Below are 65,940 nucleotides of genomic sequence, written 5' to 3' on the forward strand. Positions count from 1 at the left end.
ATAAACGAAGGCAAAACACAATAGCGATACAATATAAACGAAGGCAAAACCCAATAGCGATACAGTATAAACGAAGGCAAAACCCAATAGCGATACAGTATAAACGAAGGCAAAACCCAATAGCCATACAGTATAAATGAAGGCAAAACACAATAGCGATACAGTATAAATGAAGGCAAAACCCAATAGCGATACAGTATAAACGAAGGCAAAACACAATAGCGATACAGTATAAACGAAGGCAAAACACAATAGCGATACAGTATAAACGAAGGCAAAACCCAATAGCCATACAGTATAAAGGAAGGCAAAACACAATAGCGATACAGTATAAATGAAGGCAAAACCCAATAGCGATACAGTATAAACGAAGGCAAAACACAATAGCGATACAGTATAAACGAAGGCAAAACCCAATAGCGATACAGTATAAACGAAGGCAAAACCCAATAGCGATACAGTATAAACGAAGGCAAAACCCAATAGCCATACAGTATAAATGAAGGCAAAACCCAATAGCGATACAGTATAAACGAAGGCAAAACCCAATAGCCATACAGTATAAACGAAGGCAAAACCCAATAGCCATACAGTATAAATGAAGGCAAAACCCAATAGCGATACAGTATAAACGAAGGCAAAACCCAATAGCCATACAGTATAAATGAAGGCAAAACCCAATAGCCATACAGTATAAATGAAGGCAAAACACAATAGCGATACAGTATAAACGAAGGCAAAACCCAATAGCGATACAGTATAAACGAAGGCAAAACCCAATAGCCATACAGTATAAATGAAGGCAAAACCCAATAGCGATACAGTATAAACGAAGGCAAAACCCAATAGCCATACAGTATAAATGAAGGCAAAACCCAATAGCCATACAGTATAAATGAAGGCAAAACCCAATAGCGATACAGTATAAACGAAGGCAAAACCCAATAGCCATACAGTATAAATGAAGGCAAAACCCAATAGCCATACAGTATAAATGAAGGCAAAACACAATAGCGATACAGTATAAACGAAGGCAAAACACAATAGCGATACAGTATAAACGAAGGCAAAACCCAATAGCCATACAGTATAAATGAAGGCAAAACCCAATAGCCATACAGTATAAATGAAGGCAAAACACAATAGCGATACAGTATAAACGAAGGCAAAACCCAATAGCCATACAGTATAAACGAAGGCAAAACCCAATAGCCATACAGTATAAACGAAGGCAAAACACAATAGCGATACAGTATAAACGAAGGCAAAACCCAATAGCCATACAGTATAAATGAAGGCAAAACCCAATAGCCATACAGTATAAATGAAGGCAAAACCCAATAGCGATACAGTATAAACGAAGGCAAAACCCAATAGCCATACAGTATAAATGAAGGCAAAACCCAATAGCGATACAGTATAAACGAAGGCAAAACCCAATAGCCATACAGTATAAATGAAGGCAAAACCCAATAGCCATACAGTATAAATGAAGGCAAAACACAATAGCGATACAGTATAAACGAAGGCAAAACACAATAGCGATGCAGTATAAACGAAGGCAAAACCCAATAGCCATACAGTATAAATGAAGGCAAAACACAATAGCGATACAGTATAAACGAAGGCAAAACCCAATAGCCATACAGTATAAACGAAGGCAAAACCCAATAGCCATACAGTATAAACGAAGGCAAAACACAATAGCGATACAGTATAAACGAAGGCAAAACCCAATAGCCATACAGTATAAATGAAGGCAAAACCCAATAGCCATACAGTATAAATGAAGGCAAAACCCAATAGCGATACAGTATAAACGAAAGCAAAACCCAATAGCCATACAGTATAAATGAAGGCAAAACCCAATAGCGATACAGTATAAACGAAGGCAAAACACAATAGCCATACAGTATAAATGAAGGCAAAACCCAATAGCCATACAGTATAAATGAAGGCAAAACCCAATAGCGATACAGTATAAACGAAGGCAAAACCCAATAGCCATTCAGTATAAATGAAGGCAAAACCCAATAGCCATACAGTATAAATGAAGGCAAAACCCAATAGCGATACAGTATAAACGAAGGCAAAACCCAATAGCCATACAGTATAAATGAAGGCAAAACCCAATAGCGATACAGTATTAACGAAGGCAAAACCCAATAGCGATACAGTATAAACGAAGGCAAAACCCAATAGCGATACAATATAAACGAAGGCAAAACACAATAGCCATACAGTATAAATGAAGGCAAAACACAATAGCGATACAGTATAAACGAAGGCAAAACCCAATAGCGATACAATATAAACGAAGGCAAAACACAATAGCCATACAGTATAAATGAAGGCAAAACACAATAGCGATACAGTATAAACGAAGGCAAAACCCAATAGCGATACAATATAAACGAAGGCAAAACACAATAGCCATACAGTATAAACGAAGGCAAAACACAATAGCGATACAGTATAAACGAAGGCAAAACCCAATAGCGATACAGTATAAATGAAGGCAAAACCCAATAGCGATACAGTATAAATGAAGGTAAAACACAATAGCGATACAGTATAAATGAAGGCAAAACCCAATAGCGATACAATATAAACGAAGGCAAAACACAATAGCGATACAGTATAAACGAAGGCAAAACACAATAGCGATACAGTATAAACGAAGGCAAAACCCAATAGCGATACAATATAAACGAAGGCAAAACCCAATAGCGATACAGTATAAATGAAGGTAAAACCCAATAGCGATACAATATAAACGAAGGCAAAACACAATAGCCATACAGTATAAACGAAGGCAAAACACAATAGCGATACAGTATAAACGAAGGCAAAACCCAATAGCCATACAGTATAAATGAAGGCAAAACCCAATAGCCGTACAGTATAAATGAAGGCAAAACCCAATAGCGATACAATATAAACGAAGGCAAAACACAATAGCCATACAGTATAAACGAAGGCAAAACACAATAACGATACAGTATAAACGAAGGCAAAACCCAATAGCGATACAGTATAAATGAAGGCAAAACCCAATAGCGATACAGTATAAATGAAGGTAAAACACAATAGCGATACAGTATAAATGAAGGCAAAACCCAATAGCGATACAATATAAACGAAGGCAAAACACAATAGCGATACAGTATAAACGAAGGCAAAACACAATAGCGATACAGTATAAACGAAGGCAAAACCCAATAGCGATACAATATAAACGAAGGCAAAACCCAATAGCGATACAGTATAAATGAAGGTAAAACCCAATAGCGATACAATATAAACGAAGGCAAAACACAATAGCCATACAGTATAAACGAAGGCAAAACACAATAGCGATACAGTATAAACGAAGGCAAAACCCAATAGCCATACAGTATAAATGAAGGCAAAACCCAATAGCCGTACAGTATAAATGAAGGCAAAACCCAATAGCGATACAGTATAAACGAAGGCAAAACCCAATAGCCATACAGTATAAACGAAGGCAAAACACAATAGCGATACAGTATAAACGAAGGCAAAACCCAATAGCCATACAGTATAAATGAAGGCAAAACCCAATAGCCATACAGTATAAATGAAGGCAAAACCCAATAGCGATACAGTATAAACGAAGGCAAAACCCAATAGCCATACAGTATAAATGAAGGTAAAACACAATAGCGATACAGTATAAATGAAGGCAAAACCCAATAGCGATACAATATAAACGAAGGCAAAACACAATAGCGATACAGTATAAACGAAGGCAAAACACAATAGCGATACAGTATAAACGAAGGCAAAACCCAATAGCGATACAATATAAACGAAGGCAAAACCCAATAGCGATACAGTATAAATGAAGGTAAAACCCAATAGCGATACAATATAAACGAAGGCAAAACACAATAGCGATACAGTATAAATGAAGGTAAAACACAATAGCGATACAGTATAAATGAAGGCAAAACCCAATAGCGATACAATATAAACGAAGGCAAAACACAATAGCGATACAGTATAAACGAAGGCAAAACACAATAGCGATACAGTATAAACGAAGGCAAAACCCAATAGCCATACAGTATAAATGAAGGCAAAACCCAATAGCCATACAGTATAAATGAAGGCAAAACCCAATAGCGATACAGTATAAACGAAGGCAAAACCCAATAGCCATACAGTATAAATGAAGGCAAAACCCAATAGCGATACAGTATAAACGAAGGCAAAACCCAATAGCCATACAGTATAAATGAAGGCAAAACCCAATAGCCATACAGTATAAATGAAGGCAAAACACAATAGCGATACAGTATAAACGAAGGCAAAACACAATAGCGATACAGTATAAACGAAGGCAAAACCCAATAGCCATACAGTATAAATGAAGGCAAAACACAATAGCGATACAGTATAAACGAAGGCAAAACCCAATAGCCATACAGTATAAACGAAGGCAAAACCCAATAGCCATACAGTATAAACGAAGGCAAAACACAATAGCGATACAGTATAAACGAAGGCAAAACCCAATAGCCATACAGTATAAATGAAGGCAAAACCCAATAGCCATACAGTATAAATGAAGGCAAAACCCAATAGCGATACAGTATAAACGAAGGCAAAACCCAATAGCCATACAGTATAAATGAAGGCAAAACCCAATAGCGATACAGTATAAACGAAGGCAAAACACAATAGCCATACAGTATAAATGAAGGCAAAACCCAATAGCCATACAGTATAAATGAAGGCAAAACCCAATAGCGATACAGTATAAACGAAGGCAAAACCCAATAGCCATTCAGTATAAATGAAGGCAAAACCCAATAGCCATACAGTATAAATGAAGGCAAAACCCAATAGCGATACAGTATAAACGAAGGCAAAACCCAATAGCCATACAGTATAAATGAAGGCAAAACCCAATAGCGATACAGTATAAACGAAGGCAAACCCCAATAGCGATACAATATAAACGAAGGCAAAACACAATAGCCATACAGTATAAATGAAGGCAAAACACAATAGCGATACAGTATAAACGAAGGCAAAACCCAATAGCGATACAATATAAACGAAGGCAAAACACAATAGCCATACAGTATAAATGAAGGCAAAACACAATAGCGATACAGTATAAACGAAGGCAAAACCCAATAGCGATACAATATAAACGAAGGCAAAACACAATAGCCATACAGTATAAACGAAGGCAAAACACAATAGCGATACAGTATAAACGAAGGCAAAACCCAATAGCGATACAGTATAAATGAAGGCAAAACCCAATAGCGATACAGTATAAATGAAGGTAAAACACAATAGCGATACAGTATAAATGAAGGTAAAACACAATAGCGATACAGTATAAATGAAGGCAAAACCCAATAGCCATACAATATAAACGAAGGCAAAACACAATAGCGATACAGTATAAACGAAGGCAAAACACAATAGCGATACAGTATTAACGAAGGCAAAACCCAATAGCGATACAATATAAACGAAGGCAAAACCCAATAGCCATACAGTATAAATGAAGGTAAAACCCAATAGCGATACAATATAAACGAAGGCAAAACCCAATAGCGATACAGTATAAATGAAGGTAAAACCCAATAGCGATACAATATAAACGAAGGCAAAACCCAATAGCGATACAATATAAACGAAGGCAAAACCCAATAGCTATACAGTATAAACGCAGGCAAAACCCAATAGCGATACAGTATAAACGCAGGCAAAACCCAATAGCGGTACAGTATAAATGAAGGCAAAACCCAATAGCGATACAGTATAAACGAAGGCAAAACCCAATAGCGATACAGTATAAACGAAGGCAAAACCCAATAGCGATACAGTATAAATGAAGGCAAAACACAATAGCGATACAGTATAAATGAAGGCAAAACCCAATAGCGATACAGTATAAACGAAGGCAAAACCCAATAGCGATACAGTATAAATGAAGGCAAAACACAATAGCGATACAGTATAAATGAAGGCAAAACCCAATAGCGATACAGTATAAACGAAGGCAAAACCCAATAGCGATACAGTATTAACGAAGGCAAAACCCAATAGCCATACAGTATAAATGAAGGCAAAACCCAATAGCGATACAGTATAAACGAAGGCAAAACACAATAGCGATACAGTATAAACGAAGGCAAAACCCAATAGCCATACAGTATAAACGAAGGCAAAACACAATAGCGATACAGTATAAACGCAGGCAAAACCCAATAGCCATACAGTATAAATGAAGGCAAAACCCAATAGCGATACAATATAAACGAAGGCAAAACACAATAGCCATACAGTATAAACGCAGGTAAAACCCAATAGCCATACAGTATAAACGCAGGTAAAACCCAATAGCCATACAGTATAAACGCAGGTAAAACCCAATAGCCATACAGTATAAACGCAGGTAAAACCCAATAGCGATACAGTATAAATAAACAAATTATTAACAATATGATATACAATAAAAAGACAAAACACAACATGCAAAATATAGGAGTATTTATAAAAATAGTGCGTTAGCAGAAAGTCATGGCTCGGCGTCCACCACAGACTGTCTAAATGAATTTTTAAGAATTTGATCAAAGATGTCTTCTTCAAATCTGAATTAAATAATTTTACCGATTTTTCTAATTTAATTTTCTTTTGATGATTTCTCATTACAATTTACATGTACATTGTTTTGTCTAGCAGTTGTAGCCTAGTAGTCCAGAATGCCTGACCTGCAAACTAGAGGTTGGAGTTCAAGGTTGGTGTTATAAAAATTACATCAGCCTTAAATTGCTCTTTGCAACTGGGCATACCTCTAGTCACCAAGGTTCCCTTGCCATTCGACTCAGACATGTTCAGCCAAGTTGACAGAGCCATTACTTGTGCAACGACGCTCTTTAAAACATGCACAACCTCTGCTAGCATAGTCAGACATCACACTCAATCTGCGAGAGATTACTTACATACTCTATGGTGATACAAAGACAATACAAGAGTCGTACAAGCAACAAATACAAAAGTTCCTTTTTCAAGAAATTTGCACACAATATAAAAGAGCAGTGTTTATGAAATGTTACCAATTAGTAATTAACTGCAATACATACTTTAAATAGTCTGGCATGCTCTCATGAGTTCTAATAAACTTTACCTACACTAAAAAAACAAAAAAAGTAATTAAAGGATTATACATTACAGATGCCCGCTTTTAAATTTATGAGCCGATTCAGATACCGATCCGATATACCCATTCTGATCGGATAATAATAGTAATTACTGCTAGTGGTACAGCTCTCTCTCCCTCTCCCTTTCCCCCTCTCCCTTTCCCCCTCTCCCTTTCCCCTTCTCCCTCTCATCCTCTCTCTCTCCCCCTCTCTCCCTCCCTCTCTCCCTCTCTCTCTCCCTCTCTCCTTCCCTCTCCGTCTCTCCCTCTATCTCTCTTTCTCTATCTCTCTCCCTCCCTCTCTTTCCCTCTATCTCTCTCAATCTCTCCCTATCTCTCTCACTCTCTCTATCTCTCTGCAGCACCTGTGAAAGAACAGCGTTTCTTCAATTAACAGTAAGATCTGCCCTCAAGTTTATTCACAAGAACTAGCTAATCAAAAGTGGCACCTTGTGGAAAACATGTAAAATATGACTATTGATTACCACGATAAAGATTGCTCATATATATAAATGGTATTTAGAACCATAACTATTTAGACAGACGTCAAAAGTTAATGTGTGACTGAATATAATAAAAGAGAGAAGCAAATTACATTCCCAACACAACCAAACGAGAACAACCCAAGAAAAAGCTATGTATCGTCAGGATCCAGAGAGATAGATAACTTTATGCATCGCCTGCTTAAATTACTTTCGTAATGCTAGTTAACAGAAATATTACACTGCATTCTGGTGCTCTGTCGTTGCTATTTTGTTCGTGATTGGCTGCAATACATCCCATCGCTGTAATTGGGAAATACCACACTTTGTGATCACGTTTTGACTTAAGCAAATAGGTTCCTCAGCTGTGTTGATGTTGTTCAGGCTATTATAGACATGAAATGAATTGTGTGGCAGGCTCGGAATTCATTAGGTAAGAGTAAGGAATTTGCAGCTGATGTTCTTCATTGGTTTAGTAGGCTAAAATGCTGTTTTCTGTTGAATAGTTGATCTGTAAAAAGTATCTGAAGTTTCAGGTTTTTTAAGGAAAGATTGGCCTAATACCGGTTCAGATACTTGACACCCATATCGGCACCGATACCAAGATCGGGGAAACTATATTTTTATACCTTCCAGTCCCGTTACGAATGGTTGATGTCATGATGGTCCCAAAGCTACTTGCTTACGCAGCCTCTTCTAGAAGTTTCCCCACAGCCTTCCCAAGAGTTAGTGGTTTCAATTATTAGTTGGCCAGTTTTATTACTTGCTTATGGTAACTTTTATGTATCTCATTTACGAAAAACAGTCTCAAATGCACCATATACAGCTATTCGAGTTACCTACCCTCGGTTGTTTTCTCACTCTAACCATCCAAATAGTAACCATGAATGCATCTTCTTTTTACTACCTAACCGAATAGAGGTTAACTACAATGAAATGTTACAGTTGCTTATTTTGCAATCTTGTAGTACTGTAATACTTTTTGTAGGCTACACTACCAAAATAGCCCCTTTTTTGCAAGTAGCTTGGGAATAGAACAAAACAAAATTTGTACATTAGACCATTTGTGTTCGAGCTAATCACCTAATTATTGATAATAATTGAATATTTCAATTCATCATGGGAAGGTATAAAATAGAGTTAACCTCTTTGTGACACCAACATCAGCAAAATCTTTTGTATGTGGCAATCAACGAAACAACGCCATAATTTGAAGCACAGACTATTGCAATATATCAAAATACAAATCTTTCGTGTCAGCTGTTAATAAGGATGCACTTTCAAAAAATTACCTGCTCACCCCAACTACTGAGGATTATATAGATTTACAGTGAGAATGTGCAGCAGAGTTAAGTATATCAATAATTGGACGGTGAATTAAAACATTAGATTTTAAATGATGCAGGGAGCTTGAAGTGCCTTCGCAGTCTTTATACAGTTGGACACCTTTCAAAATGCATGAATTATTACCTTTAAATATATTGGTTATACATAACAAAGTAATGATGTGGTACTACAATATCACACCTATGAGACTGTTGATATTCCACGCTTCAACTAACATAAAACATACCTAAAAACGTTAACAGTTCGAATAACAGTGTTAACAATGTTAACAGTCTTGTGACAGGGTATGCTTGTCGAATCTTAGAATGAATTACGACAGTTGGCCATATAGATATGGTACAAAGTGATATATTGCAACAATTGATACTTACTAAAGTTTTATATAACATGAAACTCTAAAAATCAGCAGCCAGCATCCCTTCATAGAAATAATAACAAAGCCATCACTAAAAGAAAACTGGTATAAAACTATGAAAGATGAAAATTGACACAATTACTATAAATTTGTGTCGGAGAGCAGGTAACACACTAAACGATAGCAGATAATAAGTACCTCTCAAAGCCATGATTATGTACTGCAAAATGCAGTCCTATGAAGAAATAGCGACATGATTAAAATCGACGCGTGTAAATTTTGATGAAATAAAAAAGTGAATATAATTGCTGGCTGGCATGACCCTACACGCAACTCGTGAAACTGAACTATGGAATGGTGCGGCAGAAAGAAATATGATGGTCATGAGTTCACACAGAAAGAACGGATGAGCTTTGTACCATAGAAACAGTCTGGAGCTAAAGCGAAATATGATGTTACTCTATGAAACACCCGCAACCAATAGGTCAATAGGTCAGGGCGGCAATAAAACTTTTTTGCTCCTTTCAAAGATATCTAGACTAGTAGGAGAATGACTCGTAGGGGAAGGTGAGACATCTTAAAACTTGCTTGCACAGCTAAAGCTAAATGTTAAACGATGAAGTGATTTTAAGGAGGAGGGCCAAGAACTTATGGCCCATAAAACTATAGCGATGACCACGGTAAAAGATTGACAGATTAAAAAACGATTTGAACTTGAGAGCGATCCTACTATATACAGATAGAACAAAGTCAGTCAGGTGGAGAATACTAGTCAGTCGGCGCCAAGGAAGTAAAGTTTTGTGCCAAATTAATGGATATGAACAGCTTCGAGGTGGAAGAAGATATGCTGGTTTTGATTACACATCAGCACCGTTTCGATAGGGTTGACCAGTTTGTCCGTATTGACCGATGAAGGAGCCGTCCTCATTATAGCGGCTAGCATCCATGTCACCCCCATAATCGTCAAGGCTGCCTGTGTCAGATTCCATGGGTTTGCCATCGCTCATGTTGTTCATGGACGCTCTGCTGCCTTTAATGGGATTCTGGTCACTGCAAAATGAAAGAAGCCATTCGAAAACGCTGAGGAGATTAGCCACTGAATGATTTAGTTAAATCTGTTAAATTTCCATTCTCGTAACATTCATACAAATCTTGGTAACACCTCAGTAAAGAGACACATTGTATGTCATGTCAATTTTAATCCATGTTTCAAGCCTTATCTCATTTAATTTCAATATTTGTTTCGCATGTTAAAAGTTTCATATAATGAAGCAAATATTCTTACTAAAATATATTGGATTTTGTTTGATTCGTTCTAGAGCCCAATGAAAATGATGAATACTCAAAGCAGTTACATATAACATTAAAAGCAATACAAAATATATGATGTTACATAAAAGCCTGAATTACAAGTAAAAGACTAAATAAATACAGCAATGGTAAGTAAAATTATGTTATGTTACTGCACCTTAAAACATGCGTACAGTGCGCCCTCGGGTTACAATGACCCCGTTTGGATTTATTTTTCACCCTGCGATGTAAAACACGCTGATTTTTCACCCTCCTCATACGATACATTTTTCACAATACAAAATCAACAAAACTTCTCTCGAAATTCAAATTTGGTAGTCGGTGTGCTGATTACGCCGGAAAAACAAATATTCTGATATGCTACTCGACGAAATCCCTCTAACAATGAACGAAAGAGATAGGATGCTCCCTCTCACTCAGTATGGCCTCATTCAGTATTAATTACGAAATCGGAAACAAATAAGTGATAAAATTTTAGCGATGAATAAGTTGAAGTCCAGTAGCAATGTATGTATTTAGTAAGCTATATTCATTCCAGTTTAAATTCAACGTTGAAGTTATGCATCTGTCTCAAAAGTAATAACTCCCTATGATACGTACTGCACATATTAGATTGTAACGTTACATTTTATTGCAGATTATAACCACTGAATACACTAAAGTTACTGTAGGTAGCTATAGTTACTAAAGTTAACATATTAGTTTGTTGCTAATTTTTAAAATGTAGCCTACAGTAGGCCTACGTATATAAAATTTGGATGATTTTTCTCAGCGATTATTTGCATTAGATATTTATCATGGGTTTCTATACCTCTCTATATGAAATGTTCGCCTTATGATGCCAGCACTGAACAAATTAAAATAGTATGGCGAGGGTCCACAATACGGAAATTTTTTAGGTTCAGTGGTCAAGCGAGTGAGAAATATAAAAAGCAACTACATATAGTTTAAATTAATCTATTTATATTATGCATTTTTATTAATTTTAAATATTAATTTTAATTATCACCGCCTTTGCAATTCCACCAACAAATCTGTAATGTTTTGAGCACATTTGGACACGCTTGTTGGAAATTAACGCTTATGTGGAGACAAATCTTTCACAAAACCAATTTTGTAGAGCGACCTCTATTGATTGTGATGTTGGAAACTAGCCAGAGCAAGTGAGCAGCAATGCTGGCATTTATTTCGCTAATTAAGTAAAAAAAAACCTAATTTCAGATGCATTATTGTGTAAACCAATGGCAACACAAAAAGAGGCCAACGTGAGGAGACAGATAAACATATTAAAAAAGCATATAAATAGGGCACTTGCTAAATAAAATATAGAACTTTATTCTATGTCGCCAGCCAGGTGTGAGGTGAAATTAGAGCTTTGATCAGCCAGAAAACAGCATCAGTGAAGAACTGCCACATATATACCGCAAGGCACACCAAAAGACAACTATGGAAATACCCTCTTCAATAACCAATAATACATCACCACCACACTGATGAGAAACCTCTAATCCTGACAGACAACTGCTTCTAGCATGACAAAGTTGTGTGAACTATGAAAACATGCTTCTGAATATTTTGCCTTCCCTAAGTACTGACAACTCCAAAATCTTATGACTGTCCAGGTAGTAACCGGCGATAAAGCCTTGGTCGTAAAGTGACCTGTGTTAAGGCTGTTACGACAAGTTCTTATACGACATAAATACTATGTGTATCCTAATTGACATCAAAAAGAACATTTTCACAACTGTTTAGAATGGGATGACTGAGCTACATGGCTTTACCTGCTAAACATGTTGCCATACAACATGCTATAAACGGGTATAACGAAACAAAACCATTCTAGATTTGTTCCCACAAAAGCTAAAAAATAGCCATTAATGAATTAGCCAAGAGCGTAACAATAGAAATGTTTTATGCAAGTTAACTCTAAAATTATGTCTAAGGCCAGAAAAGATAACGACCGACGCTTGACCTGTGAAGGTCATCTAAGACTTGAAGGAAATCATCTATTGGATTAGTTTGATCTACGAACATGAGCGCAACTAGCTACTCGTCTATGACAGAGTTAGTCTGAATCAATGCAGCAAATGACGCTTGGCCCTGAGAAAACCTGTATGAGAGATCTGACAACTATATACCAAATTCTATACTAAAATTACTCTTCCATTATAATCGATCTCTTTCAATTCATGTGAAAGTACATTTTTTTGCTTCAAGCACATAAAATAAAAAACTGCACATGTTGCTATAGCCAACATGAACTGTTATAGATTGATTTGGAGGTGAAAAAGAAACCTTGAGTTCAGACCCACAAATAAACTTACTACCGCAAGAGCAACTTTCTCACCACCGCAACGATTAACTATGACACCAATGTCACGCTCACTGCTTTCTTTCTCTCAGGGCTAGCTTGTTATCTCTACACATAGATTACGGCTGCCCGTAATCCAACACTGGCTATCGAACATAAAGGTGAATGACATCTGGAGTAACAGTTCAACAGCCAAGAAAGCCGTAGTGCTGAATAGACCAAATGTGTAGCGATGCAATAAGAGATGAAAAAGAGAAATCAGAGCGGAATTGTGTCAAAGATTAAACGCTGCGAACAAATGCATAAAGAAGAGCGGAGAAAACAAAGAGGTGAGAGGAAGGGGAAGGGTGCTGGGGCAAGCGATACATGTACGCATGCACCCCGCCACCCCCACTATTATTTCTTAGTATACTTACATAGATATGGATTTCGTTGGCGTTACATGTAACCAATATGTGTTTGAGGCGGCGCGGTTGGATAGTCAGGAGATCTATGGCAAAACCATATAGTCTTTAAGTAAACGTTTACAAATGGGTTCTATCAATGATCAATATAATTGTTTAAGTAAATCTGATAGCCACAAGATTGAAGCTACTTTGACGAATAATGTGGAGTTATTCTCTCCTACTAATCATACTGACAATGTAATTTTTGTTCTATTATTATAATTACGATTATGATTGTAAAAGATTTAAATGAAGTATTAAAACGTTTCATAAAATTCCGACAACGAGCAAATTTTCTTGAAAAACACTAATAATTGCAGCAAATAAAAATTTTAATTGCTTCAATATGTAAGCAACCATCATTCACTTGAAATATTTCACAAATTTCACAGATGATCGATTTTTAATTGCAGGTTGCTTTACAATAGCCTTCAAGGCAACTAGTACGAGTGAGAATACTACTTTCTAAATCAATAAAGGTAGTTTGAGCCAAAATTAAAGTACATAAAATAGCCAAATTATAAACAATTTACAAACTAAACCAAACATAATTTTTGAATGATTTTACTAAATTCCTAATCCTAACAATGTCAACAAATATCTTTGGCGTGTTTCGATGCTTCAAAAATTGCATTTTCGTGGCATATAAATGGACCAACAGAATACAAGGATTTTAAATATCAGGCAAGCTTATCACACATTTATTCTTCGACAGTGAGTCCTACGATGAACGAAAACAGTTACATACCCGAAGCTTGCAACCGATGCTGCGCTTTGTCAGTAACAGTTGGTTTGTGGTCAAGGTTATATGTTAAAATTATACAAACAGCAATTATTTTTAATTCATTATTTAAATATAATTCAATTTGAATATAATACTGCTAACTAAATCGGTTGACCCAATAGTGAATTGTGAATACTAAAAGAATGAATCCGTAATAAATTCGTAGTAACACAACAACAAATTCCGTAACCTTAATCCAGGATTCAAATGTTTCTTCGGAGTCACGATAATCTTAAAAAAAAAAGTTTGTATACAGACTTCTGACTGCAGGTGCTTGCCAGCAGCTCCTCGAGGAATCACACTTGCGAAGGATGTCTTTGATGCAATAGAACTGAGCACATCGTTACCACTATCCATACACACCTTATTATACCTTCTTTATTGCCAACAGGAAGTAGCACTAAATGTGTTTACTTGAGTCAGATCTACACTGCCAGTGTTTCCGATACACCCAATTCGTACAACGACAAATATTCAAAGCAATTTAAACTTTGCTCTGAACAATCTCATACAATGGGCAACAACTTCAGTAATTTCCAATACGAATCACAAACCTTTTAAAATGTAACGCCAGAGGAAACACTTTCAAACACGGCAGCGCAGGTAGAATTGTGAGTTTCACAGAAATTTTATGAATTTTTCCTACCGTATAACAGACTTTCAAATCACAACATATTTCTATTAGACTTGATCAGCTCTCACAGTGTTTTCTTTATAGCAAACATTGCCACACTCCTAATGCCCAAATGTGAATATCAACAGTTGCAAAACGGACATGCAATGAAAGCAATGAGATTCCCAAACGGCTTTATAAATAATTGACTAACTACACGTGTGCAGTTGGTGATAAGTGAACTTGATGAAAAAGAAACAAATCAATTTTTGGAGGGTGCGGGACTAGCTAAAACCACAAAATTGCACAAAATTGTTTTATATTGTTTCGTTTCTTCTTACAACGGAGATCACGGAACACAAAACTTTGGAATTGTCATCTCTACAAATTAGCGCTTCCATGAAAAAGATTAGCGCAGACTATTTATCTCTAAGCAACACCCAAACTATTTTCTTAGGTAGACATGATGACCTACAAACCTGCGTAACGAAAAAAAATCTTGAAAGGAACACCAAAATCAAATTTTTCTTAAATAATATGCCAAACTGAACATCTTGTATTCTCTGTTTTCCAAACAAACTATTTTGTTTATAAACATGTTAAATAAATGTTATATAAACAAAGCAGACCGCGATCTGCTATTTGTGAACGACCTTCAAACCATTGACGAGCTGGATTTACCAAACGGAAAAGAGAAATATTAAGAGCCAAGGAATAATCGACTTTGTAATGGGTGACCTTAGAAAGATGGTTTTGCAAAGCTCAGAGACTCGCGAGGCACTAGCACTCTTCTCACAAGGCTGCTAACTGGTCCATACCAGCTCGCTGCCTATTTTGGTAACAAAAATCATTTTTTCCAACATACCAAGTAATTTTCAAGTGAACAGCTGTTTCCGTTCTTGGTGAAATTAGTTATGAGGCAAGCAATAGATTAATTTTTTGATTTCTAAGCGATTTCGATCTAAGTTTTTTGATTTCTGACAACACTCAGTGGTAGTGCGGATCAATGACACACATGTACAATAAGTATTGTGATTGTAGCTATCGGTTAAGTAAAATTCCTCAAATTATCACCATGCAGTTCTTTTTATAGCTTTTATATTTCCTAGAGCCTTGTTCAAGTTCCTCCAACATTATTATATTATGATTGCTAAAAATTACAACAAACAAACTTGTTGGTATGATTTACAGAAATAATTAGATGCAGACAACTCTGTAATATATTACATAATTTAGAATGACCGGCATACCCACATTTAGTCAAAAAATTGTTTCATGCCTGACATCTTTATAGACCTTTATGGTGTATATATATATATATGATATATATATATAATATATAAATGATATATATATATTTATATATATATCCATAAGTAAAAGCGTAAGATTCGAGCAGAGTGCTCAATGACTATAATTTTAAATAAAACACTTTATTACTATTAGCTTCAAGCTTGGTGAAAAGATTGCTGAAGAATGCTCTTACCAAGCATGAAACTAATAGTAATAGTGTTTTATCTCAAGTTATAGTCTGTTTTATTGATTATATATATAATCTCTATGTGTTAGCTAGCTAACATATATAGATATGATATCTATATGTTAGCTAGCTTACAAATTCTGATTACAGAAATGAGACTTGCTTGTATTTAGCAAATAAACGCGATGCATTGAAAAATATGTAAATGGACTTTATGGGCGACATTAAACTATCTTATGCGTACAGGAATCAAATCGCATGGCTTTCAACCCTAGAGTTAGGTTCAAAGTTCAATGATAGGTTCAAAATGCTCAAATCACATTCAAGTTTAACGCGAAAAAATAGCCAATCAGCAGTTTTGTGGATAATTGTAAAGCATGGTATGATAACTCTTAGAAACGGCTTGACAGTGATTTAACCCTTTCACTGCCGTAGATGCATAAATGCGTTTTCGTGGGACGACTGCCGTAGACGCATTATTGCGACTTTCCCTGCAATTGCGTAGTTACCTCATTTTATTATTTGTTGACATCATAACCCACGGTCTTTAGGATTTTTATGAAATTGACAGTGTTGTCCGAATGTTTGTCTATAAAATTAGCTTAAAGTAACGAAGCAATTTTAAACTTTTGTTAGAGAATTTCTAATTTAATAACGAACATTTTTTTGTGTAGTTCATTAATTACCGTGCGCGAGTCAGAAAACAGGTAATTAGTAATGTTGATGACATTATAGCCATTTCAGATTCAGATTTTCGTGATTATACAGATAATTAAAGCAGCAGCACTGTCTCTGAGAATGGTAAAAGTAATAATTTTGTAAGTCAGAAACATGGAAGATCGTTTTAGCTTCGCATCGATCATAGTATCACACAGCTTTATTATCACACAAAGTATAGATTCATTGAATTTTTGCATAGCAATGATGGCTAAAATGTTAGCAAATTAAAATATGCAACAAAATTGTTCTAAATAGAGGTTGAAATTGGAAAAAATACTGTTTGTATATCATGAAGCTATATCGGCAATTTTCGGTAAAATGGCTGGCACTTAACAGATACCCAAATTTGTACATGCTCGGCAGTGAAAGAGTTAATGAAAAAGTCGGCATAATACATCTGCATAAATCGCATGTGTGTTGTAGCTAAATGGCCAAGTACAGATCACTGCAATGAAGCTAGCCTGCTTTGGTTTCTTATGTCTTTTAGCCAATAGGAAGTATAAATATATAAATAAATAAAAGAACATTTTAGACCCAATTAAAATATTTATGTTATAGAGTATTTACACCTATAGAATAATATAGCATATAATAATTAGGCTCGTCCACATTGAGCATAGAGGGTAATACACCGTTAGACTACATCCCAATATCTGTGCTAAACTTAACAAGATAACATTCCTACCAAAACTGTCCGATGGAGACAATCACCAAATGGGAGGATAATCATCAAATTGGAGGAAAATAATCAAATGAGAAGACAATTATCGAATGGAAAACAATTGTAACATGAAAATGAAATTGCTATCCTTACTAAGGGTGTCTGCAAAAGCATGATGTCATCCGCACCTGCAGAAGTTAACAAGACAAGTTGACAGCAAGAGACAAGTTGCAACAAGAGTATCGATTGATCTCACAGAATAAATCACAAAAGCCCTCCGTCCAGCTGGAACATCATGAATAGAAACAAGATCGGCAATGTGTCTAGACAGCCCAAAACATATCCAAACCTTGCTGGACAACACCTAATGTGGTGCAACTCAATGTAACAGACAAGCAATAATCAGTGAACATTTGTTTCACGCAAAGACAGCAATAAACGATGACTTTGAAACCTTTTTTGGTAGCTGAAACAAAACCACTCACATCACATGTTCATATACAAACATAGTATGCAAAAGACCTCGATAAGCACGCGTTGACACAATGCGTATTTTCGTGCGGATACACGCTAAAGAGATTCACGCTGTTAGTCACATAAGAAGGCCTGTCACTTAATATCTTGTTGTTACTATTTTTGGGTTGCACCTCTCACAGCTTACTCAGCCTCCTAGTGTTTTGAAAAGCTGTCAGAAAAGCTGCACATTATCTGAATATAAATACTAACTCACAAAAAATTTGTAACACATGCTAAAAACTATATGAGTGTAATTATTGACAACAGTCCCACAATGCATTATTAATGCCAATTGCCTACCTAAGCTTTATGCGGACAAGCTGATGATCTCTTAATAGCTTTTGACCAACTTTACTGATAGAGAATTTGCTTCGCAAACCAGTACTTTTATCGATTTTTGCTGTCAATTTATATTTTTCTTGCAAAACGCTCGCCATTCTAGTTAATTACTAGAACTATAGTGATATGAAGAGAGAATAAGAAGGTCTAACCCGAGGGTCAGGGTTTAGGCTACCAGTGATTCGTTTATCTGCTGTGAACTTGAAAGAGTGTTGCGGGCATGAGAATGGAATTGCGGGCATGAGAATGGAATTGCGGGCATAAGAATGGAATTGCGGGCATGAGAATGGAATTGCGGGCATGAGAATGGAATTGCGAGCATGAGAATGGAATTGCGGGCATGAGAATGGAATTGAGGGCATGATAATGGAATTGAGGGCATGATAATGGAATTGCGGGCATGAGAATGGAATTGCGGGCATAAGAATGGAATTGCTGGCATGAGAATAGAATTGAGGGCATGAGAATGGAATTGAGGGCATGAGAATGGAATTGAGGGCATGAGAATGGAATTGAGGGCATGAGAATGGAATTGAGGGCATGAGAATGGAATTGCTGGCATGAGAATGGAATTGAGGGCATGAGAATGGAATTGAGGGCATGAGAATGGAATTGAGGGCATGAGAATGGAATTGCGGGCATGAGAATGGAATTGCTGGCATGAGAATAGAATTGAGGGCATGAGAATGGAATTGAGGGCATGAGAATGGAATTGAGGGCATGAGAATGGAATTGAGGGCATGAGAATGGAATTGAGGGCATGAGAATGGAATTGCTGGCATGAGAATGGAATTGAGGGCATGAGAATGGAATTGAGGGCATGAGAATGAATTGAGGGCATAAGAATGGAATTGAGGGCATGAGAATGGAATTGCGGGCATGAGAATGGAATTGAGGGCATGAGAATGGAATTGAGGGCATGAGAATGGAATTGCGGGCATGAGAATGGAATTGAGGGCATGAGAATGGAATTGCGGGCATGAGAATGGAATTGCGGACATGAGGATGGAATTGAGGGCGTGAGAATGGAATTGCGGGCATGAGAATGGAATTGCGTTCAATCTGTCGATTGGTTGATTCGACCAAATTATTATCTGCAAACCGGAGAAGTTTAAACCAGCCCTTATTGAAATTTATTGGCCATTGGAAACTTTTGGAAAACCTGTCTGACTTCGGCAAGTGCACACACAGCTTTAAAGATGTTATCACTAAACAAGCCCTACAATTTATTCAAGGTTTTAACAGAAAAGTGCGAAAATTGGACTACTTCTGTCAGAGTTGCAGGCCACACATCTCCAAAAGTCTAATAACTCTTCCAAACATGTGTGAATACAACTCCATTTAGAAAGGAAACACGCTACCCGCCCCAGCAGCTGCTTTTAATGTGTGAATCACAATCGTAATGTTTGATGCAAACACTGTGGCCTTCGACAAGTACAACAAATACTCACGGTCTGGTATAGTCTGAGAATGCGTAAGCTTCCATTTCCTCCTTAGGGTTATGGCCAGCGTGTTTTTCTTGCTCTTCGACTGTAAAAGTAGGTAGATTCTACATGACCATAAATAAGCCAATCAAAGTCAGCATACATCATTCTTTTTTCAGAAGCTCTACTTGAGATAATTTCTGCATACAAAATATTGAACAAACAATGTCAAATTAGAGCTAGTTTTTTATAAACTCTAACTACTCTGTTCCAAGTTGTTGAAACATTGATTGCAGTTTCACATACAAGCTCAGGCAGCTTCAACTTCAACTGGTCTAAATTAGAGTAAGCCAAAACATATATATCGACCGCCACCTCTACCTCCTGTGTACATGTGTATGACTTTAAATGATCAAATAAAACTGTACATGATGTGATAATATCGGTACAGAATGTTGTCTTCAACTATTAGAAAATGAAATATTTCAGAATTTAGACAACATGACCATTCAAAAATATACGTTACAGATGTTTGGTTTATATAGTTGAAATCAGGACAAGGTGAGGATTAAAAATTTAATATTTCCATTATTCTACATTGTCAAGTACAGACAAATCACAAAAAGTGATATTTCATTTAAACATGAATCAACCAGTCTCACGCATTTGCGCAAATGTAGCGAGATAGTCTCGCTAACAAACCTGTAAGTATTCCCATCTGTAGCAACTCAAAATAAGTTGAAATTATAAATTCGCTGACAATCTTTGCAAACCAATCAAAACCCAAGCTCAAGAGACCGCGGAGAATGTAAGGGCGAGTCAAATAACACTGCAAGACACAAACAACATACCGTAATACTGCTCCCCTGTGTTCTTCTTTACGTAACAACGTATCATTATAATGAGCAGGATGAGAAAGATCAAGCCAGCGACGGCACCCACAATTACTGGTGTGTAGGCAAATGGTGGCACTATAGGAGCAGAAGTCGGTTCTGCAAGGAAAACATCAGATTTGTTAACGACCGAGCAGCAAACAAGCACCTTCTCAAACCTATTCATTGGGGGGATATAATGCTAAGAGAAGTCATTAGGGTCTGAGCGGTTAAGCCTAGGCTCATCGTAATACCAGGACGATTGGTAGGAGTTGTAGTTGTGATTCCCTCAAGAGAGTCGGAAAGGTGTCTAGTCTTTTTACGATTTAAAATACATTTTTGTAAAGACTGCATCAAAACAACTCAAACTCCTATTATACAAAATGGGTCACCTTTTTAACCAATGAAATACAACATCAATATTCACTCCATTTACTTGTATTTCCGACGATATTAACATTGCGAGATATGGTAAGTCAATTCCATGTCGCACTGCATCAAAGACGGCCCTCAAAGCAAGACAAACATGGTATGAAACATTTCACTGATTTTGTGTTGATGACTGAGACAAAAGCCGTTTTTTACAAGATTTTTTGCTTTATCCCAAACAGATGTTGTTGGTATGTAAGTTGGTAAATAAGTTGGTATGTAAGTCGGTATGGAGCAACTGTGATGAAGCCTCACTGTACAAACGTGCGGTGAACTTTAGTACAACTTGAAGGGTGAACTTTAGTGGTAGATTTTATCAAAAAGTATCGGTATATTTCTATCATTTGTTTTTGATGTTTGAAGTTATTTGACTGCCAGGATGTTTCAAGATTAAAATCAAGAAAACTTGATAGCGGTTAAAGTGCCCAGAAGAAAAATACAACTGTTACTGTTACGCCACTAACTGTTTTTATTGTGATAGTTGATATCAGCTATTGTGGTCAAGTTTCAGAGTTATGCAATGTAGTGTATTTGCGATAATACATGTCATCATTGTACTTTCGCTTGATCTGAGCTTTTTTAACCGCGATCAAGTTTTCTCGATTTTAATCTTCAAACTTCCTGGCAGTCGGATCGACTCAAACATCAAGAACAATCGCAAATGATATAAAAATACTGATAATCTCCAAAATCGGGCAAGGGCCCTAGCGAAGATGCTCGAAAGTGATTACACGGAATGAGTTATGTAGATGTTTTTTTGCAACGCTTTATACACCATAGTTATGTCTATTCATTCGAACTTGAGTAAAATGTTTTCTAATTAAGGCAGACATTCAATGCAAATTTCAACGACAGTTTCAAGTTAGTCACAAAATAAATTACAGTATAGTGCTGAACCAATCACAAAATTAGTCATGGAGACACATTTGAAAGAGTTAATAATAACCAAAGCACTCATGTCACCATGAGCATATACCAAACAGCAGTCGGTGCGCATTTTACAACATAGCATTAACAGAAAACCAACAAAAAGATAAAATGAGAAAAACCCACTAACAATCACTTCATATGAATGGGCACTATCCTGCCAGAACTAAAGGCGAGGTGAGAGACTTACCTGTGTAAACTTCAAACTTAACTGGCTCGCTTTTTATCGTCATTAATTCATCACTGTCAAGCAAGTAGTACTCTACGACGGCGTGCCATTCAGTTCCAGCGAGGATACGCTGAGTATCTCGATCTATCTCTAGATATAGTTGCGAGTAGATCAAACCATCTCCAGCGGGATCATATTCTCTAATGGTGACGCCCTGCAGTATATGAAAAACTGAATTAAATTTAGAACACGTATGGCACAGGCCTCCCTCTTTCGATATCGTACAATGGACCCCGGGTTACAGCGTCCCTGTCTTACAGTTTTTTGCCTTACAGCGTAGAACAACAAGTTTTTCTGGCCCCTCGTTAAGGCCTTTTTCTCGCCATTCGAACTCAACAAAAATGTTTCTCAAATTTGGCTGGGGATGTGCTGCATACATTGGAGTCATGAAGATGCCAGATGCCGATGCTGTTCACCTAAATCTCACCCAACACACCTGAGAGAGAGAGATGATGCTCTTTTTCTCTCAGCACTCAACATCCTTGGTGTTTTGTAAAGGCTTTATCTTGCATGAATGAAACAATAGTAAAATAATAATCAAATAGTAAAATACATACTAGAACTTAGCTTTAACCCTTTTGCGAGCACAGAGACATTTTTGTCGTTTTGCGATACTGACACTAGAGGGCAGAGTGACTATTATATCACCACACGAATGTTTTTTATAAATTGATTTCTGGTTAGCTAACTATCTAATAATAATAGATAACTACAATATATTTGTCTCTGTTAGCAACAAAAACTAAGCCATTTTGAGAAGAAAAAGACGATCGTTTTTGGAATACTAAACGAACGAAAAATCCGAAATAAAAACGTATTCAAATAAAATTGAAAACGTTGTTTGTAGCTTGTTTCTGCTTTTGTTTCTGCTTTCTGAACATTTTCCCAGAGTGCAAAAAACTTTCTTTTACTGTCATGGTGTCCTCCATAAGCTATAGGCAAAGGGAAGGCCTATCAATGATTTTTTTAAATCGACTTGTAAAAATTTTATTTGTCCATGGGGTCTCAAATAGCCCAAAAAACTCGCCTGCGAAAGGATTAAGTGTGTGTTTAGTAACCTGAATTAATTTAAGTCAAATTCAAAGCTCATGTTATATGTCTGTCTTGAAGGTAAAAACTCCATACAGTACGTATTATACATAGCAATGTTACATTTTGTTGCAGACTGTAACAAGTAAATATGTAAATTTAGTTACCAAAGTTAATATACTCTTTCATTACTAATTATTAATATATACAGTGCATGTATGAAATTTTGATGTTCTTTTACATCAAAATACACATTTTTTGCATTAAATAATTAATATGGATTCCTATACCCCTTCGATACGACGCTTTCGTCTTACAATCCTAACACCAGAACGAATTGATATCGTATAGCGAGGGTACACTGTACAGCCATCTACTTCAAAACCACAACATTGAACTGCATGTTGCGCAAATGTCGCTGCTTGGAATTTTCAGTGCATATAAGAACCTATCTTAAAACATGAAAAATGTGTTATACTTTTTCAAGGACTGCAATGTTTAAAATTCCCACATCTCTGTGGACTGTACTCATCAGAAGGAAATACAATAAATTTGAGATTTCTGAATGCAGAAAGTCAAAAAACTGTCATGTTTATTTGTGTTTAATCGGTCCAGTACAAATGTTTTTCTTCCTCAGAATAAGAACCCTCGCTTGAAGGAAACAATTTCAACCAAGCTGAAGGCGTTAATATCGATTCAACAGTATACAAACAAAGAAGAAGCGACCGCTGTCATTCCAGAAACCCTACACAAGATGGCATCCGAACGAATCCCGGCAACAACAGCAAAACCCGCCAATTCAAAACCGAGTTCTAAACAAAAACTTTTTGAAAGACTGTTTGACTATACATACGCACCTTTAAAAGGACTATACATACGCACCTTTAAAAGGACTATACATACGCACTTTCAAAAGGACTATACATCCACACATTTAAAAGGACTATACATACGCACCTTTAAAAGGACTATACATACGCACCTTTAAAAGGACTATACATACGCACCTTTAGAAGGACTATACATACACACCTTTAAGGTACGTATGTACAGTCCTTTTAAAGGTGCGTATGTATAGTCATTAAGGTGTGTATGTACAGTCCTTTTAAAAAGGTGCGTATGTATAGTCCTTTTAAATTAATTTAAAAGGACTGTACATACGCACCTTTAAAAGGACTATACATACGCACCTTTAAAAGGACTATACATACGCACCTTTAAAAGACTGTTTGACTATACATACGCACCTTTAAAAGGACTATACATACGCACCTTTAAAAGACTGTTTGACTATACATACGCACCTTTAAAGACTGTTTGACTATACATACGCACCTTTAAAAGACTGTTTGACTATACATACGCACCTTTAAAAGGACTATACATACGCACCTTTAAAGACTGTTTGACTATACATACGCACCTTTAAAAGACTGTTTGACTATACATACGCACCTTTAAAAGACTGTTTGACTATACATACGCACCTTTAAAAGGACTATACATACGCACCTTTAAAGACTGTTTGACTATACATACGCACCTTTAAAAGACTGTTTGACTATACATACGCACCTTTTAAAGACTGTTTGACTATACATACACACCTTTAAAAGGACTATACATACGCACCTTTAAAAGACTGTTTGACTATACATACGCACCTTTTAAAGACTGTTTGACTATACATACGCACCTTTAAAGACTGTTTGACTATACATACGCACCTTTAAAAGACTGTTTGACTATACATACGCACCTTTAAAAGACTGTTTGACTATACATACGCACCTTTAAAAGACTGTTTGACTATACATACGCACCTTTAAAGACTGTTTGACTATACATACGCACCTTTAAAGACTGTTTGACTATACATACGCACCTTTAAAGACTGTTTGACTATACATACGCACCTTTAAAGACTGTTTGACTATACATACGCACCTTTAAAGACTGTTTGACTATACATACGCACCTTTAAAAGACTGTTTGACTATACATACGCACCTTTAAAAGACTGTTTGACTATACATACGCACCTTTAAAGACTGTTTGACTATACATACGCACCTTTAAATATAAACTTACAAATATTTAGCAGATTTTATCAGAAAGCATGAGAATTTTTCTCTCATTTGCGATTACTTTTGATGTTTGAAGTGATACGACTGCCAAAATGTTCCAAGATTTAAATCGACAAAACTTGACCGCGGCTAAAATGATTAGATTCAAGCGAAATTGCGAGTACGACATCTATAGTTGCGCTTCGGCAAAGAGACCAACAAAATAGAGACGCGAAATTCTGCAACTTGAACGCAAGAGCTGATATTAATAACGAGAGAGATAGGCAGCCGCACGACTAATGAGGTCATATTTGTATGCATTTCTCTTCTGAGCACTTAACTGCGATCAGGTGTTGTCTATTTTTTAAACTTGAAACATGCTGGCAGTCAGATTACTTCAAACATAGAAAAATCGCAAATGATGGATAAAATATCTAATAAAATCTACTACAGTTTGGCTTAGGCTCCTTTTTAACTGCTTTACCAACTGCATACGGTAGCAAGGAGAGAATACACTTCATAGATATATTTGAACATTTTGAAAATCTCCTCATCCTAGTAACCGCCTTATATTACTGGAGAATATTGTGTCAACGAATATTGTATTGTGTCTATTATTAACTGTTGTTCTTCTATTCTATTGATGAGAGAACTACTGTAACACAAAGCTAATGTAACCTGCTTAGCAAGTATTCCACTTCTAAAACGATAGTACAGATGCGACTTTAATAATATAGTTGGTCATATTTATTCCAATGTTTGTCGACATTCGTTTAAGCCAGACAACATAGATTAAACCCATGCATAAATAGTGGAGATGCAGGTAATAAAATACAGACATCACCAATAGCTCATTTTTAGTAAAGTTTTATAACTACCATACTTTTCGGACTATAAATCGCACCCCTATATAAGCCGCATCTGCTTTATTTTCCAAAAAATGATAATAAAACAATACATAGGCCGCACCTTTGTATAGGCCACAGAACTCAGAACGGTGCTTTGTAACGCGGCAGCAACTTTGCTGTTTAAAACGGAACAGTGCCTAATGGCACTGTTTCGTATTAACCGACGCTTTTTAACCTAGTGCCTAACGGAACAGTACCGTTAGGCATTGTTTCGTATTTCCTTTCACCGCTAGAGACGCACTAACTGGAGCAAAAAGTACGGTAATTAAAAACCTCAACTTACATCCGAACTTTCTGACATAAAACTTTACCCAGTAATCATCATGACATGTAAAGTAATTTTCTAGATTTGCGTTTTAAATTACTGAAAATCTCTCAGCACGGGCTCTTCCCAGAGGAGGTGGAGAGGTAAACCTACCTATCTAACTAACCCTTTCAAGGCTGAGAGCCCATAGCTTAGGAAGCGCTGCAAAAGCACCGTTATACAACAGCATAACTTTTATCTTATACAAGACTGCAAAAATGCTGCTATATCTTTCCTCCGATTTGTAGTAGATCACTAACTACATGTGCATTGAAAAGCTAAAAAATTCCATTAAAGCCGATATACTTTGTTTGCAGTTATCTTTTTAAAATCTCATTTATCAATATATGAGGACCATTAAATAAACACTTCCGTCTACGTGTCTTTCAGCAATACAGTAACAATAAAACCTCTTTCTATTGATCATGGGTATGATCAATAAAAAGGTATGATCGTCACATTATATATTTCTTACATATAAATTAATTTATACATAGTTTAACGTAAAGTAAAGTTATCTGAACATCCTAAGCATTTATAATTGTTTTTAGAGAGTGGAACAAATAAATTTTATGCGATTTATTATTTTAACTCTTTTGCTACCGTGAGCCGATGAATCGGCTTATCAATAGGGTTTCACATTTCTTTTCATTACAAAGCCTACAATTTAGCTAGACCAATCAAATTTTGTGTGTAAGAAAACAACCTTGTTGTAATCGCATGCAACCAATTGAAAATCTTTTGGTTCAGCAATTCCAATTATTTTTCAAAATGGAAAAACCAGATCATTGTCATCGTGGTAACAAGAAATTCAGAGCGTTAGTTCAATGCAATTAAAGTGTCATAGATGTTGCGAGAGTGGGATTCACTAAACAATTTTTACTTATCACATAGAGAAATTTGTTCTGAATAGGATGCATTTACAGTAAATTAATATCTGCATTGATTCTCGAAATATTGCTCAAATACTAGAGGCATATCGATTCTTCGAAAATCCGTTTAAATTAATTTGGTCAGTTTAACGAATTTAGTGCAATAATGAACGAGTTGGAGGTATTTGCTACAATCTACAATGTACAGTTTCAATACCCAAAGCAAGTATTGGAACAGAGTAATTTTGTCTAGAGGTTTGACTGGTATCGCCGTGTATTGGAACAAAGTAATTTTGTCTAGAGGTTTGACTGGTATCGCCGTGTATTGGAACAAAGTAATTTTGTCTAGAGGTTTGACTGGTATCGCCGTGTATTGGAACAAAGTAATTTTGTCTAGAGGTTTGACTGGTATCGCCGTGATGTTTCAAGAAATTACCACACAACAATGAGCAAAATAAAAGTATACCGAAAGATTTATTTTGAGCTAAAACCTTGGCAAAGCTGGGCATGGTTACCATAATTTTTGCTTTGTTGTCCATCAAGGCATGGAGCGAGATAACTTTAGATTGGTCAAACCGATCCAAATAAACTAACAACCAAACATTTTGTGCAAACTTGGTAAGTTTAAAGCGAGCCACTATCCAACAATCACTCCATAAATAGTAAAAGACAACAACACGATTACCACCAACCCTCGTCACAGTTATGACATACGGGGCAAGCGAAAACCTGCAAATGCGCAAAAATTGAATCGATTGAATGCACGACCAAACCTACTATCAAAACCAACAATACAGGTACAAATTACACCTAGCATCTTGCAGAAAACCTACGGCACACTTAAGTTGTTATAAGTAAACGAGACGCAACTCCATACCCAGATGCCGTATTTATCTTTAGAAGTGATGCGACTATTCTCTAGATCAACACCTTCCACTTTCCTTGTCGTCTTCCAGTATATGCTCGCTTCTCTCGTTTTTTTGTCTAGAGTCACGGAGTAATTAAATTGAAATGGAGCGGAGATGTTGGCACCTTCCTGTATCCTATATGGATCGCTGGCCAATGGATACTGGGTGACATTACTGGGAGGGTCTGCAATTAAGATAAATACTTATTTTACCTTTTAATAAAAGGCAAAGTAACTACAGTGAAACACGGATAACTCAAACTTCAAGGGACCGAGCAAAAGTGTTCGAGTTATTAGAGTGTTCAAGTTACCAGGACAGTCATAAGTGCACGTATTTATCAGTAGATACATGTACATATACAAACTATATATAAATCAAAAGCATAGATTGCTTGTTGCAAGTTAAAGGGTCTCTCGTGTGAAGTTTTAAATATTTTTAATCAGAAAGTATAGATATTTTTCTATCACTTGAGATTTGTTTATTGCTTTAGGTGATGTGACTGTCAGGACGTTTTCAGATTAAAATTGGCAAAACTTGATCGCGGTTAAAACGCTCAGAAAAAATACATACGTATTTTTCTACCGAGCGTTTTAACCAAGATCAATTTTGCAGTAAGTCAGTTATTACAAAACTGCTTTACTATTAAAAACCCATTATCAATTTTGCCGATTATACTTTAAAGTTATCCAAATTTTACCTCGCTTTTCTTGCTTTCGGAGTGCTTATCGCTAAGCGGATGTTGGTAAAATTTGATTTTTGCAAACCTTTAGAAAAGTCGTTAATGAAAATAATTGCCGATGTGGGTAATAACGAGGCCTAAGAACTACTAAAAGTCGATGTTTATCTCTATGGCTTGGAATAAAGTGATATTCTAAAGCGATAGTAACAACCGTCTCGGTAGCCGTATGGCAAAAAACTGTTCGAGTTAACGGAGTTTCGGTCGAGTTATCTAAAGCCATTTATCATTGTGTGGAAACGGACTAAGCAAATCCATTCGAGTTAACCATGTGTTCGATATATCCGAGGGCGATTTATCCGAGTTTCACTGTATATAACTATATGCTAACTAGATAAGTAACTAGCTTTCTAAGAGGAAAGCTAGTCCTATACGCATATATATGTGTGTGTATATATATATTTCTAATAGGATGTGATTACCGTACTTTTCGGACTACAAACCGCATCCCTATATAAGCCGCATCCGCTTCATTTTCCAAAAGATGATAATAAAACAATACATAGGCTGCACATTTGTATAGGCCGCAGAACTCAGGACGGTGCTTTTTAACGCGGCAGCAACTTTGCTGTTTAAAACGGAACAGTGCCTAACGACATTGTTTCGTATTAACCGACGCTTTTTAACCTAGTGTCTAACGGAACAGTACCGCTAGGCATTGTTTAGTATTTTCTTTCACCGCTAGAGGCGCACTAACCAGAGATTCTGGTTAATGCGCCCTAGCGGTGAAAGAAAAAGCCAAAGAATAGCCGCACCCTTATATAAGCCGCATGGCTCAAGTCGTCAGAAAAAAGTAGCGGCTAATAGTCCGAAAAGTATGGTAAGTAAAAAATATATGCTTATAGCCCCACATGGGAATATCATTATATTTATTGATTTACTTATCGTTCTTTGGTGGCACCATAAGTTAAACCTTTTTTTATAAAAATGATTTTGGACTGCCCAAAAAAGTATACATATACTACAAATATATATATATATATAATGTATTGCATAATATAATACAAAATATTAAACATTTTACATGTTATATGCATATATATATATATATATATATATATATATATATACAGAGTCACAGAAGAGCAATATGCACTGACAGGGTTCAAAACGTCATGGCAGCATAGCATTACGCCACGTTGCAGGGGCTTCCTGCTGCAAGCTGAATATTAATATAGCATGACAATGTATATAAAGGGTAAAAAGCCATCAAGACATTTGCTGTTATGACCCACTGACTGCAGTCTCTCCATGAGATTCGACCAGCTAAAAACTTACCATACACATTGATTATGCTGTTTACATAAAGTGATCCAGCCTCATTTTCAGCTACACACTGTACGCTGAACGAATCCGATCGCTGTATGTTACCTACTACCAACTTGTCTTGTCCAACACTCAACACAAAGGAAGGCGTGCCTAAAATGTAAATAAGTCCAGCTGAAAAGCATTGGAGATTATGTGGGCATCGATACTGCGGATGACACAGTACTGAATGACCGCAAACTTGTCAACGAGTTGCATTGAGACATTGTTTTGACACGCTTCTATCTAGTTCAGTTATGGCCAAATGGCGGATCTACTGTAGATCCGAATTCGAATCTATGTAGTTTTTTTGTGGATCTTTCAAGTTAGTTATCGGAAATTTTTATGAAGTATTTTTCTTTATTTTGTTTTAAAAAAGATTCTTGTAAACTTATCTCAAAATATTTTGTAAATTCAATGTTTTCAGCACTGAATTTTGTAAACGGTTATCATAGAACACGACTCACAAATACTCATCTTCGTAAACTGTAAGAGTTGCTGTAAATAGCAGGAAACTGCGTTTTGATAGTATTGTGAAGTCAAAGCCCACTCCTCGTTTTTCTCACTGATACCGGAGGTATTCACTGCAGCCCATACATTCACTGATTTTTAGTCCAATTATGTATACAACCAAAATTTTGTAAAATTGTATTTGACACCTTGTTTAAGATGTACATGATAAATGTTTGTGTATGATAAAAAAGAAAAATACACATCTTCAGCTTGCTGTGGATCTTTCATTTATCAGATTTGTCTGTAATGGATCAAGGTCAATATCATTTGGCCATCCTTGATTTAGTTGAAAATCAATAGAAGCGTGTCAAAACATAACTTTATGTGAAACTATTAAAGCAAATAGCAAACATTTGATTTTGCACAAAATACGATAAAAATGTAGCATGCGCAAATGTCAATGAAAAAAATATTTAGTTCGCACTTTTTGTATCCATTGCTCTATCATTTTCATTTCCTCTTAGCAATAGTTTTGCCCCCTAGAAGTTAACCAGAAGTGCTCTGTTCGGCTCCCTATGAGGTACGGGGCACCCATAAATAACCATTTATTGAACGAGGATATGCGATAAACAATTAAATTGTTGAGTCTGATGCATATTCCAAACCTTTCAACTACACTTTGCATGCCGTGTGTTTCATCAGTCAGTGAATGACCTGTTCAGGATGAACGTAAGCAAAAGATTTAGTAGATTTTTTTCAGAAAATATCGATCATTTGTAATCATTTTTCCTGTTTGAGGTGATCTGATTGTCAGGATGTTTCAAGATTAAAATTGATAAAACTTGATGGCGGATTAAAACGCTCAGTCTAATCCAAAGTGTGATTATTATTATAAGTCATGTATTTTTCGTCAGGTCGTTTTAATCACAATCAGGTTTTAGCGATTTCAAATTGGAAACATACTAGCTGTCTGATGATAGGAAAATACTTATAAATACTTTCCGATCAAATCTACAAAAGATTTATGTAAGTCTATCTATAAGGAATTCAAATATTAGATTTGTAACATTCATGGAAAATATCAGTTGCATAATCAGCAGTCATCTGTTCCATCTTCCCAACGCCAACTATTTATATAAAGATCTTTAGCTACACATTTGAAAGGATGCGTTTTGGAGGCATGCATAGGTTTACTCAAAGCCAATGAAGCTTTCAATGTTTAATTATGTGCTATGTGCAAAATTCTAGCTACCTCCTAAAGGTACGGCCGCGCGTAACGATTTTTCGTCGATTCTGACTGAAATCACAAAATGAACGAAAAACACAGAATTATTTGGTGGGAATTCACAGAATTGTCTGAGCTGCGCATGCACACTAAAATCGACAATGAAACACTTTCAATTGGCTAAGCGAGTTATTAGCGAGCACGATTCTAGCCGGTTTTGCAATTTATATATTCCAAGACACGTATTACGACACACAATAAAAGTACCAGCGCAATTCAACTTAGTACATACGATGCAACTGCCTAGATTGCGCTATTGTTGAATCTTTATCGTACGGACACTATGGCTACAAATCCTTTCATTTTTAATAATAACAATTTGTTTTAGCAGCAAAAGTTCTGTTGTAGAAAAAGTTGCCATCTTTAGCGTAATCAAGTCAGGTGCATCATATTTACTATGGCCAATCACGCTAGTATTTTCTTGCGCGTCGTGTTATGCGCCTCGGATTATATAAATTGCAAAAGCTGCTAGAATTGTGCTTGCTAATAATTTGTTTAGCCAATTAAAAGCGTTTCATCGACGATTTCGGTGTGCATGCACAACTCAGACATATCTGTGAATTTCGGCCAAATAATTCTGTGTTTTTTGTTTATTTAGTGATTTAGGTCAGAATCAACGAAAAAATCATTACGTGTGGCTAGACCTCAAGACCATACAAGGTTGCTGTGCTGAAAATCGCCAGAACTATGCAATTCTATGTTTCATTTATATCCAGCATTTACGATCAGCTCAAATATGCAATAAAAACTATGTATTTTCATTCTATTATGTTCATTCAACACAAAACCTGACACGTGTCTCATGTTGTCAAAACCTGACACGTGTCTCACGTTGTCAAAACCTGACACGTGTCTCACGTTGACTAAACCTGACACGTGTCTCATGTTGTCAAAACCTGACATGTGTCTCACGTTGTCTAAACCTGACACGTGTCTCATGTTGTCAAAACTTTCTCAGATCACTTTTACATTATTTGTAACGCAACAAGACTATTTGGAGATGTGCAACAAGTTTAAACCGAATTATGAGATTAAAGCACAGTTTGGCTTGTAGCTTTTTGTAGTCAATCGACAAAAGATTTTTATAAAATTAGCTGAGAAGGGTAAGAGTACACTTTATGCTTTAAAATGTATAGATTTATGCACATAGAGGTAAGCTGAGAAGATTTTTCAATCAACAAAGAACAAGGGCGGCCATAATTTTGCCCCGCACTGTATCTGCCATGACACGTGGCAATAAAGACAGCAACAGCTGTAATTCTACGATCCCGAGGGAAAGGCTTTGCAAACATAACACCTAGACACAAGGAATATTAGTAGTACCGGTGATTTGTCAGCTACTACGTTTCCCCGATGTTCCTCGCATGTTTGCATCATCGGCAACATGGAAAGTTTTGCTATTCGCATATTATTACCAAATGTTTCGTGCTCACGAATGATGGAAATGACGCTTGTAAATGATGCGCTGGAACATTTCACCCAAGTTATTCGACTTTACACATTTTCAACTTTTCATTTTAGTCAGTCCTATTTCTATTTAACGAGACAGCAGTGCACCATTATGACCTTTGACCTCTGACAATGCCTTAATTTTTTCAACAAAGCGCCCACATTAACCCGCAACATGTGAATGTTCACGATAACTCGATGTACGCACAACTCCAAATCCACATCATGGAAACATGGTGATTATTGCTAGCATAAATTACAGCTGTGTTACTATCGTCTTGGGCACTTACCAAAAGCAAAGCATTGCATGAATCACCAAGAAAATAGAGGCATATTTGATACACTGCAGAGTACAAGCAATATCACAATCCCCTGGAAGACTATATCTACCCTTCCATATTTCCCCGAGTAGATTATAATGGCACAATAGACTTATGGGCTAACCTGGCACAACCTCAACGCCATTAATGTAAAACGTGACAGCATCCACGTGAAACACCGAACAATCTAGGTCAAAACTTGAACCAGTTTGTACAAGTCCGGATACAGGAAATTCATCTCGAGAGTTCAGACTCGGGTAGTTCTGTGTGGTTACCTTCAACATAGAGCAATGATCAATAACCAGCTAGCCACATAAGGGTGTGTTCATACGAGCGGATCTAGAGAATAACTTTTGAAAACGACTAAAAATTTCAAGTGGACATACAAGCAAGCAGCACACATGGGTGATTTGAAATTTTTTCAATGCTTGTTTCTAAAATTGCCAAATAAAATTATTTGTGATGCTTTTATTGCAGACAGCTCTTATACTAGACAGTCAAATACAGCATGCTGAATATCGTTGGACAGTTTAACAACAAGGTCCTTGGCTACAACCAGGTCCGCTATTACAGCAAGGTCCACGACTACAACAAGGTCAATGAAAACAAGGTGAAACTCTACAAGGTCCATAGTACAACAAGGTTCACAGCTGAACACATGCATCAGCAATTCTGCAGCTACGAATCTTACATCAATATAGAGCGAAGCGAGAACAGTTTTAGGAACTTCATTCCCATCTGCATCTGTCTCAAACTCTGTAAGCTCTGCTACATATCGCACAACTTCAGTTTGTTCCAAAGCAAAAAACTCAAAACCCGAATACGGCCCTCCTTCTTTTGAGGGTCGATCTTTTCCATTCTTTATCACCACTGCTCCTGTATCTCCCACAACTTTTCCTACAACCTTGCCCCTTGCGGTAAACCTTCAATTAGACATAAAAATACATTTACTTGTAACAATACTTTTGGATAGAGCTAGGTAAAGTTATAGGAACAGTAAACTATCTACATCATGTGGCAAACTACACAAAAATAAATGCAAAAATAATTGGCTTCATGATCAATAAATTTGTGTAAATGAGGAAGAAAATGGAAATGCCTCAAAAATGTTTGAAGATGAATTGGCACAAAACTTTAGTAAATTTTATTAGAAAGTATCGTTATGTTTCTATCATTTGCAATTGTTTTTGATGTTTGAGGTGATCTGATTGCCAGGATGTTTCAATATTAAAATCGACAAAACTTGATCGCAGTTGAAAAGCTCAGATCAAGCAAAAGTGGATTATGCCGCCTACAGTTGAAAAGAGACTGACAAAATAGAAACGTGTAACGTTTCAACTTGAACACAATAGCTGATACCAACTATCGCGATAATAACAACTAGTGATGTCATTTTACATGTACAGTTAAACATGGATAACTCGCCCTCGGATATAGCAAACACATGGTTAACTCGAATGGATTTGCTTGGTCCGTTCCCACGCAATGATAAATGGCTCTATATAACTCGAACTCAACACTGTTAATTCGAACTGTTTTTTGCCCAACGGCTACCGAAACGGTTGCTATCGCTTTAGAAAATCACTTTATTCCAAGCCATAGAGGTAAACCTCAACTTTTCGTAATTCATAAGCGTCGTTATTACCACCATCGGCAAAATATTTTTGTCAACGACTTTTCTAAAGGTTTGGTGAAATTTGATTTATACCAAAAGTTCGCGTAGTGATCGCCCTTCGGAAGCGAGGTAAAGTGAGGTAGTGCATAAACTTCAAGAAAAATCGGCAAAATTGATCTTGGGTAAAATGCTCAAAAGAAAAAGATGTATTTTCTTTTGAGCATTTCAACAACGATCAAGTTATGCCAATGTCAATCTAAAAAATGTCCTGGCAATAACATCACCTCAAACAACGAACCAATCTCAAGTGATAGAAAAATCTCTATACATTTTAATAAAAAAACGTTTTAAACTTTACATTCGAAGCATTTAATTTGAAACAAGCCATTTGTGCTTTTGATTTATATTATAGATTGTATATGTACATGTATCTACTAATAAATAAGTAAATACATGGACTTGTGACAGTGCTCTGATAACTTGAACGCTCTGATAATTCGAACACTTTTGCTCGGTCCCTTGAAGTTTGAGTTATCCGAGTTTCACTGTATTTTCATTTTGAACGTTTGAACAGCGATCGTTTTATTCATTTTAATCTAGAAACAACCTGACAGTCAGATCACTTCAAACACAAACCACCACAAATGATAGAAAAACACCCATATTTTCTGATGAAATCTACTAAAATTTTGGGTAATTTTGTCATCCTTGATAGACAATTTATTCAGGAAGGAAAATTCCGTTTCTACACAAAATGGCAAAAAACTTGCTTTTACAGCAAAAACACCGAGTGTACATCAGCAAACAGTTTTCGGCATAAATTAATTCTGACAGAATGAGCAAAAAATTCTGTAGTGAAAAAAATAGGCAAATGCATGTAGGTAAGGCAGTACCATTTTTAGTGTAAATATTTGGATGATATAAGAATAGCGTGTTCTGCACCAAAATCAGCGAATGCATTGAATGGGCATGACCATCTATTACTAGCCGGTTATGGTGCTGAGTCCACCCCTGTAAATGGTTGTGTAAATGGCTACTGATTATAAACCCACCCCCTGTAAATGGTTGTGTATGCTACTGATTATAAACTAAAACATGGTTTTAGCAAAAACAAAACTACCTCACCAATCGCCACGATTTTCAGTAATCACAACACGAAGATACTGGAGCAGTTTGCCCAGCTTAGCAATTAAAAATATAAGTATTTTTTCTGTTTCGTTGTTAATGATTACCGCTTTTTGAAACTATAGAATATTTTCAAATTTTGTCAAAGAAAATCTGTTCATTGCATTCAACTGTCATTGTGTGCTTGTTTCAATAAGTCTTGATTGCTTTAACCCTTTTACAGGTGGTGAGACATTAATGTCGTTTTGCGATATCGATCCTAGTGGGTGGTGCGACATTAATGTCGATATCGCTCGCACTACGTATTAAGACTTACTACTGGTCTGTCTTCGTTTTTCTAATCATTTAAATACGTTATAAAGTAAAAGAACATATGTGGCGACTTGAACAACTAAATTTTAGCCATGTATCTTTTTGTTTCAACTTGTTTTGGGGCGATCGTTATCAAACGTCGTTCAATGTTTTTTTATTCAGTAAGATACTAAGCCTTTTCCACCGAATCGAATTTTATGCTTTTATGTGAACAAAAGAACTCGCGTGTATTGGTCTGTGTTCGTTATTCTATCAAATTAAGTACTTTTAAAGTAAAAGAACACATGTGAGGACTTGAATAACTACATTTTAGACATGTATCTTTTCATTTCAACTCGTTTTGGGCGATCGTTATTAATATCGATGTGTTTTTTTACTCGGTAAGATACTAAGCCTTTCAAAGTGTGGTTCTACTTGTAATATGCTTTATTTGTAATATAAATACAGAATATGTTTTATTCAACAATAAAACATTATCGCAAAAACCATCAATTTTTTCAATTTTCTTAAAAATTTACACGTGTAAGGGTAGTTTAAATAGCTCATATAGGCACAAAGGGTGTAAAACTGTTTGTACAGTGCCTTGTTATATGATACAAACATATCATACAACCATAGTGTAGCAAAAAAATATCATTTCAATAAAGTTTCAGAATTTTCATTTTTTTGAAAAATTAATTCACCCATGACGAGCTGATATTGGCTCAAAAACTCACCTGCGAAAGGGTTAATTGAGACCTATAATAGTTGTATCATGCAACATTGCAAAATACGTCCAAGAGTATAAAATATGTCCAGTCATATAAAGATGTGAGTACAAGAATAATCAATTGCTTCTAGTGAGAGTTCAAGTAACACCAATGAGCTCTTCACATATACCCTATGTTTTCATGACTAGGTCAATCCACAAATTTGTGTTACCCGTAAGATGGAGACAGCAAAAATCCACCTGTCAATTGATAGAGTTTTGTTATTCGCAATTTCTACCAGATGTGTCATACTTGTGAGAAATAAAAGTGGCACTGACGAATAACGAGCAAAAAAATGCCAATTAAGCTATTCCATTTTAAACATTTTCCACAGTTCATTTTTTATCATCTGCTAACTGAGTGGACTTATCAATATATTTACAGTCAAGAGGCCTGGCTACACACAGATGAAAAGGGTCCTTTGCACAGCCAGTCTTTCTGATGCATCAGCAACGCCGATGTCGACACGTCATTTCAAAATGAACATGTTGGTCTACTCCAGTAGAGATAGAACTGATGCTACAGTTATTTTCTGGAATAGTTAAATATTACAACCTTGTATTAATTTATGCCTTTACTCATTGCATTCAAGATTGGCTGAACAGTAATGACAACACAACTCCACACGGGTGACTCTTTATACATGCGCGAATCTTTCTTACTTGTAACAAATAAACCAAAGCTATTAGCATAACCTGAAACTGTTTTCGAAAAACTCCAAATAGCTGTTTTAATAATTGAATACTTGAAAAAATCTTTAGAATTTTTTTTTCTAGAAATTAATTTAACTTACTTTATGGCCTTGAAGTATTGTTGTACTTGATTACTTATGTCGTTACCGCCTACCATTTTGTTCTTTCAGCAAAATATGTAAATACAAATTGCTGCCCAAAGGCTTATTGTTGATTATGCATATTACAATGTAACTATCCTGACGATACATCATTGGTCAATCAATTGGCCAAAATGATGCATCACTTCGTGGCATCAGCGTGTGTGGCCACAGTAAGTACCGTAGAACCTGTATTTGAATGCCATCCTTTAATTGAACACCACTTCTATTTGACTGCCACCACATGTATTTGACATTCTTATTCTTTCCAAACTAATAATAGTAAGAGAAGTGTCCACAAAATAGTACTAATAATGACTCGCTTACATGAATAACAATTGATTATCTTGTTGTTTCTGTTTGTATCAAAGTCCTTATCCAACTCCAAAGCTTTACGATCTTTTCGTTAAAAGTTTGAATGCAACACACTAGAAATAATCAAAAACTGTATCCGGATAATAGTAGTTCCTAGCTTAACGCGGTTTGATACTACGACAAATGTGAAAAATGGTTTAGCAATCATGATGGAATCCGTACTTCTGTAATCTGTACGCTAAAGCTTATGCTTAAAACGCATGTCCAAGATTACGCAGTTTCTCTTTACACGCGCGAAGTATATTCTAAATAAAGTTTTGCAAAAATGTTTGCACGCGAATATCAACTAGTTGAGCAATGCAGAACAGTTGAGGTTAGACGACACTGTGGATATTAAACAGTCAAAAGATGAAACAGTTCCAAACGAAGCGACAATCAGAACGCAGACTGATCAAACAAACGATGCAAATAGTTTTGTTTAAAAATGATAACATTTGTTTCTGCATGTATTATAAATAAGGCTTGTTTAAATTAATTGTTTTTGAATGTATATTTGTAACGATTATCATTATTGATTATCATTATGTAACTTATAATTTTTGCAAATTTATAGCATATTATTTTATAGCATCATTGCGATTATCTTGACTCAGCCTACAGTGGATCGACGCTTATAACTCATTTTCTATTGCGCATAAAAAGCTAGTTTTGGCTGCAAACTGTGGCAAATATAGCTGACTACAATGAGATTTTATGCAACATTGTTAAATATAATTATGAAATAAAAATATGCCTTCAAGTTTAGAATGAAATAAAAAATGGAAAGCTGAAACAAATTTCAAAGCAGGGCGCATGATATTATATCATCGCAGGTTAATTGCAAGCAATAGATATCAACTGGCAGAGACATTTCACAACTTCGCAATGCATATTTATTTAGATATCTGCGACAAGTTTGAGGTAAGTTAGCAGAATTTTTGCATCTAAAAGAGTTAATGTCACTCCGCCCGAAGGAGGGTGCTAAATATAAGCTACATCTGCTTCACCTGTAAGAGGGTTAAATTTATCTTCCAAAAATTCTGACAAACCATTTGAAAAATACAAAGCCAGCCTCTATTTGAAAGCCGCTTGTATTTGACCACCACTAATAATAGGGAAAGGGTTGAAAAAGACAGCACCATGGCATTCAAATAAAGGTTTTACGATATCTATAATAAACGTGAGCGACAAATTTTATCAGTGTGTGTGACCAGGACTACAATTACCGTGTTTGGTTTAGTTAGGACTCTGCAGTAACACTTACGCTCCAGTGAATGTTGTAACAACCCGACAAAGTTTGTTGCTTGTGCATACATGCTCTGCAACCATTTCGCCATCCACCATATTGTATGGCGGATAGGAGACATCAACATCTTCCAATGGGCTTGTGCTTGACAAAATACTCATCTCAGCATAGTTGCCAACGATGTATTTCGTTTGCTGGTCCAAGTAAGCCTCGCATTGAAGTCGTCCTGCCCCGTCATTCGTCAAAGTAGGAAGGCTGTCAGTATTTAATACATATCCATAGAGGAGAGCCCCTAAAATCCATCATGGATAGTCATTGAATGAAAGGTCGTGTAGAGGTCGCATTAGCGTGTGCAGAGGTTGCATTAGCAACTGAGTCAGCAGGGGTCTGTTGACGGTAGATAACCGCTGACCAACATACTCCGCTGAGATTAATAAATACATATACACAACCACACCTGGCAGTCCCAAACACTGTGATAAATCGTAAAGTGTAATCACAATAGGCAGTCCCAAGCACAGTGATATATCGTAAAGTGTAATCACAATAGGCAGTCTCAAGCACAGTGATATATCGTAAAGTGTAATCACAATAGGCAGTCCCAAGCACAGTGATATAACTCCCAAGGGGGCATAACTCCCAAGGGGGCATAACTCGTAAAGTGACAAGGCGGTTGAGTGGTGCGGTGATAAAAACACCCGACTGTAAATCAGAGTGCCTGAGTGAAATTCCTGTGTGAAGCAATTTTTTTTTAACACTTTTAGGGTGGTTCTGGACAGATGAACCCTGCTTTTATTATAGCAAAGATGGCGTAACAGGCAGCTGGGTACATTGCGAGGCTGCCAAGGGTTCAACTAGGACCAATTTGCTGGCTTGCATACTGCTTCCAGGACAGCAACTATTTTTTATAGCAGTGAATGAGATGACACATGAGATCGCGCCAGCAATATAGTATTGAAAATGCCAGCTGCGTGTAACGACGTCCGCCTATCATTCCTGCAACTTGAAAAGCCTTAGTAGAGAAGTGTTACTATTGTGTAGAGAAGTGTTACTATTGTGTAGAGAAGTGTTACTATTGTGTAGAGAAGTGTTACTATTGTATACAGAGCACACCTCTCGGGTTGAGTAAAACGCGTGATGCATGATGAATCGCGTGAAGTTGCCTGATGGCTAAAACAATGCCAAATCGTCTTAAAATTGCTCATAATGGCTTACTAGATGCCTTGTAAGTAATATATCACCAAACCAGTGATTTTCTTTCCAAGTTTAAATTATTAATACAGGTTAAAGTGTTTTTGTAAACGTGTGTGAATATGACTCCTAACAATTTCTCACAGATTTTAAAGTGTTATTAGCTAGTTTTAATACATTTTTGGACAAATTTTGACCCTCATGCATTTTTCTAGTTTGTTGAGATTTCTCTCAAACTAGAAAGATGTGTGAAGATCAAAATTGGTCCAAAATGTATTAAAACTAGCCAAAACTGTCAGGAGTCACATTCAAACATGTTTAAAAAGAACGTCGACCTGTAATAGCTTGAAATTAATTTAAACTTGTTTGCAAGAAAATCACTGATTTGTTGAGATATTACTTTAAGTGCATCTGGCAAGCCATTGGGAGCAATCTTATGATGATCTGGCATGATTTTAGCCATCACGCAGCGTCACACAATTCATCGCGCATCACACGTTTTACTAACCCCGCACACCTCTCACATGAAACTGCAATTTTGCAGTTTGATATGGAATCAATCAGTAAATAAGATAATGGTTATATTTTAAAGTTTAAAATATAATCGTTATCTAATATAATTATTAGATAACGATTATATTATCAGTTTTATTATTTAATACAATATTATTTGATATAATATTATACTAATTAATATAATATTAAAACTGAACTCGTCATAGAGTTGCAAACAAACAATTTTAGATCATAAAATGAACACAAATAAACACATATCCATCTTACGGTTGGAATGTGTGATGAGATTGCATGTATGATGTTGGATTGCATTGTATGATGAGAAAGAGAGAACGGGCGAAATTATATAGTTTCCAAACAAGCTGATATGGCAAGTCCTTGACAAGCGGAAGAGATAATTAAAATAAATTGACTTAGAGACACGACTCAGTAAATCTTTTAAGGAGCTATTGCGTGCGTGTTATAGCATCGTGAATAATTGTGAATTTCTACATATTAACATACCTGTAGTAGGGTCGACACTAAATCGACCTTTATCGACTGCGCCATCAAACTCATCGGGAAATGCATATACTACGTTGCCTTCACGTCTTATCCACGAAACCAAAAGATTGGTAAAATTGGCCGCATCTTTGGGCACAAGCTGCTCATCAATATCTTTGAAACAGGGCAGAACAAAAGGCTGGTTCTGGGTTGGATTGTTAGGTACTTTAGCAGAGTAGATAGATGATTTCGGGACAATGTCTGCAAAGCATGCAAACAAGCTATTTTATGAAATGAAAATTTATGAATGAAAGTTTTTGGAATATTAGACATTCTTACAATAAATTAAATACAATAGATGGATTAATTAAGAGAACTTGTAAGAATGAGTATAAAATAAACAAACTATAAACCGGTTGGCAAGTAGATCATTTTGAGACAAACTTTGCCTTGTTTCTAACGTTATAGCAATTTAAAGGTTAACTGGCAGCATCTTAAGATTACATTTATTTATAACAATAGATTACATTTATTTATAACAATAGATTACATTTATTTATAACAATAGATTACATTTATTTATAACAATATATTCTTGATATTTCCTTTTCAATCAATGAATTTGATGTTAGTAAAACAGAAAACTAGTTTTTGGGTTCTTTCCTGTGATGTAAGGAGATATTGTCAGCAGATGCCAATAAATGTCTGAATTTTTGTCTACTAGCGGACTAGCCAATGCAATGGCGAGAGACAAAATACCGCAAAACCTGTATTTGAACACCACCTTTATTTGAACGCCACCCTTATTTGAGCGCCACTACGGTAGAAGGGTTGAAAAATAGAGTGCCCTCCCCTTTAATTGAACGCCACTTCTATTTGACCGATACAATTTGACATTCTTAATTTTTACAAACCCATAATAGCGAGTGAACGGTAGAAAAGTGTCCACAAAAGTGTGTTAACCCATTCAGGCCTGTTCCATGTTATTACGGGAAGAGTTGTGTTCTCCTAGGGCCTGATCCCGAAATCTCCGGGTTAAATTTTGATTCACTCTATTGCTTAGCTGTTTAGGTACATCGGTTTTATTTATTCACCAAACGAAGTTTAAGAGCTTGGGCAACATTTTGATACCAAATATGTGATACGTCAATAGATTTTTAACTAACAAATTACGTGATAGATATTAACTGTTCTGAAAATTTGTTGATCGCCGTTTTGGAAAAAGTTTATTACGACGATGGCAAACTTCCTAAGTGAATCAGATGTGGTAATCAGCTCAGAGGGAAAAAATAGCAACACAATTAATTTTCAAGAAAAAATTGAGAACTTATTCATGGAAGAAGGTAAGTTTTATGTGGCTATATATAGAATTTTACCAAAAAAAACCGATAAAAAGCCGAAATTTTGTTTGTGAATTTCGAACAAACTATATTCTAACAGTGTAAGATATGGATTTTTTATGATACACATGATTATAACATTGTCAATCAAATAAAATTTAGATTTTTATCGATTTTTAGAACTCATCACTTGATTGTCCTATAACAAATAATAATTTTATGATTTTCTTGTAACTACAAGAACTACCAAAGCCAAGAAAATACTGCATCAATTGATTTATGATGAGAGCAAATGTACATGGGTAGTTGGCATCAAATAACTCTCAATTTCTCATCATTTTTTATGAATAAATTTATATATATATATATTTTTATACACATACATGTATAAAATGTTCATTTTTCATGCATCTTCATTTTTACTGCATTTTTTACAGTATACTTTACTAAATTTTTACACATTTTCCTTGCTGGTGATTGTCTGTTAGCTGGTAACTTATTATCTTGTTTTATGCATAATATATCCATAATAACCTCTGCAATGCATTTCAATATAAATTAGCAAGCTGTCGGATTATGTAATTGATAAAACTGTCAGCGACGTAGTGTTAGTTAGAAGCTTGTAACACCTGTTCTATTACTTGGAATTGAGAAATCTTTTTTTTGATTTGCTGCTGATAAAGCTCCCTATCAATCTAACATAGTCCAACAATGTCACTGCCAAAAAACTGCTTGATAGCTGCTTTGAAACATAAAAACTCACTTTGATCAAAAATATTTTTCACGGAAGTATTAGAAATTGTGGTTAGTAGAATTTGTAAAGCTACAGAGATATTTATGTCAAATTGTAGACTGGAATGTTTCCGTTAAGCTGCAAAAAACAAATCAGGATTATTTTGAAAATTACTGTAGTTATACTAAATTTCCTGTAGCTCCATTTTAATTATAAGGCTACAGAAAAAATAATTAGGCTTGGGGGCAGTCAACCGATAACTAATTAGTGCTGAATGGGTTAATAATGACTCGATTACATCGATGATCATAAATTTGTTCGTTGTTTCTGTTTGTATCGAAGTCGGTTTTCAAACTCAAAATCTTTTTAGGTTTTTCATTAAAAAATTTGAATTCAACGCAAAAAAATTAGTAACTGTCTCAGGCTATTAGTTCCTTTTTTAACACCGTTGTGATACTATGATGTATGTGGGAAACCGTTTTCGCATCTATGATGGAAAATGTGCTAGAAATCTTTGAGGCTATTTTTAATACACACGGTTTATATTTGCGCTAGAAGTTTCTAATCGAAATGCCATCGTGTAAAGGTTTGCTTTTGCTAAAAAATTTGTTTGAACGCTAATATCGAATAGCTCAGCTGTGCCGAAGATGGGTTGTGACGAAAATACATTTTGCAAAGTATTAAAGTCAGAAGAACATGAAATAGTTTAAAGCACAACCAACAATCATAACGTTCCTGGCGGAGCGAATGATGCTAATATTTTTGTTTTAAAAATGTTTACATTTATTTTTGAATGCTACTTTTTGTTGCTGCTTGAATTATAATTATGGTTTGTTTATGACACTTGTTCTTGAATATATATTTTTAGCATTTGATAAATTATTATCATAATAAAACTTATAAAATTTGCAGATTTATAGCATATTATTTAATAGCATGATTGCGGTAATCTGATCTCAGCATACAATGGATCGATGCTCGTAACTCCTGTTTTATTGCACATAAAAAGCCAATTTTGGCTACAAACTGTAGCAAACATTGATGAGTGCAACGAGCTTTTATGCAACCTTATTAAACATAGTTATAAAATGAAAGTACGCTTTCAAATTTAGAAAGCAATAAAAAAAACTATTTGAAGCTCCAACAAATTGCAAGGCAGGCTATAAGATCATTGTAGGTAAATTATAAACAATAGATATAAACTGGTAGAGACGGGTATCAGGTTCCTCATGTATATTTATTTAAAGGTCTACGACAAACTGAAGGTCTATTGCATTTCTATATTCCTCATTAGTGTCTGAGTCATGGGTATTTAATCACACCAATCAGCTTTTGTCTGGTCTCATCGTACGCATCGGGCTAGCACTATATTTATCTTTTAAACAAAATGGAAATTAAATCAATTGTTTGTCGAAATTAGCTATTCCCAAAAACCATATTTTCAAAACTTACCAACCTATGCTTATATGAATAAGGATTTACACAGACAATTTTTAGAGAATCCAACTGAAAAACTGAGCAGTTTTATGATAATTATAGCAAGTCACAGCTGTTTCCTGTTGGTATTTGCATTTCGTTAATCTTTTAGTCCATTTTTGTACTTGAATATGCAGATAAAGCCTAGTGTTTGGCAGATATTACAAAGAAATATTATTTACATCTTAATGGTTAGTGATATGTGTTACTGGTAATGCAACAACTTTTTGAGCTACCAGTTTCCTTTACAAGAGTCGCTACCATCAAATTTAAAGATTTTACTAGAAAGTATCGATGATTTTCTACCATTTGTGATTGTGTTTGTTGTTGGAGGTGATCTGACTACCGGAAGGTTTCATGATAAAACCGGCAAAACCGTTAAGGAAGGTAAGGAACAACCTTTAAGGAAAGTAAGAAAAAACCTGTAAGAAAAGTAAGGTACTTACATGGGACAACAAGTCGAATTGTCGGTGACAAGGATTTATAAGATAGATACGTGGCTATACATCGATAATAGCCCGTCACAGCTGAACCAGATGCAGAAATGATATGAGTAATCACTGTTCCGCCGTTAGAGAGAACATTGGATTCAGTTTCCATAGGCAGAGTTGTGTTCCATAGAAGGTTGGGTGTTTCACGATACTCCCATTGCAGATTGTCAGCATTGCTAGCTTCACACATAAGTCTACTGCGTTCATCAGGATTATCAGAGACTTTTCCAGTTACAACAAAGTCTTGAGGCTCTTGTAGAATATTAAATGGGAAATTTTTGCCAGGCTCGCTGGCTAAAAATCCTAGTTTATTGATAGTCGGCGGCTGGTCTATCAGGGCTATAGAACAAAATATCATCATGGTTATGCTACTTATCACTGTTTGCCAATATACTACTTTTAAAACTGCATTTTACCATAATACTTATTTCTCCCTATTGTAACACATATGGCCAAAACAAAGCTGCCGTACTTTTGCATATAAGCTGATTCTAGAATGCAGAAATTTTTATTAAACTAACGAGGCCAGATTATACACATGTCACTTTGATTGAAAGCAAACGGAACGACATTATGATAACTAATTTTAAAAACTACAGCTAAAACCTTTAACTCAACTTCATTTGTTAAAGTGAAAAACTGCAATAATATTTACCACTACCATCAACTCTTTTGTTATCAAATTATACTTTTACGGAGACAATTAAATATTTGGTAAAACCAAATATTTGAAATTGGCGCATATAAGTTGTGATAGCATTTGATCAAATTAATTAGCATATAAAAATTAGAGGAACATATATGATAAATATATAACCATGTTGAAACACAAAGCAAATATAAAATTAATTAACGTTGTTAATTTGGATTTTGCAAGGTCAAAGTCCATATATCCAATATTTGTAGTAGTTTTGATATTAATTTGGTCAAGGTTTGACTGTATACCGTAACCTGATCATTTTAGCCTGTTTCCTATTTGCTGAGTTGTGCTGTATAAATGCGGAGGCAACATTCCATATAACAATCCCTGCATCGTGGTCCACAGACTACAGCATGACAAGACATGTTATCCTACCACTGCTACTCCAACCCTCTAAAATATATATAGCAAAGCACTACTATAAATATAAACTTCACTTACCAGATGATGAAAACCGTGTTGCAGATACAAGCAACAGTAACACAGTCCAATGCATCCTAGCAGTGTATTTTTAAAGCCTAATTACGTCTTTTCACTCCAGAATTCAAACGACTGAGCTTCTACAACACAATAGGAATAAGTGGTAAGCCTAATATAAACATTCGAGGAGGTTCCAACTATCCCGACAAATAGACAAGCAATATATGACGTAAATGAAAAACACCATATGCGTGTCAAAGTTTTGATTTAGCATCAACAAACTGTAAACCCTTTCGCTACTGAATATCTTTATAACGACTCGCCTCAGTACTAAACGAAAACTTTGATCACGGGTCAGTCGACATATTCTCTCAAAATTTTTAAAACATCAAGCATTGTGAAACCAAGATCGAAGAGGGCCTATCTAATTAATTCATAATAGGGTTACTTAACTAACAATGAACACAATACAATTATTCACTTGGTTACTATTAGCAATTGACTGCCTGTATCATATTAAATGACAGGAAAGTCCGCATACCTAACTTTGTGTTTGCACTCTTTGTATCACAACAGTAATGTATACCTATTTTCTATAAGACCATAAATTTGATAAGATTTGTTTTTTGGGATTCTTTTGGTCTTCATTTTTGCTTATGTACAATAAGTAAGTTGCAAAAGCATATGGTAAAAATGCTATAAATTTCTATACTAAAAGAAAACAAACAGGAGGCCTTCAGCTGGTTACAATTACTAGTGAGGACACTACTACTTGAAAACATGCTACATGCACATACCTGAGTTCACTAAAATCACTATTACCGTAAAACCTCTATTTGAAAGCCATGGCACTGTTTTTGAACCCCTTCCCTATAGTGGCAGTCAATCGTAATCATTGACTGCCTATTAGACAGCAGTGGCTAATCATATCAGCAACTGCCAAGTGACAGAGCAATTGTCAACTGAGACCGACATCTTCAACTAATGATCGCCATGTCGCTGACAGCAATTGCTAAATTACATAGCAATTTTGGACGGAGATAGTTGATAAACCATTTCAGAAGCCAGTTTCCATCTGTTTTTTTATTAATTTATTTACTGTGTTCAACAGTTGTGATGTTCTTTTCCAACAAGTTATAAATATGATTGAACAGAGACAAAATGAGTGAGAATGCAGTGGTTGAACTGTCCTTCAAAGAAGGAAGTGACAAATAATTTCTTCCTGAATAAGATCTCACTGTTACAACAGAGTCCAAACCGTTGGTTGAAAAATAATGATTAAACATTAAGTATCATTCAAGACATTTCAATATTTTGGTTTGATATGGTTAGTTGCTTTTTAAAAGGCAACTGTCAGCACAAAATTTTACTGCAGTAACAGAGGCAAATAACACGACAGATTGAGGTTTCAATAATGCTTTTGTGTAATATCAACCAAATATCAGGTTTTATCAGCAGTCTGAGTCATGAAAATGGACAGAAAGATTCACGATCTCTGTAAAATATCGAGCGAAAACAGCTGCGACACTAAGGTAGTTATATTAAAGTCGCCAGTTTTTGATCTAGACTATTGAAAAATTGTCCGTTCAAAATCTTTATTCATGTCAGCAGAACAAGTGTTAATAGGTTTTTAACAGATGAATTCTGAGAAGGACTGATCCTCAAACAATCCTTTTCATTTTTTATTAGTGTGAAAGAAGAATGTCTTGTTAACACACTCCACACAAATTAAGTGCAAGCCGATTGATATAATTATATAACCACTGCTTAAAAGTTAATGTGTGATGTATAAATACAGCCCAGACTTGTTCAGTATTTGTGGAATCTGAATTGACATTGTATTATAACTATCTGCTGTTACGTAACCACAACAGAGAATGGTGACTAGATATGGGAAAAATGTCTAAGAGTGATGATCAAAAAGATACTTTTTGTCTCAAATTCAAGCCTTGGCTAATCCTTAGCATTCCCATTGTAATTCTATGTTTTTGCTTTGCCGAAAAATGACTGCCTTAAAGCTTGGAGTTTGCATAACGAGTGTTTTCATCTCAAAAACTAGTTTTCAAATTCGTCTAACATCAAACCATTGCTGAAAAAGAACATATCATTATTATATTGGTAGTAATACAATTTTTTTTTTTAAATGCTATAAGTTAACCTTCCAAGAAGTACTTGCGGATTCAAACCCATTAAGGCAGGGATCATATACTGAGCTCACTTCTTCAACTTACAGATGACTGACACGGGCAATTTAATTCATGGGCTTATTAACTTATTGGCAAGCCTTTTAACAATTTTAAACCACATTTTTGTGTGTTTACATTTATTGATCAACGATATCGAGGGCCAGCGTTCAAAGTGTGAGAATGAATTGCTGGTTAAGTACTCTTATCACACAAGACATGATAAGATGAGCAATTAATTTAACACACTAACAGACATTCGTGTCGCCTATATATTGCTATCACCCACGGACATTATCATGGGCACTAGCATTAATGTGGTCAGTGTCAATTTTTTTTTCTTAGTTTTCCGATATGTCAAAGAACCAAGTTGAACAAGCAACCACTCTTAAATAACACATATTAGACTGGAAGAATTGTCGCTCATTTCAACCTTGTTACTTTAAAAGTTATGAGAAAAAGCTGAAATATTTTAGACCAATGAAGCCACTCCATAACAATAGCATATCCAGACGATAGCAAGTCGTATACTACTATTGATGAGCGTTTTGATCATCAATCACAACGTTGTAGAGTCTTCAGTTGCGCTTGTAAAATATTTTTTGGGTGAATCTGAAAACAGCGGGTCACATTTAGACCTTGGTGACTCCAAGTCTCGAGTCACCAAGGTCTAGCATTGATGATTCTCACCATCAATTCTCGTTACTAAAACTTCGCCAACATAATGATAACAATAAAAAAATTTCATGTATATTAATGTAATCTAATCATTATTAGTATCACTGTTTTTTATTGATAAATTTCGGGTTCATAAAGATCAAACAAACTGTTTTTGAGTTATGGCTAAAATAGTGAATGCTGAACATATTGAAAAATTTTCAACAAATTTCCCACAAGAAGAAACTTTAGAAAAATTGCCTATTAAAGGATTAGGACCTGAATCTGGTATGTAAAACACAACTCATGGCATGTGTATGCGCAAAAGTTTCACTCGGTCATGGAAAACTAGTTATATCTATATTATTACACAAGCTGGTTATAAAACATGAATTTGACAATTTTAGATTACTAATTTTCAAGAGAAAATACTGAGCAATTTATATTTCAAATATAACTTTTTAAACCCATCCATCATTACCATACCATTCCAAACAACATTATACACAAATGTAAAAAGATAAATATATACAGTTACATGACTGCCTAGTGTAGACAATAATATGTTAACACGTAGCATAGACGTAAAAGATACCACAATTAATATGATATCACCAACCAGTTTTTTGTTGGTTTGATATGAGAATGGCTTAACAATAGGCTTATTATGACCTAACCTTTACATATAGGCTCCAACAGGTGGAGTGAAAGTTGCCACAAACACGTTTATATCTTGAGGACAACATAAAACTACCCACGGCACTTCATCCAACACTACATTGACTAATGTACCAAAATTGGTGTGAGCCGAGCCTATATCGTGCTTGACTTTTATTTCCTATAGGAAAGCAATAGACTAAATCTGTGGCCATGGAAGTCATTTGAGCTGTCTATTCATCAAACTAGGAGAAACAGGGGCCAATCAGGTTCTGAGTTAGTAAAAGTAGTCTATGAAAGATAAACATACCAATGAGTCACACGCCTGTCTTTACATATGTATTTTAAAGTACTGTGAGAGAGCCACAACATTCCAGACTCGGCGTGTCATCCATAAATTGCCATAATAAAACAGTGCCGTTGCGCAAGGAGAGCTCTACTAAACAGTACTAATGGCTCCATGCTATTCATATCTGTATCAATGCGAGGTCGTAAACATAATCGAGGCGAAGATGCTGAAGGGAATGCAATGCCAAGATGACCTTTGTCTAAAATATGCTAGATACATCGCTTAAAACACTAATTCACAAAAATGTGTTCCAGAAGGTTAATAGAATCATCATTAGTTAATTCAACGGATGGCTATGGTGTAGGTTCACATCTGGTTTAAAATTGGTACAACTAGTACAAAGTAGATGATCAAAGTTGAGATCATGCTAATCATAAACAGGTCAAAAAATACAAGGATGTGATGCTATTGGCAGACTTAAAGACTGGTTCCAAAACTGGAAACCGAATTTTTTGGAATGGAAGTTTTTCTGATGTACCATAGCAAACTAAAATCTGGGTGTACACTTGAAACTAGAATCGTTGTCATTATTACCATCAAATTCATTCAAATGAATCAAAAATGCTTGTACAGCGTCATAAAGACTGCGACTGCTTACTACACATTTCATATATGAAACAAACCGGTTGGGTGCAATTAATAACAAAAGTTATCAAACAAATAACAAATCAAAGTAATTGACAATATGGAGACTGGTTAAGTAACACCAAATGTGATTTTGCAATAACTGCAAAAGCAGTTATTCTGTGTGGACACAGAATTGAGAAATATGATTTCAAATTTACAATGTTTACCCTACTTATCAGGGTACTTGCCCAACCAAAACAATAAAATGAATCAACATATTGCTGATGATGTAACAGTATGAATACCATCGTGAATCACAATCAGCATAAGCCTGCTATAGGGCACAGTTAGATGACAGACACCTGCAGAAGAGGGTAGGAACCCCATCATTAACCCCCAGCTTGACCAGACGCAATGAATAAATGCCTTTGTGAATAAACATACTTGATGGCATTAACCCATTGTTAAGTCAGAATCACTGGCCACAGCGCATGCCTATGAAGTGTACTATACTATCTAATAATCACACACAGTATAATCATCAGGAGACAACTCATGTCATGCCCACTCACGCCCTATTAACTGTGTTATTAAGCATGATAACTAAAGCGATGAAACGCTTTAAAAAGGACATTGATTAAAACAGACTTTCGTTATTAAAGAACATTGTATCGGAAAAAAAACACTTTTAGTAAAGGTAGTCAAAAGCTATGGCTTGTCTAGGAAACAAACTACCACTTAACCATTTGAGCACTTCAATAACAGAAAGGCCTTTGTTTCGCTGAGACAGTTGAACACCATTGCTCAAGGGGTGTTCAGTAATTTAGCTCAGATAACAGTGAATCAATTCGACAAAATAAACTGGACTCCAGATTATTACTGCCAACTGCCAGACACTACACTCCTGACCTAATTATCAAATCTAGTCTTACCCTTTAATAGAAGTTATAGCTGAACTTCGACTTGGTGTCTTATTAAGAAATTTGTGAACTCAACCCGAGTAAATACGTGTCGGTGCAGTGAAGAAGTGCTTGCAGATATTCTGACAACCCACACAGCTGAGCGAGCGTTTAATAATCCAAGAGCGACTACCAAACTGAAGGAATGACTCTTGACTAACACGGGTTATGAACAGGCTGTTCGAAGCAAGGCTTTATCTCATGCTCGACTGACAACGCGACCATTAACACTGACTAATAATTGATGACTGGCAACTTATCCTTCAAAGTTCACCAGGAACAAAGATGAATCAGCAAGTGTTGTTTAGAAGAATAGGAATGCCGTGCTACATTGCCTGTTGCTAGAATTAACTAACACTAACCTTCTGTCATGCATAGCGCAGTGTGAATTTCATGATGAAACAGTAGACCTATCACCGTTAAGACTGTAATATTAAAAGGTTTAAATACTAATCTGTGATTGTAGTTAATTGTAGCGAATCGACAGAAAGTTTAAATACAAGCCAAGTGAATTCTATATTGGCCACAAGCATGTTATCTGACAACGTTCTATGGTATAACATTAAATCAGGTCAATCGGAGGATTGTTTTGGACTAAGTAAGGTTAACCACCATTTCAGAAGCAATTAGTTAAAGCCAACAGGCTCAAGACGCCACAGAAGGCGAAAACTTAAATGAATAACAAAGAAAACTGACACAACGCTGTGTAATTCTTGACTTCAACACCTGCCCTTGTCTAAACTTTTTCAAGTGAAGAGCTTGTGAATTGAGAATGAAATGAATCACAGAAGGCTTCCAAACAATAGAAAACAACAAACGAGCAACTGCTAACTGATGCCCCTAGCAAACTGATGAGCCAGTTAAACGCGGGAGACCATCTAGCAATCTATTGGTTCATGAGCTAGACTAATGAACAAATGGCTTACTATTAACCCTTTGACCAGATATAAGCCCCCCAAAAACAACCGAAACTTGTGTAATTTATTTTCGAAAATTCAATAAAATCGATATTTTATGAACATGCATAGCTCAAATCTTAAATTTGTTTCTATGAACAAATTTTTTTGTACATAAACATTCATTCACATATCTACTACTCATACAAAAATACAACCATGTGCAATTGTTCCTGTATGAAATGCTTGGAAGCATTCTTTTTCAGTAGAGTCAAACGCTAAAACGTAGCCATGCGAGCCACCATAACGATCGTTTTCTCTGTATATTCCAAGTATATTAAAAGTCCAAAAAGTTTACATCACTTCAATCATTTGAATTATTTTTATTCTATTCAGACAAAAAATCACTAACGATTGCAGGATCAAATAATCTTTTATTTTACCGTTTTGAAAGTCGAGCCGATGTTGACTGGTTTTTCCAACTTTTATTCTTTTCCAAGGAGCCGCGATTTGTTTAGCTTTTAGCACAAAGCAACGCCTCTCAGATAATCGTTTCATATCGTAAATCATTGACCAATATCTTGTTGATGATATTTAATATTACTAGTGTTCGTATCCTTTGTTTAACGTTACTAGGCGACAGCTTTATAAACGTCTACCGAAATAGACATAAATGTCGTTTCCCCACGCAATCGGTAAACGACATTTTGGTCGTTTCCCCTGCCAAAGGGTTAAAGCACTATTCTATACCAAAAACGATGATCTTTAAATTTCCCGAACTTGAATGTTACCATGATGCGTTTAGAGACGTAAAGGCAAGCTAATGATTGATCAACAAAAATTGGAGGAACAACCCAATCTTTAAGCACTCTAAAAATAGGCCAGACACAACATAGTTATATCTGTAAGCAATCTATCAACGACCAGGAAGTTAGAAAGCCAAAACATGTGAATGGCTCATGACATCCCGAGTTGGCACAAAACAGAGTAGCTTAAATGTTGGAGACAACTATCAGCTCGTTTTACTGGGCTTATGCTTTACATACCGCTCATGCGGATCAACGCCTGAGAGAACTTTTATGAGAAGCCAGACGAGCAAGATTTTGTGTGATGATAAAGTTGGCTACTGAACCTGCTGGCAACATGACCAGCAAATCTTGAGACACAAGAACAAGTACAGACCGGTGGCTCTTCCTGACAGCTTGGAGTGAAGATTGAACCGTTGACCCGCTTGGCCATTTAGAGTGTTAATGACTACACTACAGCCATTATACACTATGTGAGAGACAATTATCAGCATTTGAAAAATCTTGAGAAGAGCCAACTAGATGGTTTTTGCTTAAGCCATCAACTATGAAAATTTTTATGACCGAGACAATCTTAAATTTAAGGAAGCCTGTGTAAATAAAATAGTTATTTTCATCAACGTTAGCCTACAGGTTATTATATCTTAAATAATTCTCTTTTGCAATAAGGTGTTAATTTTTCGGTGATTAGAAGCGATGTTTATCAACTGTGACCACCAATAAAAATGCGTGCAGGCATCGACGAAACTGTATTCTGAACTGAAGAACAAATGTGTGGGTCTAGTTTTCTGTCTAAGTAACACAAGCCCCAAAGTGAGTTTTCTTCTTATATGGCACATTATCTTCATATGACCTTTCATGCGGAAAAACAGTAAGCCTTGGCTCTAAGAACAACAAGCAATATATATATATACGCGTACATATAGGAGCGCTATTCTGTTGGCACTCTGTAAATATTTAGCATACCGATGCCATTGAAGAACTTAACACAGATATTTGCCTGTAGGTGATGGATGCATTAGTTACGACTTTCAAGAAGCAGGTTCGATGTTATACATGGAGTTGTTGCACCAAAAGTTAATCTTGAGGTTGGGCCATGCAGTGACAACCAAACAAATTGTTCATCAGAAAATTTCTTCCAATCACCTAGCCGCAGAACCCACATAAGCAGTATAGGAGAATTCAAATATGAAGTAAGGAAGGAGCATACAGCCAAAATAGCAAGTTAAATACCAAATATAACGCCTAACTTTTAAGACAGTTGAAAAAGTGCAGATTTAAGAAACAAAAGGAGATTGCATTTGGGTAGTCAACACTACCTTAATAAAGGTTCACCAGGTGGAAAAAAAGGTAATTTGTAGCAAAAATTGAATGAGAACCTTTCACCCCGGCGCACAAGCATCAGTGGTTAAACGCCTGACAGTTTTAATTTTAGCTAATAGTTTACAATGGCAATAAACAATAATTATATATAAAATAATTATATATAAAATAACTGAGATAAAATAACTGAGAGTGCCAAAGAGCAGAGCACTGATTCAACCACTATTCAAATCTTACATGGACATGTAAAGACTCTCGACTCTCTTCCTGCAGGAGTTGTCAGCCAGTGCTTTAAGGCCTCAAACTAGCTCTGCAATGTACAAAAAAAGCATCAACTCTAGCATTTTACATTCAAAACACGTAAGAGCCTATTATATGTGTTCACATACATTTTAAAAGTGTATTTTTGATTGTAATTATGTATATTTTAAGCACATGAGATTTACCAGCTTTTTTACGAATAAAAATGAATGGCAATTATATAAAACTTCTACTAAACAAGGTTAACATAAAACTTAAAAGAGGATTATTCTTGAAACAACCCGAAAACACTGAATTACCGGATCGTCCACACACTTTCTGACTTTGAAGAAAGTAAATTATCATTTTATAAAAACTATGAATATGTTAGGAAGCTTCCATATAAACTGGAGACAGCTTGAAGGAACAGCTTGTTTGTTAGCACATAAAATTATTAATTCTAAAACAGTAAAAGCCAAAGGCAGAATACTAGCAGACTGGTAGTATTAGAATTTGGTATTACAAGGTAGAGTGGCAGTGTAGCAAAAGGTAGAATTACTCCTTCAGCAACAGGGAAAATTTCAGTGCAATATTAGCAATGAATATTAGGTATGTGAGAGGTATTATTGAGCTATTGTTTTAGATTCTTTTGTAAATCAATGTCACTAATTCTTGCTATTCTACTAGGTCGCTAAATAGCGAGGCTTTCAATTGTGATCATAAACAAAAAGTGGCAACAGGTGGGTGGAACACTACATAATTTGGGTATGGCTTTAAATTGTCATACTGCTTTTGATAAGACATTTTCAATGATACATTGCTTCTTTAAATTAAATGATAAATTGCTTATTTAATTAAATAATTATTATATAGTTCAATACATCAGAGTCTTGGTTTTCAATTGAGCCTATATTCAATACACAAAGAATAATAGAACCATGAAAAACAGGATGTCATAAGTATGTCCTGCAATAAAAAAACACTTGGTTGCAGTTCCCACAAGGTGATCAATGTGATGTCACAATTATTATTTAGCCTTAGGTAGTCGATCCCTTTTGCTGCCATTGAGGCTGCGCTTTTTTGTGACATTCGGTGCTGTTAAACCCAGAAGGCGCAAATAAAAAACTAGGATTCTAGATAATCAACAATGCCGGAGGGGGGGGGGGATCATGCTAACGCCCGACCGATACAAACACATGTTCTGGGTTAACTAATTATGCTTCAATAAGTATACTGTCGTTGATTGAAATAACATCGATTAAATTGTGACCTGCGGTTGGGTGGCCCCAGGACTATATGTCAATCGCACTTTCGCGAGATCACGCAATGCTTGAAATTAATTAGTCACAGTCGTGACCCTCAGCATCACAATAAAAAGAGAAGGCTAGTGCATAATATCATCGGGAAAACATAATATGGTGCTTGGAATCTGAGTTATCACATAAATTATCTGTACATGGAAAACTAATGATACTGATTCGTCACCTGTCACATGACACTTTGACACTAATGACACTTTGTCACCTTCATTGGTTCTCTAGAGTTTTCCTACATTCGCCTGCCACTAGCGTCATTATCGTAGTTGATAAATATAAGCGGTAAGCAATAAAATAAGCGGTAAGAACACACAACACCGCATATGAAAATTGTGACGTCACAATTTTCGAGTCTTTACCATTAAACATTTATGCAGTAAAGCTCTGGGGAAATCCTATAAACACCAACCAATGTCTGTCTCACCATTTCAAACAATGGCTCATTCGAAAGCCAAGACTCTGATGTATTGAAACATATGATAAAAAAATTATGTAATTGATGTGCTTTAAAATGTAAACTTTCAGCACTAAAATACTTAGCAACAATATCACGCGAGGAAAAATACCAACCCTAATTAAAATATGACAAAAAGTACGATAAATTCATTTGTGTTCAATTGAAGGTACTTCAAATGAACCTGCTTTGATGGTGGTAATAATGTAAACACATGATATTCGAACATACTCCCATGAAAATGTGAGAGTACACAAGCTGTAGTCATTTAATTTGTCATAAAATTTGGCATCTTCAGTCTGGTAGAATATTTGTAAGATTGCATGAATGCAATTGCAACTGACTATCATCGCTATGCCATTTTAAAGTTAACATTTCATCAACATAGATGTTCATTCTAGTTTGTTAATATGTCACATATACCGCTTGTCACACATGAAAGCCTAGTGTGAAGAAAACTTTATAGGCGCTACACATATTTTAGGAAAATGATCACCTATAAAACTTGAGGAAAACTAATTTTTTCATACATTAATTGAGAAAACAAGTCTTATTAAATTTTCAGATGCTAACGAGTGAATGCTGCTAATAATTGTCATCTATTGGCTGTCCATAAATCTTTTCACGTTCAACAAATTTCCAAAATTCTATACACTCTTTCATTATTTGCAGCCTTGTAAGTTATGTTTATGAACTGTTTATGCCACCCTAATCATGGAAGTTTTCAAATATTAGCAGGAATGTACTTAGTCACCAAATTTAACACGACTGTCAAGCTATCAAACTTGCGAATATACGAAGTTATTTTACAGTACACTAATTTACAATTTTAGAGCAAGCGCATCAGGCTTAAAGCACATAGAAAAACGTTAGCATCGTCAAATACTTTTTCTATCTGTCATGCTAGTTACCAAAACCAAGCCAGTCCGGCGCATACGAAACAGGAAGCATTTCTAATAAAATGCATAGGCAGAAGATTACGAACATATCGATAAGAACAAAAATTTCCTAAAAAAAATGTTTTGTTATACTACTGGAAGTCTGCATTAAAATTTTTTAAAAGCACCCAATGTGAATACTGAGCTGGAGGTTAGCCCCGCATAAAACTCTGATAAGGTTTTAAATCATTAGCACATAAAAACGCTAGTTTAATCTTTTTGTCTGAACTAAGCAAAATTAAACGTCATCACAAATATTGTCTTGCAAACTATACATAGATGTCAATTCTAATTAGAGGAGTACCGCCAGTATAGTACAAAGCTGTGATAAATTTCATATCACCAAATATCTTTAAACTATTGGTTAATACATGATAGCTTTAAACGAGTATTGAGAAAAATAAAACCTAGCAAACAAAAACTGCAACATAACTAGCTGCCACATTTACTATACAATCAGTATTGTTCAATTACTATCCGCAAAAGATTCTACGAATCTGAGAATCCATTTTGTTCCTATAAGGTGTAGCACGCAAACTTTCCGCATCCGGATAAGTAGGACACCAGAAGTTGGATAACAAACTTATACAGATCCAATTGATTCAACGATTGATCTGCATTCCATTTGTTACCTGCAACAGACTGAAACACGCTATCAAATTTGAATTACTCGAAGTTTTGAGGAGTTTTGTATAGCCCTCGTCGCATTAGCACAGCTCGACGTAGATCCACGGCTATGAAATGTCAGAAAACTATCAACGAATACGTCATTTTCTAGCGCCCTGTTAAAATAAGCTGTTTAGTCTAACGTGTTTTGATCCTCTGCATGTGTTTTACACAAATTTGACAATAACTTTTACAGTAGACGATGTTTGGGACTGAGCAAACCAAAAAAATGTGTTGTCAGAGTTTTTAGCTCTTGCATTTATGGTTGAGTCATAGCTTCGTCCAAGCAATTCCAATTTATTAGGTAGTGTTTAGCAAAAACGTCCCTAGGCTAGAATTGGTTTATCTTGTCATAGTTTGGTAGTCACTCACTGTTGCAGGCCTGTAGCAAACTAAGAAGTTCTCTAAGCCAACCTGGTGAAACAAGTTGGTAACTTATTGCATCGCCAATCAGTAATTTGGTTGGAAAGAGAGATTTAAGCCAACGCTTTAAGTGTCTAATTTCAAGTGCTTCCACGAACAATTATACTAATTACGCCAGTAGTCTGTCATTTTCTTTTGGCTTGGGCAACAAGTACGTACGAAAATGCTCAACTTTATAATTTATCAATTTAGGTTGAACAAATGTCTTTTTGTAGTGATAGCTTGCTAACGCTAACTAGTTACATATGTCTCACTAACATCCTTGCATTGACCTTATTTAACTTTTGCAGAATTTTTTGTTTCCTTCATATTTTGCGCACACAGTAGCTAGTTCAGTCATATTACAGATATAGGGTCACCTAACTTAACAACTGATGCATATATATTTTGCTTTTGGCCTTCCTGCCTTGTGTACAAACTGTAGCAGGGACTAAATACATGTTGATATAGGCTACTAGCAGCTTGTTTATATATTGTATGCTTTAAAGACAAATCTTCGCATTTGCAAACTATCGCCAAAATAACCTTATCGTAAATCTGGATTCGGAAAGCCCATTGGTCTATGATTAAATCCTTTAAAGATGTGATCGTGTCAAATTCTAGTTGATTTTAACAAAAAGTATTGATTTTTTTATCTATCAAAAAGTTGTTTGTTGTTTTAGGCGATCTCATTAGCAAGATATTTAAAGATTAAAATCTACCAAAATTGATTGCAGTAAAAACGCTCAGAAAAAAAGATGTGCTCAGATTTGCCCAAAATGATGTATATGTGAAACAATCTGTCTCTATCTCTTGTGTTCACATCGGCTATTGCGATATCTCTAGTCCTATCCGGCTCTATTGGCATATACTTTATTTTGTGTTTACTCATGATTGCTAGAATGAAATTTTAAATCTAGCTGCAAATACATGATTATAAATGTGTCAAACGCCTCAAATAAGGAAATTAAAGATTTGTCATATTCGTGTCCTCTAAGGGCTGTGTAAACATTTGAGTACCAACTATAATTTTGCCAGTCTACGGTAGTTAGGTCGTCGAGTTGACTTATTTCATTACGGCCTTTGTATCAGCGAAGTTCTCAGTTGCTACCCACACCGGAAGCTAGTTACTGAATATATGGCGAAACCAACTACATCACTAAAAAAGTCATCTATAGTCAATGTAATCTAGTCATTATTAGTATCAATTTGTGAAAAAAACATTTACTGGTCACAGTTGGTTAGTTGAGTCAATTTCAAAACAAGTTGTTTTATGAGTTGGCCCAAATAGTGAAGGCAAAACAATATCAAGTTCTTTCAAATCAATTGACCCACCGATTCTGGCAAATGCTTAATAAAGCTATTCTTGCACATGGTTGGCGTTTTGTGGACTCAATTGTTTTTACTTAGCAGCTTAGAGCATAAGAATTTTTGAACCCTTAATATTTGGTTCGTCGGAATTGACAAAAGCTATGCAGAAGTACCTGTCAATACAGCGCTGATTACACTTCATAAAGCCATTTATCAGACAAGATTTCAGCACAGGTGGCAACAAGACTAGGATGTTTGTTTATTTCATCAATAGGAGAACAGATCAAAAAATTGAAGTAATAAACACATCACATGGTTGTCAACATAAAAGTGTATAATTATTTTCTAATAATGAACAATAAATATAACAACACAAAGGAGCCGATGATGAGGCCAATATGCGAACCGGGCAAGGCCCAGTTAGACAATAGCAGAAAAAAATAGATACTTCCGCTTCGCTCACTTCCACATTATAGTCCGTGGTGACTTTAGGTATGGTACGAGATGCTCACACCGATACTAGGAAGGTTAATCTCGTGTTGCAGTCAGCTTTGCTCCTGCTGACCCTCACAAATCATCTCAATACTGTCAATCCTTATGCTAAAGTTCTGTCTTTTTTTTGGATGATGAAAATAAGCCTCTTGTAAAGCCAGAGGTAAGGTTCTCATTTTCTTAGTCTCCATAGAGGGTCAAACCTTGGCATATGAAATTGGTTCGTTCCTTTATTTGTTTCAGATGTTAAGATCATTCTATGTGAGGGCACAGATTCTAATAAGAATATATCATATTTTGTTAATTTAATTCTATAGTTCATGAACACCAAATGGTGAAGGCCTCGGCTAATTACATATAACATTAAAATTTATGCATTATATAAAACTGTAAAGAACCTAAATGTAAAAATTGATTTCATCAAGTATTAATAAATAAAAAGAGGTTTTTATTGTCAAACGGCCCTCACAATAATGACAGGCTACTAGAGGTGTGTCCTTGATGATGCAAAAAACAGGCGGTGTGTAGGTAAAACTAGCAATAGATATCTGAAGCTAGTCTAGTGTAGGCTTATACCTTGTAAATTACCACTAGTTACATATACATAGGCTTTTTGTATTGAATACTGTGGTTAATTTTATCTTGAGCAATAATAACTTTAACTTGTTTTTAACATTTTTTCTTCTTATCATTTTCATCCTCTTGATGATGACTGCCTTTAGAGCTTGCTAAGTACCTTATAAATTTAAATTAAGTACAAAATAAATAAAGCTTGGAAGTTATTTTGTATGTCACAGGTTGGAAGTTACTTTGTATGTCATACTGTAGGTTGGAAGTTACTTTGTATGTCATAGGTTGGAAGTTATTTTGTATGTCATAGGTTGGAAGTTACTTTGTATGTCATAGGTTGGAAGTTACTTTGTATGTCATAGGTTAGAATTTACTTTGTATGTATACTATAATTACTAGGTTCATCTCAAATTTTACATCATATGTCGAAATATTTGTATGTAGAGTAGATCATAAGTTCACACGCGGTTGTAATGGCTACCAAAGGAGTGAATCACTTACCTGATTGCACTATATGCTCGTTTGAGGAGTGGTAATTAGTATAGGTAATAGATATATTACTATTCCTTACAACTTTTCCTTACCTCAACTATGAGCCACTTGCCCCAGTTACCACTTACCCCAGTTTTCATGTGTAACTTTTTTATGAAACTGGGAGTTCTAGTCCAATAACTAATTTTCTCCTCGGAACCCAATGTTTTCTTTCTCGTTCAAATGCAGGCTTCAAATTAATAAATTGGAATTTCATGTCACTGGCTGTAATGATAATATGAAAGCAGTTTAATTTTGGAGCTTTTGGTATTTCTGTTGATATGAACTGTAACTTCGTAAGCATTAGGTAAATTGGCAAATCTGCATCTCGTAGATGTATATATTGAAAAAATGGCAGACTACGTAATGCTTACCTAAATTCAGTTGAGATGGCTAAAAATCACACATCATACCTTCTTTAAAGGTTGACTTGCAACAAAATTCACATTACAGTTATTTAGTATCAAAAGGTTCACCATGTCTTACTCTGCTGTGTTGTAGGTGCCAAATATGTGGAAATGTGATTACAAGCTCTTAAAAGCTCAAAAACGAACGGTTAATCACAGCCACACGAGACCGCTGTAGTTTGGATTCCCTTTCCAAAACGGCTCAAATGTGACGTAGTTGTTACAGAATGGTTTCTGTTTAAACTTTTATGCAACCTCATTCGTCGAAATATTTTCGCAAATATACTTCACGCATTCAATAAAACCATGTCTATTGTTCTTACGCGTCTGGTTTATCGTCATTGTAATGCTGTCACTTTTAGCAGTGATATCTTATAACTTACCGTAAAAATTCGTTAAACTTTTTAACCTTAGTTCAAAGGAGTACATATCATTGTCTGATAATCATGACGAGCCTGTTGGTCGCCTGTGATAATCGAAAAGGGCTGAAAAATTATTTGCGAAGTATAGGCATTATCTAATCGTCAAGTTGTAATCTGATCATGTGGCCCAATGCTTCGAAAATAATTTTTGCAGCACTTTTCGATTGTCACAGGTGACAAACAGGCTCGTCATGATTATCAGACAATGATATGTACTCCTTCGAGCTAAAGTTAAAAAGTTTAACGAATTTTTACGGTAAGTTATAAGATATCAGTGCTCAAAGTTACAGCATTATGATGAAATGAATGTGTAAGGACAATAGGCATGGTTTTATTGAATGCGTGAAATATATTTGTGAAAATATTTTGACGAATGAGGTTGCATGAAAGTGTAAACAGAAACCATCCTGTAACAACTACGTCCCATTTGAACCGTTTTGGAAAGCAAATCCAAACTACGGCGGTCTCGTGTGGCTGCGATTAACTGTTCGTTTTTGAGCTTTTAAGAGCTTGTAAACACATTTCCACATATTTTGAACTGACAACACAACAGAGTAAGACATGGTGAATCTTTTGGTACCAAATAACTGTAATGTGAATTTTGTTGCAAGTCAACCTTTAAACAAGACTTATCTTCCACTCATCTATCCTAACCCTGCAAATGCTCATGGCTTTCTAAATTGTAAATGCTCATATGAAAATGGTTTCATATAAAAAAGGGTTAACATCCTTTCAAAATTCTGGCCAGCTGGTCGAAAAAAGGCGCCATCCTTTATTTGAACGTCACCTCTAATAGAGCGTCGATAAAGTAGAAGAGTATTAAAATACAGCGCCGTGGCGTTCAAAGATATCTTATATTAGTGATCTACTAACCAAGAAAAGGTGGACTTTTAGTAAGGGTAAAAGCTAAATGGAATGGCATAATGCGTGTATGTTACAAATCATAGAGCTACTAAAATGAATTGGCAGATTGTATGCATGGTACTTACAAGGCAAAATAGATGCATCTATACAATCCTAAAACTACCATAGTCTTTAGCTATCCAATCATCTTGCCAATGAAAAAGAAATCGTGATATTATTAATCTAGAGGCGGATACAAACAACAAGTGCAAAGGCCGGTTGTGGTTGTCTACTTTGTATCCTTTTGAATGAGATTATGTCAGATTATTCCTGACGCCTTCGCGTGACATCCTTGGGTGTGTGATTTAGTAGCTAGCTAGTTTAATAACTGCAAGACAGAGCTAGTTGAAATCAATAATCCTTATTTACACTTTCACCCATGTTGTCATTCTCTGATATTTTTACAGTTTTGAAATTGTTTCATAAGTTCTCATTGTTAATGTATGTTTTATGATTTGAAGGATTCAATATAATTTCCTATCCTGGTTATTAGTTTGATTTTTAATCTATGCTAGTATTAAGATGTATATATATATACATACATATACAGTATATATATATCTTATATCTATATTTCTCAAAGTCCTTCTGTATCTCGTATATCTGTCTGTTAGTTTTCTGGCTATAGCTATTATTAGAACACCTGAGCTGGACAACAATGCAGACTCAAAATCATGGCTTACCGTCATTGGAAGCCTAACCTTATTAACTAGCTTTGTGGAATTTTCCATTGGCAGTATGCCAGGCTACTAGCTTGAAAGGTACAGTTGTTTGACAAAGTTTTAAAACCTTTACAGTTGTTTTTATTTTTTTCATGATATGTACAATGTAGTTTGAAAGTTAGAATGGCAAATGTTGTTTTATTTTAAATACAAATCAATTTTCTGTCCAAATACTCTTATATTGCACGGGCCACGCCGGGTGGTACAGCTAGTATATGTATATATATATACAGTGTATATATAACGTATACTAGCTGTGCTACCAGCGTTGTTCGTGTAAAAAAAAGGTCTGGACAGAAAATTGATTTGTATTTAATATAAAACAACATTTATCATTCTAACTTTCAAACTACATATCATGAGAGAAGTGTTTTGTGTAGTTGAAATAAATTAAGAGAAAAATGAAACAACTGTAAAGGTTTTAAATCTTTGTCAAACAACTGTAACTTTCAGCTGTTAGCCTGGCACATTGTCAATGGAAAATTGCAGTAAGCTTCTAGGCTTCTAATGATGGTA

The 65,940-nt window shown here is 35.6% G+C and overlaps 1 protein-coding gene across 3 annotated transcripts; it reads right to left on the minus strand.

The window, feature by feature from the left end:
* Nucleotides 1–9,350: 9,350 nt before the first annotated feature.
* On the minus strand, nucleotides 9,351–56,367 carry LOC137393094 (uncharacterized). 3 transcript variants are annotated; one of them, XM_068079506.1, is made up of 14 exons: nucleotides 56,288–56,367; nucleotides 47,675–47,793; nucleotides 46,489–46,872; nucleotides 42,515–42,754; nucleotides 40,322–40,595; nucleotides 34,762–34,993; nucleotides 34,195–34,345; nucleotides 30,537–30,677; nucleotides 28,492–28,706; nucleotides 22,397–22,589; nucleotides 20,830–20,970; nucleotides 20,006–20,084; nucleotides 13,412–13,485; nucleotides 10,284–10,423 (listed from the first exon to the last, which is right to left on the minus strand). In XM_068079506.1, exons 2-13 carry the CDS (start codon nucleotides 47,727–47,729, stop codon nucleotides 13,434–13,436), a joined length of 2,157 nt encoding a protein of 718 aa, XP_067935607.1. In that variant the 5' UTR covers nucleotides 47,730–47,793; nucleotides 56,288–56,367; the 3' UTR covers nucleotides 10,284–10,423; nucleotides 13,412–13,433. The 3 variants fall into 3 exon arrangements, with proteins under 3 accessions (XP_067935605.1, XP_067935606.1, XP_067935607.1); XM_068079504.1 differs by lacking the exon at nucleotides 13,412–13,485 and having other exon boundaries at nucleotides 9,351–10,423; XM_068079505.1 differs by lacking the exons at nucleotides 13,412–13,485; nucleotides 56,288–56,367 and adding an exon at nucleotides 52,999–53,182 and having other exon boundaries at nucleotides 9,351–10,423.
* Nucleotides 56,368–65,940: the final 9,573 nt, after the last annotated feature.

The sequence above is a fragment of the Watersipora subatra genome, chromosome 4, assembly GCF_963576615.1.
Source record: "Watersipora subatra chromosome 4, tzWatSuba1.1, whole genome shotgun sequence".
NCBI lineage: Eukaryota > Metazoa > Bryozoa > Gymnolaemata > Cheilostomatida > Watersiporidae > Watersipora > Watersipora subatra.

What these genes read in the sequence shown, in the direction of transcription:
- LOC137393094 (XM_068079504.1), bottom strand. Translation starts at nt 47,729, where the DNA reads ATGCATTGGACTGTGTTACTGTTGCTTGTATCTGCAACACGGTTTTCA. An exon ending in CAGCATAATCAATGTGTATG is followed by an intron (nt 28,707 to 30,536) that starts GTAAGTTTTTAG and finishes TCTTAATTGCAG; the next exon opens with ACCCTCCCAGTAATGTCACC. An exon ending in TTCTCAGACTATACCAGACC is followed by an intron (nt 10,424 to 20,005) that starts GTGAGTATTTGT and finishes TTCATTTTGCAG; the next exon opens with TGACCAGAATCCCATTAAAG.